The sequence below is a fragment of the Corvus moneduloides genome, chromosome 12 (genome assembly GCF_009650955.1).
Source record: "Corvus moneduloides isolate bCorMon1 chromosome 12, bCorMon1.pri, whole genome shotgun sequence".
Lineage (NCBI taxonomy): Eukaryota > Metazoa > Chordata > Aves > Passeriformes > Corvidae > Corvus > Corvus moneduloides.
The window spans coordinates 14690952-14761911 of NC_045487.1; the positions used below are offsets into that span (position 1 = coordinate 14690952).

A 70960-nucleotide genomic window follows, 5' to 3' on the forward strand; every position below is an offset into this window, starting at 1 on the left:
GTACTTTAACAACTTGGGCTGTATAAAAATTGAACAGTCTTCCCAAAAGAGTCAGCCTTTCTGATAACTTAATATTTTCACGTTAAATATTCAAACACTTGCTGAACAAAAGGTCAAATTCTACTTACAGCATCTGTGTGAATCAGGCAAGCAGATGCTTAATGCTGCTAGACAAATACTTTTGGCACAAAAAATGATATAGAGCTGGTGATCAGTCACATTTTCAGGCTTGAAAATCAGCTTTCCTTTACTTCTGTTCCCTAAATTCTGCACTTACCTTTCATATGTAACAATACAGACCCAAGTTATGACCTGTTTCTTCCACAAGTGGTGGTGTTCCTTACACAGAGGTGTGTTACATGAAATTCTGATAGTGAGAGTGCTGTCTACAGTATTCATTGCATGTTATGAGTATTACACCAACTCATTGAGGCTTCTGTACTGCACAACTGCTGTGTGTAACACTACTGCCTTTAGAGCTTGCATGCAGCACTGAAGAAGTTCCCACTTACCCCCTCCTTTTATTCAGATGAAAACCCATTTAAGTTTCAGGCACTTCTGAGTTTTTAGGATGTAAGTAGAAACTAATTCAAGAAACACACTGGCAACTCAAAATTCTCACACTCACAGTGTTGAATGTGACTTTTGACCAGAGGCATCAGTTTCTCTGAAAACAACTATCACCACTGAACAACCCTTATCAGTGTATCCATTGTAGTTTTCAGCTGACTATTTGAGATTTTTACTCTTGTGGCACTAGAGCACCACTGCTCGTTGCTGCAGGTCAGCCTTTCAAGCTTACAGGTTTACTGAAAATAACTTCCAATGCTGGTAACAATTGTATTAGTGCACACCTGTTGGGACAACCTTCACTAAATCTTCTGTGCAATGCTGTATGGAAACAGACACAAAACCCTCCTAAAGGCACAAAGATCAAACGTATGTACTGATTCAAGCACACCGGTATTACTGGTATCTAAGTGAATTTACCTTTTTTTAATTTAATATGGTGTTTTTCACAATACAGAGGACATAAAATAACATTCACTACTCAGGCTAAGAATTGTAAGACTAAACCAGATCATTGCTTTACCTGGCAAAAATGCTGTCTGTGTGGAAGACACATTCTAAAAGCATCTTCACGATCCTTAAGTAATTCTGCACTGCCTCTACCAGCAGCCTGGAGTGAGAGCTGCAGATGCAAAGACTGATGAAGATGACCTCAATTCTTCCCTCCCCACCCCGAGTGTGGCTGGTACAAGATGGGTTAGGTTCCAGCCAGAATCCAGCTTACACCTGCAAGGCCACAGGGGCGCTCCTGCTGTCCTGGGTTGGGACACAGGTGCTGGTTCTGAGGGAAGCACAGCCACACACAGATTTAAAGTACCTGTGTAAATGTGGACTTTGACAAAGCAGTGCCTGGCACAACAACCAGGCACCTGAAAGGATTTCCATGCACTGAAGCTGTGCCAGTGTATTTAGGAGAAAAAGGGAGAAAAGCCATGGCTGTCACAGGGTCTAAAGAACCTCTTTTCCAGCAGGTCAACACACCAAAGACATTTCATTGCTTTTGACGAGACTCACATGGGAAGCAGACCAGTCCAGAAAAAAGAAACCTCAGAAGACAATCTCATACTGTGACATTCTGGAATCACCATTACATTAACAAAACTAAGTATCTTGAAAATCTCTTTGTCCTTGGAAGGGGGATGATCTTTTGCTCAGAAAAGAATGGGTGCTCTGCCAGCTGCCACAAACCCCACGTTTGTATGCTTGCTTTGATATCCACAATTTACCTTTCATCAGCAGAAGCCTGATGTGTACATGTCAAGGGAAGAGAGAGCTCCCAGAGGACATCCCAGTTGCAAGGAATGAAAACACATGCCCACATTTTGTGCAGCCATGACATAACAGGTATTCCTTGGGCTCTTTTGTGATTCCTTACGAGCTAAACAATCAAATTCAAGGAGAATCTCTTACAACACACACAGTGAGACTGTAATTTAATTTTTCCTCTACACTTCACAAGAAAAATAAAAATCTGTGTTTACCTGTGGCTTTGGTAGAAAGGTTTCTATTGTAATTATATCTTGTGTATTCCAAGAAAGTTTTCTACATCACTAATACTAGTCTGGAGAGGTACAAAGCTGCAGGTGCTTGCTGAAAAATATAATAATGCTTTATTAAAATTTCCAATTTTTGCAAAAGCATTTTGACTACATTCCAAATCTACTTAAAATGTAACTAAATATTTACATTTATTCTATAATAAGTATTGTAAGTAAATCAACACCCCAGTTACCTTAAATTTTTGTGTGGTTTTACAAAAATGTAGCAATTGTATAAATGCACAATTCTAATGAAAAATAATGATCTTGAACTTTAAAAGAGCCCTTCATTTGGAGAGATGAAAGTGTTGTACATTCATTCATTCATTATGTCTTACAGCCCCTGTGTGATGTAGGTGCTATTATCATCATTTTACAGATGGGGAAACTGAAAGGCTAATTAACTTGTCCAATTTACAACACTTTTAGCTGTAAACTTAGGGCATCCTATTGTACTTAAAGGTAAAGCAGAACTCAGCTCACCTGTAATGAACATTTTCTAAAAATTCTTAAACTCCATAAGCTCTTTACTTATAGGAGAGAATATCTCACACAAGATTTCAGAGCTGGCTTTGCACTGATGGTAGCTGTGAGTACCACAGAAATGTGCTGCCTAGAAGCAAACATCAGAGCACCAGGTTATTGCAAAGTGTCACCCTGCTTCCCAGCTAGGTATGGAGATGATGTGCATTTTTATTTGATGTTATTTGCCATTCAGCCACGCGTTTGTGCTTTAATTCCGTAGAACGTACCACACCGCATTTCTACAAACACACACACACAAACGGTGTTTGCTGACAAACTCATTCCCTCAGTTTACTTATGTGTTCCATGAATTTCTTTACTCGGTCAGGATCAACAGCATTTGCCCAATATCCTTCTTTCTTGAAATAGGAACCGATTATAAGAGCATCTGCGTCCAAGTAATTCTTCACATTCTCCAGAGTCACTCCGGACCCAACCAGCACAGGAATCTTCACAGCATGCTTAACCTCTGAAGAGAAGAAAGCCAAAATCAGGGTTAATTCCCATCTTTGAAACTCTCTCCATAAAGAGTCTAATTTGCCTGGTTTTTCAACAGAAGAAAGGTATTGAGAAATTTGTGATCATGGTGCTTATTACTTCTACTACAGAATGAAACAAGTTCTCTAGAAAAAAACACCTTTAGCTCTAAACAGCTATTAAGAAGGAAAAAAAAAAAAAATCTCACTTTTTGCATTCTGTTGTCTGGAATACTTTCTATACCTGCTTGTATGAAAGAGAGAAGGAATCATAGAGACACCATTGACAGCTCAGCTAGTTTTCCAGAAAGCAAAAGCCAGAAAGAGAAGCGGTCTTTATCAGTACTAGAAATGACAATGGAACAAAAAAGCCACTTATTTTTCCTTTATACGCTGTTACTTAATGATCTGACCTTTTACCTGGTTTCAAGAGGAGAAACAGACAAAAACAAGGCTCAAAATACCACAAACAGAGCAGGGGTGGACTTCAGCCCGTGGGTCAGGCGGAACACTGTGAAATGTATGCGTTCTGACAGACCCAACTGTGCAGAAACTATGGTACAGTTACCAGCATTCACATTTTTTAGAATAAACCCCAAAAGAGATAGTTATTTGAGAATAGGAAGGTTCCCCATAGATAAATGAAATGTTATTACAGTATATTCTGCAGAACTTGGGTCAGTACTAGCTTTGGGGGGAGGAAAAAAAAAAGCCAAGAATTATTAAAGCATCCTTCTCATCATTTTATGTCAAACTGACCATCCAAAGAGTGACTCATAGGACAGGATGCTTCATCCCTTAGAGGAATGCATTGAGCCATTACTTCTGACCTTTAAAAACATATAAATTAGCTTAATTAGTGATAAGCTGATGGTAAGGTGGTTATAGCTTGAGGTAACTAGGGAAAGCACACATGCAACAAATAAAAGCCTGTTTCAAAACTGTTTAAATGAAGTTTCATCAGAAGCCTAACTTATTAATTATGCTTCAGGGAAGACTAATTATTTATCACCTTCCTACTTCACTGAAGAAACGGGATCAATTAAAATGCTCTTGAATCTCTTTTTAGGTCACATGCTTTACCATTTTTCCATCTAGGAACAATAACTCCTTCTTAAAAAGATTTTAACACAAAAATAAAACCATTCAACACAGCCCTTCCTGAAAATGTCAAACAAATCAGATGGATCATGCATATATGATTAAAACTTTAGTTATTTCTATGCATATTTGATATTCTTAGTCATTCTGCTTACAGCAACAAAATAATTAATTTCTAGTTACTTATAGCCTTATTACTGATACCCTGTTCTAAAATACCAGAATTTTATGTATATAATATCTAGATGCTCTTAGGAATATCTTACCTGTTTTACATCAATACCAACACATGATTAAGGTGCATCTGACCACAGATTTGTGACAGTACTTGACTGAATCCCCAGAGGAATCAAGCTCCAAGTCAATATTTGTTCTTACAAGTGCGTAAAGCACATTAGCAGGGAGTTGTTTCACAATTATTTCACATCAGCAGGAAAAATGAAGAGCCAAATAATTAAACAGAGCATGTTCATATGGGTCTGAGACAACAGCTCATCCCTACTGGGCAAAGGGAAAAACCCAGTGAAACCTGAGACTGATCTGAAACTCCAAAACACCCCAAAGCCTTCCAAAGTGGGAAGGTATCAAGTGCTGCTGCGATCCACACATGACACAAGGAGTGCACACATCTCCTGGGCTGCAGATTTATTCAGAATGACAATGTGAAGAATGGCAAAGGGAGTGCTCAGTGTGCAGTGAGATGTGTTACCTAATTAAGTATGCTACAGATGCTACTTTTAAGTCCTTTCCAAGCACATCAAGGCCTAAAGTTGATTAGTAGAAGGTGATTTGTCTATTGGCTGTGCTAATACAAATTCTAACCTGTAAAAGAAAATAAAGCAACAGCAGTGAGATGTGCTTTTGTATGGCAATGTTCAGTCACTGTCAAAATGTCTCTGAACACAGACCTCTGCTTCAAATCTCTCAGTTTCCCAGGTGTTCTTTTTCTGACTTTTTTTTTTTTTTGACACAGTGAGAGAAAGGAAGCAATTTTGTGATGTTACAGTAACAAGACTCTGAAGCTGACAGAGATTTCTCTGTTCCAGTAGACTGTAACTAGAGGGCACTGTGCTCTTTCTTGTGGCAGCACAGCTGCACACAGGTCTTTAATAAAACCCAGTGAAATCGTGCTTGGTTGCAAAGCACAATGAAAGCATTTGAACTATGGTATGCACAAGTTTCATGAAATAAAGGCCAAGTGCTCCTAGCTTGAAAACAGTGGTGAAGAGCAGTGTAAAAATAAGCACCACTGTGCCAATAACTTGCTCGACTACTCTTCTTTAGCAGCTTTTTCATTGCAGTGATCACTGTACCGTACACAACACTATGTTTATGGTAATGCTCCACTCTAACACATTTTAGGTTTTAATTCAAGGGACTTTTTCTCTGTCATTAAATTTAGGGCTTAAACAGGAGATGTGAGTGATCAGTACTTTTTCTATCTCTGAGGGTACTGCAAAGGCAGGAGCCTCTATTTTGACCATCAAAAGATGAGAGAGTGAGTCAGTCTTGAAGCCCCTTTTATGAACAGTAATTAAGGAGGTGACAGTCACAGCCAGCTGTTGGATTTCATTATGTACCTGTTTTCCACTGGTTACTCAGCTGAGACACTTTGTTTTGTTCAAAGACATAACTGAGAGGTCATTATGCAAAGCTTTGGTCACTCAAAATACAAACTGAATGCAAAGCAGGTATTTCAGCAGTTATAGCCAAAGAAAAAACCTGATGGGTTCACACATCCCACCAAAGAACATTCCACAAGGCAGCAAACTGGAACTTCTATAACCTCTTAAATGAAAAGATGGTTTATTAATGAACTGCAATTCAAAACGCTCAGCTATAATTCTTGCTCCTTAACAACACGAAGCCTGATTTTTCAGACCTCATACTCCATCGACCTCTGGTGCCCTGGAGTGCCCAGGCAGCCCTGGAGCAGAGCCTGCCAGCCTAGAGAAGGCAGCAACACAAACTGCAAATGAAACCTGACTGAACACAGATCTCTGGCTTGACAGGGAAACACTTCCCACAGCCCATCACAAATCAATCAATTCTGCACAAAGACACAAAGGCAAAACCACTTCTGTATTACTGCACAACAAAGCTGAAAAAGAGACATGACAAAAATCTCATCTGTCTCTCGGCTCTGCTTTCAAAAGCTGCTTTGCAGTGTGATGAAAGGTGCCCAATTGTATCACCGTAATACAGCACTGCCAGGGCTGCATAAATTCCTGAAATGCAAAATCTCACTCACATCAACACCAACTTTGTAGACTGTAGATCTGATCCCTTTTAAGACTCTTCTGACATAGATATGCCTAATTTGTCATTTCCTTATACTATGGAATATTGATTTTTAAGTTGTTCTCTTAACTGTTTTAAGACATCTTTCTCATGAGAGGGCCTGCTAACATCCAAAATGCTGTGATCTAAGTACAATAAACCCATGATCTGCACACTCTTGCTTTCATAACACAAATGCAAATGCAGAATTAATGTGTACTTCGTTACAGCTGCCAACTCGGATTCATTTTGTTCTTTGGACCCAGAAAGAGACAGAGACTGACATGTTTGTTCACATGAAAGAAAAGCAGAAGCTCTGGTTCTGTCTGGTTGGGGTCCTGCGACAAAAAAAACCTCTGGGCCTACAGGTCAGGTTTTGCCCTTGATGCAGGAAATCAATGGAGGTTGCATGTGCATACATGAAAGCAGAATTTAACCTAGGATTTTGCCCAAAGACATATCAAATTCTTTAAAAATTATTTAATCTGCATTAATAACAGTAGAGATATTAAGTACAAACAGGGATGGATCTCCAGATTAACAAAATTTTGAAGTCTCTAAAGCAGGCTTAGCTTCCAGTATCACTTGTTCCACGTATCATTTCTAATTTACTGTACCATAAGAGGCTCAGTGTTCACACCAAGCCATCGTTTTCTTTTTAACATTGGTGACTGAGGCATAGCAACTTATAATCTGTTTTTTAGCAAAAAAGTTTAATACGTATGAAATAAGAACCACTTTGACAAGTTCAACATTCATTTTAAATGCTCTTAAGCATGTGTGATATACATTAAAACCCTGAAAACACTGAATGATTTCATGTTGTTTCAAAAGATGTTTGAGGTCCAGGTTATCTCTGGCAAGAAAAGTATGTTTTTCATGCTTATCTGCTAACTTAAGTGGAATACAATACAGTGCACTGGAACTTCAAAATATGCCAAGTTACAGCGTGTTAGGTAAAGTAAAACCTAAAAAAAATACACATTCTGTTTTATGTAGTGAGACATTCAAATTCAAGCCATTGATCTAAATTAAAATTAGTGATGAAAATTAAATGTCCCCATGATAGAACTTTAATTCTAACATGGGAGCAATACAGTTTCATGAACATAGCCCAAACTTATGCCAGTATAAAAATACCAAGAATCATAGCACTTTTGCAAAGGTCAGAACTCATAGGTCAAATGAGTTTCTCTTGGTAGAAAGTCCACACTATTTAAAAATTATTTTGATATTAATATCTTCCTGTCTAGCAATGAACTTGTATTCTTGCTGAAAATCTTCCAAGCAGTACTTTCCCTGGTATTAATGTTTGGAATGTTGCCTTGTCAAAATGCCCCTCTTCTTGCAGGAATTCCATTTTCATTGGGAAAGATAAAAACACTGAACTCTTCAATGGAAAGATTTATGGTTAGTCAGTTAGTTTAATATGGTTAGTTTTAGTATAGTTAGTTTTCTAGTGCTGTAAAGTAGTTTTTTCTTATATTAGGGCTTTTTAGAGATGAAACAGTATTTTCTTTAAGCCTCAGCATCATTCAGTGTTATGAAAGCTTGGAATAATTTTAATTTTTGTCCTGCCAAACTGTTGTATAGAAATGTATCACAGTCCATCTGAGTAACACCTCAAATATATTAGCTCTGATCAAATCAAACCCCATAGTGAGAGTTTCTCGTCTTTCATCCTTTTCCCCCCGCTCCCTGCTGCCCAGGCCGGTACCCCAGCCCTCACCTCGCAGCTGCTGCGGGTCCGCAGGGTGTCCGGTGGCCGTGCCGGTCAGCACCACGCCGTTGGCCAGGAAGAGCTGGGCAGCGGCCGCAGTCTGGGCCACGCTGACATCGGCCGTCAGGGCATGAGCACTGCAGGAACACAGCAGGAACACAGCCCGTCACACATGGCGGGACCACACCTCGCCTCCCCGCCCTCCTGCTGGCAGAACCCCCAGGGGCTGCTTTACCGTGCCCTGCTTACATTGGCAGGTAACATCACAACCCCAGCGAGAGTTAAAGCCAGAACTGATCGATTACTGCTCCGGGTCCTGTGTCTCCAGAGAGTGAGCGCTACGAGTGAACCACCAAGTGTCAATGGAGACAGCTGCTTACATGTCGAGCACCTGTATTTCAGAAGTGTTGAGCACACAGAGCTCTCTGACTTCAAGTGGGAGTTGTGGATGTGCCCTCATTCATAAATCAGATCGTTGCTTAGGACAGAATCAACAACCTCCACAAGTCCAACTAACAGGGAGTATAGTTAATACCTATGATGTAACCCCAGGAATCATCTTACACAGCAATTACAAACATCAATTACACCTGCATCCCAGCTGTTCAACAGCAGGCTTTGATGTATGGGTGACACACTCTGTCTGAAATCTATAGCAACAGCAGCTATTAATTTATGTGGTCCCAAGCTTGGAAAGAATTCCAGCCATTGCTGGTTGAACATCCAACACTGTTGTTTCTGTATTTAAACAGAAAACAACAGTATGGCCAACATGTTGCACTGCTGAGTGGTGATGGCACAAGAACAGTTTCTCCTCATTTAAAGAACAGGAGCATAGCAGCTCTCAGTGGCAGCTGCATTTTTCTACATTAAAAAGCTCAACCAACAAGTCCTCCAGCATTTCCTTCTGAGCTTATGCTTCTGCCTGAAATAAAAACCTCTTTTCCTTTCTTAAAAGGCAAACACTTTGAAAAATGGGAAGTATAATCCAAATATCAATTCATCGTCAAGACTAAGAAAAAGAATGACGTGATGCAATTTCTTTTACAGAAAATCTAATGCAATGTATTTTTACTTACATGTATATATTTATATATATACATTAAAAAATCATCAGAAAGAAACAGTTCTGAAAGGACCTGAAAAGGTTCATTTGACCACCACACTACATTGTTTCCTTCCTCTTTTGAAATTTATTACCTGCTTATTACATATTTAAGATTTTCCAAACTTGATTATACTCATGATTGCTCACATACTCCACACAAACATTTTAATTAGGTTATTTAGCATGTATAATACATAGGACTTGAGCAGTTTTTCTGGGGAAAAAAAAAAACCCAAAGAACAACATGTAAATAGCTGAAAGTACCATGTGACAGGTAAGACAAAGTATCAGCAGAAAAGAAACTGGATTTATCTGTCATAAGTTCCTTCTGTTTGATAATCACAGAACATAACCCTTACACAGACAGCACTGATTTAAGTAGCAGGAATCAGTACTATTGGCAGGAAGAAGAAAGAGAATAGCTTTTTAAAATGCCAAAATATTATCACTTGGATGCTTTTATATGGCAACTGCCTACATAGCTAAAAAATAACCCTGGATGCCTAACTTTCAGAAACAAAACTTCTTTAAACATAATAGACATATACACGTATACAAAGTCTCAATACCAGATGCAAGGATTTTATAGCTGGCATTTTTAAAACCTGAAGATTAAACAACTACAAACTTCACAGATACAGCAACCTGCAACTTACAGCTGCAAATTTATTTTTAAATGTATCCCCTTTTAGCACTGCAAGTCCATGCTTAAATAATAAACTTCTTCCTATATGATTAACTGTCCTGAAAGAAAATTGGCATTAAAAAAAAAGATCAGAAAATGGAGAAAAAGACAAGATCATGATTGCATTCATATTTACACAAAATTTTGCTTGTATTTACCTATGCTTCTTTTTAATATCAGCAAAAATCTGAATGTTCTCTGCTCCAATGTGTTTTCTGTATCGCAGCAGGTCACCTGCACAGGCATTTATAATCCCTTCATCAGCCACATGAGAAAACACAAACCCTTCAGCCCGGATAAAATCAAGACCTGAAAACAGTAAAAAGCAACATTTTAGCTAAAACTGAGAAATGGAGAAGAAAAACACTAAAATCAAGTGAAAATCCACCTTCCCATTTGATCCCAACACAAATTGTTTCATGTGCTCTAGGACTAGCCAACCTCACTTTTCCACATATTTAAGTTTTACATTCTTTATTTTTGCCCCTATTCCCTCTGACTTCTTTCCATCTCACTGCTTTCAGCTCCCATCTCTCCCACTGACCCCACCAGCCTTCCCCCAGCCCCTGTGTGGCTCAGAACAGGCAGCTGCACACCCTGCCCTGCCTCCTGCCATGATGTGCCAGAGGAACAGGTGGGTCAAAACACAGCTCCTTTATCCTAACAATGTGTTTTCTCTCTAAAAAGGGTCATTAATTCGCATCTCTTCCCTCTTTCCAGAAACTCTTTTGCTGTATTACTGCTTCTCTGACATCTATTTCCCAGTTAAATATGCCGCAAGTTTGCCATCAGGTCAAAAGCATCAAGGCTACGGACACAGGTACAGCACTGTCATCTTTCTTTAGGAAATTAGGCAAGAAAACACAGCCTGAAACATGTCATATGCAACCTGCATGACTCCTGTGTGTGTTTCCTACACAGCACCACATCAACAAATTGCTTCTAGAGCTGTGCCAAAGGCTTAGGAAGAGTCAAACATTTTTCATTCTACTCCAACCATCAATTCTGCCATGCCTTAGTAGCACGGGTTCCACCATGTTCATTAAGTTTTCACACTAGGAAGGTTTTGTGGGATGGATACTGAAAAGGAAGATTATGAATTATAATACTTCACATGGGCCATTCATTAACATTCAGGGACCCCCTCCACAGCCTTGAAATACCTGTTGTAAGACTGAAGCCTTGGACCACAGTGCAATAGGCCCACAGCTGTGGGGCACAAGATTGACATTTGACTTCCTTATTTCACTCCCCACTTCTTTCCTGTCTTTCATAGCCTTGAACCTGCCACTTAAAACCTGCCTCTTTTACACATCTGTGTAAAAGCTCTGCACAATCTTGTGCATTTTTGCTGTTCTTCCAGTTTGCTTTGGAGATATCTTCCAAGCCCTTCTGAAGCTCTGCTACTGCTCCAGCTTTGGAGTCAGATGCACATTTAATTAGAGCTGACATCATACAAAGGAAAGCAATGCATGTGGAAACAGTCATCAAGACTGCAATCCCACCCACCAGAGAACTGATTAGGCAACAGAGGCATCACCTTAGCACGTTCCAACTATAAACACAAATGATCTTGAAAATTTATTTACCAAATGACAAGGTGCCTGTTTTAAAATTTCAGTTTCATTCCAAAAGCCCTGAAGTAGCAGAAACAGAAGCTTATGCCTGAGAGAGAAGAGCCTGTATTGCTTAGCAACACAGACTCCAGCTAACAAGAAACATCACAGATGGATGCCAAATCAAATGCAAGCTGTCCTGTGCCTTGAGATTAGTGGGTGCAAAGCATGGAGTATTCTCAGGATCCAAAGACAAGAGTGTGCCATGAGTACCAATACAGGTGCTTGTAGACACTGGGTGATAAACACACTGCAAATAGCTAGACTGACATTTCTACATCAAGGAACAAAAGCTATAACTTCTATTTATATCACCCAAGCTTGCAGTACAATTCACAGTTAAATAGGAATAATTATTTCTCTAATCATAAGACTATGGATAAGCCTAGAGACATGTTACAATTTCACAGCAAGGTTTAACTTGGGACAGAGCCTATTCATTGAGTAATTTCATTTATTGAAGTCACTGCTTGCACATTGTTTGTTGATGTTTGGTTTGTGTTTCCTTAGTTCAGTAATATAAGGCTTCCTGCTAAACACTGGATTGTACTTAGCTTAACAAGGCTGCACTCCCTATCTGGGTTTTTGGAGGCCATGAAAACACAATTTTTAACCAAGTGTAATAGGTGCAGGCACCATATCATTACCCTTCTGTTTTATGAAGCCATAATCAGATTCTGCTAATGAATTCATTTTTATGCTCATAAAATTGTGAGAATGATACTACTGCTTGCTTTCACATTTGGGAAGTTGAAAAGTAATAGCTGTTGAATAGTTAATAGGCAGTCCCATTTCTGACTTATATGGGAACAACACATTTTGTAGTCTCACTGAAAAACAAGAGCAGGGAATTTCCAATGAAAAGTAATAAACAGAACTTTTAGAGGAGCATTGACTTTGTCTGCTGTTGACACTCGAGGCATAGTGTGTCTGTGCTACAAAGACACTTTACTTCTCAGGACACTGTCTTGCAGCAGCTCCTCCCATGCTCAGCACGGACTGCAGGCCCAGGAGCAGTGCTCCCAGCAGCATCCACAGCACTCCCTGCCTTGTTTCACAGCACCTGTGGGATGCTCCCAAGGCATGGGCACCCTGCTGCAGTTCTCAGCTGAGCTGCCTCCCCTCAACACTGCATAAATAGGGTGGCAGTTAAAAAGGACAGCAAAACCCACAGCATACAACTCTGCCTAATTCTGTCTTACCCTAAACAGTATCACGGATGACAGCAAGTGAATTCCCACTCTGCTGGGGGGGAGAGAAAGGAATGGGCTCACACAGCAAAGCTGTATTTACAAAAGACATGGAGAGATCTGGGATATCTCCTGATATGAAGCCTCATTTATCAGCTATCAACTGTATCATCATCACTGATGAAGACTAATTCAGAACTGGAATTTCAGTTACTTGATTCTTAAAGGAAAAAGGGCAGCTTCAAGTAGAGATGGCAGTTGGACAAGATGACTCTTTAAAGTCCCTTCCAACGGAATCATTTTTTTCTAAACTTATGAGATGAGAGAAGATAAACTTAAAAATCGAGCCCTGATTCATGATGAGTGACCCAGGCTCACCCAGGGACAGGACCCTACAGTCCTTGCTCAAGCTAGTTGAGCTCCTAGTCACAATGCAGACCTGTTGATTTCCCCCCACCCTTTACAAAATAAAATCATTACCTTCTCCTGGAGACCAGCTATAAATTTCCTGTGTGGTTCTCTTCAGAACAGTTATTCTTACCAAAGACAGGGATTTCCACAGGGAAAATGAAATGATTGTACAGTAGGCAGAAGATGCTACATATGGGTTTTAGCTAAAGCACTTTCATCAAGTTATTTTTGTAGTGAAAGCTTACAGGACTTGCTTTATTAATAGCCGCCTATTACAATTGTATTGACATTAAAGTCACTACTAAGTTGCTACAGAAAAACTATTCAAAGATTTGCTACCTACAAAGTAGTATCCACTTTATTATGGTTTTGCTTAAAGTGATTTTCTTTTTGCTTTCCTGTTCAGTGAACTTGAGAGAATCATTTTTAGAGAAGAGCAATGAAATGCATTAAACTCAGGCCCTTCCTGGTTGGTGTTCTCCAGTTACAGAGGAAATAGTGCAGAACAAGAGTAGAGCTGAGCAAAACCCAAGCCCTCCAGGAATTCTCCCCTTCATTAATAATTGCAAAGAAGAGAAATATGTTGTTCACAGTCTATATCCCTTATTTAGTGATGATTTTTGCTCCTGAAAGGATTGCTTTTAAAAATAGGGTATGTGCTATTTTCCCAAATACCTATGTACTTCAAGTGTCCCACATGCAGCAACCTCTAAAAACTAAAACTGGATTCTGTTACCATTTTTATTTGAGGTTTTCGTACAGGTTCCGATGCAGCAATAAAAATTAAGCTGTCTCAATTTGTCAAGTGGCTAGATACTTTGAAAATGGCAACATCTGATTTTAAAGCCCACAAAACAAATCTCAGTTGAAAACACATCTATTAACAAGAATTTAAAGCTTTTACAACATATTCAGCATAATTAAAATTGCCACTGCAGATCTGTTAGCCTACAGGATTTTACCTGAAGTATGGCTTCCAGTTAACACCAGCATCTCCTGCCTGATTCTATAGAATTTGTACATGCAAAAATGTGCAGCCTTGCCACTTACCATGATGACAGTCAATTTGGGCAAAAAAATGCATTAACCCTCAATTTATCAATTTAGGAAGTACAGGCTTTCCATATGAAGCCAGCTTTCATCTTTACATCGTGGAGGGTTACATATGGAAAACTAAAATTGCTTCAGCAAACAGTAGGAGCAGGAAGCTTAGCAAGTCTAGGATTCATGCAATAAAGATAGATTAATTTATATTTAATTCCCTCAAATGCAATTTAATTTTAAGTACTTTGGCTATCTGTACACTCAGTTTTTGTCATTATATAAAAAGCTTCATTCTACTCATTCATTAAAAAAGACAATGAAAACTTAGTTTTAATGGATAACAGCAGCAGCAACAACATATAATTAGATGCTGAAACAGGATGCTTAACCACTAGGGTTATGTTGATCCTCACATATAATATAACTGAAGTAAATAAGAGTTACACCAAAGGTGGCTTTTAGACATGAGCAGATTTAAACTAATCATTATATTTAGACAGGTTTCACCTAGAAAGCTCTGGCAGCAGCCTTGGGACTTTTAGCAGCCTCCAACTGAAGCAGTGCACAAGTACCATCTATTCTAATTAAGCAGGCATCTTTCTCAAAACCTAACTGCTGCTTTTTCAGGGTACAGTCAGCTTTTCATGCTATGTCAGCACAAGGAACAGTCTGCAGAAAGGCCACAGCAACAGCAGGAATAAGTGAGGAGCCCTTCCCATTACCTGCAGCCAGAGCAATGGCTATTGCCTGCTGGTTGGCAGCACACAGCACCTGGACACCCAGCGGGACACGGGGACAGCTCTGTCTGATGGCAGCACCGAGCACTGCCATGGCTGCGGTCACCTCCGGGCCTGGGCACACCATGTACGGCACGTCGTGCATGTTCTCCACTATCAACCCATCCTGGGGAAAGAAGGATAAAAAAACATCATTGCACTGGGCAAGAGGGAGCTTAAAAACATGGCTAGTTTAACATTATGCTATTATGCATTAAGACACACAAGTGTAAAGGTTTTCCTTCAAAGGAAGGATTATCTACAGCAAATTGTGTTGATGCATTTGATGCACACAAGCACTTATAAAAGTGCTTTCATCAACAGCATGGTATTTGCAGGGAAATCGTGAAGAGAAATAAATGTGATTTTAATTATACATTCATCAATTTGGGTTCCTTTGATCCATCCTAAAATGTGAACTATAGGCAAATGAGTTAAGTCTTATACCTCATTAAAAATAGCGTAAAGTCAAACTTCAGTTATCCAAGGGGAATACAGGATATTGAGTATGTTCGGATAACAGAGGGCTCTGAGATAATCAGGGCAATTTTCAATTCAATTAATGTCAGAAAATAAGTGTTATTTTGGATAAATAAAGGAATTTTTTGTTTGACTATTATTGTGCCAAATGCCATAATATTAACTATTGATATTTTTCCCATTCCATATGCAGAATCACTGGAAGGAAGATATTGCCATTTATTATCTATTACACCTCTCCATCCACATGGACATGGATGGAGATTATCATCACAATGGAGTGATGATAAAATACTCTGCTGATACAATTTGTACATTACCTGATACCATGTACTTTTCCAATAATTGTAGAGGAGATACCAAAAAGTTTTCAAAAACTGCAGATCATATATAATTTTGTCATGGATTAATAACAAGAGTAAAAGTAGAGCCTTGAAACATATTCCATGCCTGATATTTTGCATTTGCAGCGAGAAGATGAAAAGAAACCAGATATTTCTCACCAGCTTAATTCTAAAAATGCAAAAAGTTTAATAGACAAACTAATTGTATATATAGCAAATAAATTCTTCTCTCTCTGTGTTTTATCACACATCTTAATCCTTTAAAATGAGAGCTTTACCTTTCACAGATACTGTAACTGAACAAGAATAGCAGGAACATTTTTTGGGAAAAAGTACAACTAGAAATTCAACAAAGCAGATTGGTTATCAATAACATAGAGAATCAGGAAGGGGATTTCCTTTTTAAAAATCTTTTATATGTAACACTTCTCTAATCTTTGCTGTAGTGTGGAAGCCCTTCTGGCAGCAAAAGATAAGACAGGATACAAAACGCAGTCAGCATTTAATGGCTGAATTACAGGCTAAGGCACAGGCATCATAAATGAGCACCCAACACAGAGGGTGGGGTAAAGTGAGAAGGAAATAATCCAGTGGAGCAACGTGGTCAGTCCAAGCACACAACCTGCAAACATTCAGTGCACCAGGGCACAGCTGCCTTTCTCAAATTACTTACAGCTGAGTACTTAAATACACAAAACACATGCTACCTAAAAAGCAAAGGGACACAACCTGTTAATGGAAAAGGTGACCTGATATGATGACACTCCACATCGGACCTCTGCACTGTGTGGTGCCATTCAACAACATACTTAATTGCATAATTCCAGTCCAGGAAAACCTGAATTAGGCAAAGGAAAACCAGGTATGACAACCAACCTAAACATCTGCGCTTGACTTAGTTTCTGTGTCCAATTCAAGATTAACACTCACACTTCTGTACCTGTGATGGGAGGTAGTCATACGACAAAGATGGCAACCTGTCCTAAGAAAACCCACAGCATTTTCGGAAATGGGCAGGGGAAAAAAAACCAATCACTAATTTTTAGTCATTTTTTCCAGCATGAGGTCAGGACTGGTCCAACAAACCTGAACTGACCAAATGGTCTTGTATCTGAGGCACAGCTACTGAATCCTCTGTGGTACCAACAGAAAGAGAAACTCTGTAGCCTCTTGCTCTCTACACACATAAACATATTAGGTCAGTCTAAGCACGAATGCAAAGTTGGTCAGTAGCTGCATGTGGCAAAAGGACTAATATAGAACTATACTTTAACAAAGCAAATTAAAAAAAAAATGCAATGAACCATCAAAACCAGGTAATTCCTTGAGGCCAAAAAGCCTGGAAGCCCTTGGCTCAGAAATACACTACTTGGCAGACCTCACCAAAATCTTGGTATCAGGGAAGCTCCAAACTTATCATAAAAGCCAGGAACCAGGATCTGAATTCCCATGCTTCCAGGCAGTCAAAAATCAACCTCAACAGGAAGAAAGGCAACTGGGAATGGGGCTTCAGATGCTCAGCTCCTAAAGAGCCATGCTAGTAGCCAAAAAAAAAGCAACAGAATGGGCTAGCAGAATTCCACAGTGAAACTGAGCTTTTCTCAACTTGCTACTACTTTGACAGTTCAGGATTTGCATAAAGCAAATCATTCCATTAGATACATTAATGAATTAATTCATTTAATAAATTATAAAAACCCCTAGCCATAATACTACGCATAAAAAGTGTCTGATTGAATTCCAGTTCAAAATGCAGGCATATGGGAGGATTGCAGCAGTTCTCTCTCCTACTTTAAATTTACTATATTCACTTTCCAGCATACTGCTTCTTCTTATGGCCTCAAGGTCCACGGTTACAGTGAATATTTTTAGTAGAACTTTAATAATGTGTTGTTCTTTTGGTACCATCCGACTGTTCTTTTGCATATTATGCTTTGTTTAATTAGAAAAAGAACAACATATGTTCTGCAATACAGAAAGCTGAATTACAGATGCATTAAGGCAAAGCTTTCTTTCATATTTTATATGAAAATATAACACCACAGATTTGTATGTTTACTGAATTGATATGTATATGAAACAAACTTCAGTACTAGCAGACAGCTAATTAAAATAGGGGAAAGAAAACAGTTATGCTAAATTAAAGTTCTTGGAGCCTAAGCTTATAGTTTAGAAGTCTATGGAAGCAGCTTCTGCATTATATCCTCCAAAGCAGAATTTATGTAGACAGTATGAGATAAAACTCTTGCAAGTACCTTCTGTGTTCCTTTTCCATTGAATATTAAGATAATTTAAGTGTTGCTTATATGTAAGTCTTATTATATGTAATTTTCAAACAATATATTTCCTTCTTACTTTGAATGACTTCTGAAGAGCTACACATGTGAAGTGCCCTTTGTATCACAGTTAGCTACTGAAAAATAGGTCATTTAAATAGCTCTCTAACTATACAGAAAAATTATTTCCTTAGATGTATTCCACTTACAGAAATAACCTCTTAAAACACTTCAGCCGCACACACATCACAGCAGAGAAGCCTCAAAAATAGCAATAACACTATAAACCACAACTGATGTAACAGTTGCACAAGTTTTAACGCAGCATATACCTAACATAACTTTTTCCCAGGGCAATTTTAACCCCAGTGTTTCTCCCCAGAGAAAAGCTTTATCTCTAAACATGCACCCCAATACGAACCTCTGCAAGCTTATCAACTCTACTCCTTCCTCCAAAAAAGAAGAAAGACTTGCCCCATCCCTATTATTATATAGGGTGCTCAGGTGTGCACCAAGCCAATTACAGCATTTACCCCCACCCCACTCATGTGCCCTTTATAAAGGAAATCAGGTGCCTTTGCAGAGCATTTAATTGCTGCTTGTAAGCACAGCTCTTAGCAATTTCTTTAAAAACTCACCTCCAGAGCAGGAGATCACTACCTTAATAGAAGTAAGCTGCTATCTCATGTTCTCCTGCTCATGCTATAGGAGGTAGCTGTGGGCAGGTCTGTCTGCTATTTTATTTTCCTGTCACACAGCTGAGATTTGAAATGTTAACTTCTATAATCCAAGTGAAAGCTACCTACCTGTTTCTATGCAGAAATAACTACTTTATTCTGTCTCCACTGTTATTAAATTCTAAGTGCCGTGAATTCCAGTTATCACTGTAGTTATAAGAGCAATAGGCTTAACACTCATTTATTCTTTAAAAACATCGATGTCAAACATACACTAGCAACTGTTTTTAATGTCAGCTACTCCAGCAGCTACAGTTAGGAACAGTAACTAACAGTCAAGTAGGAACTCGTGCTCTAGTTTCTAGCTACAAAACAAATGGCATCCAGGCTGAATGGAATGAATAAAAGTTAACCTGAATATATATATTTTGCCTCTTTCTTAAAGAAAAGCAGGTACAAATTGGAGGGATTATAATGCCTCATACCCTGCTGTTTATAAAATCTTGTCTAGGGAATTTCATTGTTTAGCAACACACAAGCACAAATCATATACATTTTGAGCACAGATGGCTTCCTAACTAAGCACTCACTTGTTTTCATTACTGTGCTCTAATATCACAAATCTTTCCTATTTATTATGTGAAGCTGAGAATGTGCCAGACAAGTCACCTTACTCTGAATATACCAGGATTTACTTCCAAGTGCAACACAGATGGAGTGAGCAAGACCATATACTGTATTTTTAAATGTTAACACCAATTCAAGCAATTTGAAACAATATATAAACATCTAAATAGCAGCAAATGGTTATGCATCTTCTCAAGGGCTACTGGAGGCAGCATTTGGGAACACTGTCAGCACAAACATCCATGGGAAAAAACCCCTTTTTCTAGCTCTTCTTCCACAAGAAAAATGGGCAGCTTAACAGTTCCTTTGGAATACTGAGCAAGAAACCCAAATATATTCCCATTCCAGAAGCTGGATAGTTTGGCAGAGTGGTGATCTCTGTGTAAAAGCTGGGAAGCTCCTGAAGCATCTATCATGAAAACTTGCATTTCTCTTAAAATACCACAAAAAACTAAAGAATTGAATTGCAGAAAGTGTTAGGCAACCCTATTGTTATTTATGGAGGCTCTCCTGATTATCTCTGAGACTTATGGCCTTAATAAAGGATTTGTTTGCTATATTGCCCTAACACTGTTCTGTACAGTCCTTTAGAATGAGGACTGGAGTGGAAGCATATTGATGTTCTTGTGACTTCTACAGGAAAATTGACTAATTATAAACATAAGCCCTGAATTTGTCCAGATGTGTAGAGATATTACTGCATTCACCTCATCTGTCTACCTGACAGGTAGGTTTAAAGATATATTCAAGTTCAGAGACTGCAATGCAATTGCAGAAAAGGTAAACCAGTTAGACTTGGAACTGCAGGATTTAGTACAACTGCTGAAAAGACGAAGTATAAAAGCCAAATTAAAACTTTGTGTTTTAAGTAAGTACTGATTTTAAGGCTTGTCTCAAAGCTGCTCTAGTCTCGTGCATGCCAGCAGCGAAAGCAACTGCTTCTGTACCTTCCCTCACCTTTGGGAATATTTGGTGTCTTCCCCCTGCTGCTGAAGGTTTCAGTGTGTAATCATTAGGTAAGGAAAGGGGCAAACAAGCACTGGAATGTGGAGCAATGACTTTATGAGTTATAGATTACTTGTGCAAGCACTTCCTCTGGCACAGGAAGACAGAGAATAGTATTTGCCACTCTTCTCATGTTGATGGAATCACATTATACCTCATGGTGATTCTGTAATAACAAAATATAAAGGCACAGTACAAAATGCAGAGCTATTGCACACCTGCTTTCAACAGGCATGAAAAGGAAAAAAAACTTCCTCATTCTGTTCAACTTGCACTTAGAGACTATTCTAACTGGGAGGACAACTCACACGTGTTCATCTGGTTCACAGGCAGTGAAGCCCACCAGGCTAACATCATTTTACCCCAGTACTGTTTATCCTTTCAGTGATTCTATTCTCAGCATTCGTTCCTAATTTAGCCTTACCAGTACTCTGCCCATAACCTACCTTGTATGACTTGTCTTGCATTTTGACTTTGGTCTTCTATTCTTTAAATGAAGCTCTTGTATTCAATTTTGTTCTGTCTGTAAAGTATCATTCTAATTTATAGATTTAAAATGTTGCAACTGGCTTGTTAATAAAGTTTTTTCTGAAAACAGCAGCTTAGAGCAGTGACTGCTTGTTCACTGAAGACATTTTCAAATCTTGGACATTAGTACACCACCAAAAAATGTTCTTAATGCTGTGGGCAGGTCAAAGAAAAAGCACATCAACACTCCAAGACAAGGTGTAATGAAATGTTTAAAACATATCTGACCTTTCAAAAGGACATACACCCTGTTAAAATCTACTGACCTATGAAGATTACTACACCACTTCAGGTCCAACAGCAATTCTGTCAGCAGTCTCTTCTTGCCCCTGGCTGAGACTGGCCTTTTGGGCCTGCTCTTCTGGACGTGCAAAGCAGGCATGTTTGCTGCCAGGAACCTGGAGAGAGGCTTAGCGAGGGCAGAAAAGGGCCTAAGCCTTTTTTTTTTTTTTTTTAGATCCTGAATTACCTGTGCTGTTTTGTTACAAACACAGCTGTGGGGTGATCCTGCACCCTCCAGGTTCCTGACGTATGCATGCAGTGTATCAGCTGTGCACATGGCACTCCTCCATGACCTCAGGAAACCAGAGTCTTGTACAGAGCTAAAAATACAGTTGCTTGTCAGACTGGATTGATGAAGCATTCTACAGCCAGAGACCTTGAATGCCAGCAACAGCCCATGTTTCAGGCCACGGTTTGTTTTTTTTTTTTTTTAACTCCTTAAATTGACTTGATTAATCCAACTCAAACAACTTGAATTGTACGATTTTAATCTAAGTTTTTTCAATTGTTTTGGGTGCAGGTGATACTTATCTTAGAGGGTTTTTTTGTAATCTAGAAGGCCTAGCTCCTATGTTGAAATAAAAGACACGGATTTAAGCATCTCCCTAAACGGTGCAGTTTAAGACGCTTTTGAAGAATTAAAGACTCAGTTTAAAATTCTGGCTATGCAGAAGTGGCTTTGTGTAGTGGCCATCATGGGAAGAAGGAAACCAAAACTTACAACTCCAGCATCCTTGTAAGTTTCTGCCTCTTGACAAGCTTGATCAATGATCTGGGACAATGGAAGAGAACTTCTTGGTGTCCCTGCAAGAATAATGCTGCTTACCCCAGGGCATGCACAAACCAAACCCATGGACAGTAACAGCTTTGGGCAGGACATCCATGGGGACTGGCATACTGAAACAGGGACATATAGGGCAAACTTGCTCAAAGGCTGTTCTATCTCCTTGTGACATGCCTTAGTGACATCTCTTTCCTTAGCTTGGCAGGCTAAGGAACTTGGCAGAGCTGCTGTAACCATTCAGCTCCTAAATCTAATTCACAAACTTGAGGAATGGCTGCTATAATCCCCTGTTGCACTAGGTCTGCTCTTAGCTTGCTATTCATGTACTTATAATTTATCCTGCATTAGTGATGCTCCAGACAATACAACATATGGGCAAGACCAACCCCTAGGTCAGCACAGAATACCTATGCTAAACAACAGGGAGTTTTAAACCAGTTAAAGCTATTCTTCATCTGCAAGGTTGATTGTAACTGATCTTCATGCCAGAAAGACACACATATGGATTTTGCTGGAGTTCAGTGAATTTCCTTTAAGAACAAAGTCTTTTCTGATGCTTCAGCTCATAAGGTCAGGCAGTGGGAGTCTGAAATGGGGACTGTGCTGAGCCCTGTCAGCTTTGTTAGCTGGCCTGATTTCACAGCACAGGGAGAGCTGGCCATATTGCCTGGGGGCTGCTTCTGGGAAAACGTGGGGCACCCTGAGCATCAGCCTGTCAGGGGTAAGGTGGGCTGCCGTAATCAGCTCTGCTCACCTTGAGCCCCTGGAAAGGCAGACAAGGAGGCCAGGCTGGAACAGATCCTGCCTGTTGTCCGAGCTTCCCAGCGCCTCTAGGGGCACGAGGGAGCTCTCTCCAACCTCCATCCTCTCAGAACGCTCACATGTGCAATTCCCTAACCCTTGTTTCTTGAAATGCCGAGCTAACCAACCCCAAACCCTTGTTTTCTCAGCCCAGGTCCCTATGTGGATCTGCTTCCCGCCTTTTTTACCTCTAAAACGGGGAGCGCCCAAACTTATGGCGCTTCATGAGGGGCCCGTCGTTGCGGTGGAGGGACAGGTTTCCAGGGGGGCCGCAGCCGGGCCAAGGGGTGATGTCGGCGACCCAGACCTGGTCCGGGTCCTGGTTCTGGTCCAGCTCCGGCTGCGGGTCCCGCCGGCCGTGCCGCCTGCCCGCCGCTTACCTGGCAGCGCTCCCACATGAACCATCCCGACGACCGCCGCTTTCAGCCGCCCGAACAGCCCGGGCCGCTGCATGGCCTGCGGGGAGGGAAGGAAGGCGTGAGCTGAGCAGGGCCGGGCAGGCCATGGCGGCGGCCCCGCCTCCTGCCGTGGACCGGGACTGGAACCGCGCCGGGGACCAGAGCTGGGACCGAGTCCAGGACAGGAGACCCAGACCCTCAGCTCGGCGCGGTTCGGTTCGGGCTCGGCTCGGCTGGGCTCACCCCGGCGCAGTCCCACGTGCGACAGCCGCTCCCGCCGCTCCCGCCGCTCCCGCCGCTCCCGCGGAATCCCGCAGGCCCCGCCCCGCAGGCCCCTCTCCCGCGGAATCCCGCAGGCCCCGCCCCGCAGGCCCCGCCCCGCAGGCCCCGCCCCGCAGGCCCCGCCCCGCGGAATCCCGCAGGCCCCGCCCCCGGCCCCGCCCCTACCGCGCGCGGGACTCCGCGCCGCTCCCGCGCCCCGCCCCGGCCCGCGCGCGGGGCCACGTGCGCGGTGGGGAGGCGGCCCCGCGCCGCCGCCGCGCGTTTAAATGTCCCGCCGGGCGCGGCCCGCGCCGCGCGCAGGGACGGGAGCGGCCGTGCCGCGCGGTAGCAGGCGCCCGGCGGAGCCCGCCCGCGTCCCGCCCTGCCCCGCTGGCCTGGCATACGCCGACCACGCGCTCCCGGCCGGCAAGGGCTGGCGTGGAGGTGAGTGAACGGTGGCGCGGGCGGGCAGGGGGCCGCGGGGTGGGGGGAACTGGTGGGGCCGTTCACGGCTGCCCGTTCCGCGCCTCTGCCGGCCTCTGGGGGGAGGGGGGGGGGCTGTGGCCCGGGCCCGCTCGGCCGTGCCCCGCGCGGCGCTCGGCTCGCCCCCGCTGGCCATGGCGGGCGCTGTGCGCCGGGAGAGGTGAGGGCGCCGGGCCCGCCCTGCGCGGGGCCCTGCGGGCCGAGCACCCCCGGGAGACTCCCGCGGCCGGCGCTCGCTCAGCTTCCCCTCTCTCGGCAGCGACTGCGCGGAGGAGAAGCGTCCCGCCAAGGAGGACGTGGATGCGGAGTACGCCATGCGAGCCCGCAAGAGGAAAGCTGATGTGGCCACGGTGAGTGCGGGCCCGGCCCGGTGCCCGCGGGCCAGCACCCCCCCTCCCCCCCGCCGCCGGGCTGGGCCCCCGTGCCCTCGCCGCCTTTTGTTGGGGGTGCGGGGCCCACGCGGTGGGCCGGGGGCTGCGGGGCTGCGCTCCTGGGGGACTCGGCGCGTGTCACAGCAGCCAACAGCTGCTTGTCCCACGGTTTGAACTCTCGAAATTATATGTTGCTTTTCGTAGTTCTTACAGGATCCTGATGAAGAAATTGCCAAAATGGACAGTACTAGAAAAAAGCAGCCTGAAAAACCGGTAATCAAATTGGCTTTTTATGTCAATCTTGTAATCTTACTTAACCTTGCTCTTATTTTGCAGTACTTCGTTATTAATGTGAATGTGGTGAAACAGGTATGCTGCTGCCACGCCACATGCCAGTAGCAGTGGGCAAGGGGGGCTGTTGGCCCTGGTTGGTGATGGAGTGTGCAAAACAATTCAGTTCAGGTTAGCTTTGGAGCTTCTGCAAGATGCAAGGCCTGTGTTGGTCTGAAACATTACGTTAATGCTGAAGTATATTCAGGTGTCCTGGAGTTGCAAGGGTGCACCTGCCAAGCCTTTAGACCTACTCTGCATTGACTTCTCTAGAGATTTGCAAAAGTATAGTCATGTGCTTATGTACCTTGTACATGTGCTCTTGTAGCCTGCTGGCCAAAGCATAAGACACTTATACATGCAGGCAGAATCATCTCTTGAGGTGGTTTACTTGGCAGTCATGTCTCTAGCTCTCTATCCTCTGGGAAAGAGGAAAGCTTCCCCTTCCAACATCAACTCCATTCCCATTGACAAAGGGTAGTTATCAGACAGACTTAGTAAGGGCATCCTGATTAGGACTTAGAAGTGTATGCTAGCTGCTAATGGCATAGTAAAATAGGCTTTGTTTCTCTGCAGAACAAAGGAATAATTTTTGTAAAGTCACTCTAACTGTGAAAATCAGTCCTGCAGTGGAAGTTGATAGTGACTATTGCCAGCTTTCTTAGCAAGACAGTTAGAATGAGCTGCATTACAAAGTCAAGACTGGTTTTAGTGGTGTCCTCTAGTTCCCTGTGTGTGCTTTCCATGCTCTTGAGAAAGGAGATGCTTTTGGTATTTCTGTTGGATGCCGTGTTGGTGTGTGATATTGAAAGTATGATGCTTTTGTACCTTGAGATGCCCACTGTAAATAAAACAGAGTTCTGGAATAGGTTAATTCCTCTCCTTTTTTGCCCTGAACACACACACACACACACCTGCTCAGTCACTGTCACTATGACTTCAGCCTGTCACTGTACACGCAGGGTGATGCTGAAGTTGCAGGAGTCATGGTCAGGGTGTGCAGCCTGTCCTCATTTGGTAGACAAGGCTGTGCATAATGTGGCACATCTAACCCGAAGTGGCAGCTGGAAGTTCTAAGACTGAAGTGCTACCATAACAGATGGGCATCATTGTTTGGAATGGCCTCCGCTTGTTGCAACTGCGTACACTAGTTATCAGTCAACATATTAAGCAGGGCTCAAATGGTGAGCATTTAATGAGGGGATCTTTCCTTCCCTTCTGTCTTTCTTTTGCACAGTATATTAAACTAATTTCTCACTTCTGACAAGGAAGAGCTGCCTGTCCTTCACTGCAGCTTTCTCCTTCAGCAGAAGATTCATTCTGTTTAAACTGAGCAAGGCCTTCTTGTGCATGTTTATTGCAAAATAACAAGGTACTGTTACAAAGTCTCAACAGGGACCCGATTTTACTGTCTTCCAGAAAGACAGTGGAAGGAAACTTGAAATATCTTTTGCATATGTTGACCTTCAATTTTGAAAGCAGATAAAGACTTCCAATTTTGTCTTCTTGTTTGTGCTCTTGACCTGGTAGCCATTCAGTGTTACTTCAGGAGTGACAGGTAAACTAAAACTTAGGTAATTTAGGCAGTAGTCATTACTTGGGAATTTTTCAAGTTAATCATAGGATGCTGGTGGAATTTGACCCTTTCATTCTATAAACAATAAAATACTGTGCCTATGTATCTTTCCCTACATAGAGAATGTATTTTTGTTGTGACAAAGTAGCCAGATTGTTCCAGATCTGGTTAAAAAAGCTAACATTTGGCTGCACAGCAGCAGCTCTTCAGTCTATGGTGTGACACAAGCTATTCTCTGATATAAATTGCCATGGACCACTAATGAGAATATGTTTACGGTTCCAGCAGCAGTATAGCAGGCTGGAATGATAGCCAGGGTGACAGTTACTCTGTGGAGACACGACAATTCTAAAATGCAAGCAGCTATAAATCCACTGCAGCCTATACCACATGACTTCTACATTAAATAAATTGTTTACTGACACTAGTTTATCCACAAGGCAAAATATCATAGTCACATCCCACTTTATGACATCTTCATAGTCAATTCATTAGTTTGCTTCTGTGGAACATAAGGCCCCAGTTCTTAATTAGGATGCCGTTACCCTTTATGTGATGAAAGGGTGGCTATATCATCAGGTCTGTGACAGCAGAATATTGCATAAATTCTGTGTTTGATTTTGGAGAACTGGCACTGCTGTAATTCTGCTAGCAATTGTCATACTAATTCTGGCTGCTTTCTGTGGATGAATACACTTCCAAGGCTCTGTGTAAAAAAAAAAAAAAATCTAACTAGATTAGAATAATCTGTGCAATTGTGATACAAATTGCATGGTGACCTCCATATAAAGTGGAGAACTGAATCTAGAAGTTAGTTTCTTTAGATAAAACTCTAATATTTTCACATGTAAAGGTGGAGTAAACTCTCAGGAAGTAGTTTTGATCAGTTCTTTACTAGACACTTTCCAGAATCTGATTTTAGCATTGTCAAAGCCTTCCACCTAAGTGTTTTGAAAATATCCTCCGAAAAGTTTCTTTGACTAATCTAGATTGACTTTTGAAGATTCAATTAAAAAAAAACAAAACAAACAAAGCCCACAAAAAAAGGAGTGTAAACTATACCCAGTTTGAGAACCTGACTTGGCCATAATCTGGGTCAGACTCTTGTTTGAAAGAAGTAGAAGCTCCTGTGCTATCCCAAGAGGATTGGAACAACTTAATAATGTGAGTGGCTCTTTTATCTCCTATTTATTAAATCTGGAATTCCCTTCTGATGGCAAAGAAAAATTCAATACTTCGAAGTAATGCATTGTATGAGTGAAAAATGGCTAGAATTATAGGTCTCACTATTTCTGATGGGCAAACTAAGGCTGTTGTCTCTGTTGAGTTGATACCAATGTCTCTGGTACAAGGTGCTGCTTTTAAGGTGACAAACAGACCTGTTCCCCTGCCATTGATTTCCATGCTGAAAATCCTCTGATGTTGCTGTTTGAATGCAGTTGTGTCATTCTCTTCCTCTCCTGCTGCACTCCTTGCCCTGGGTCTGTAGAAGCTCATTCTGGTGGCTCCTAGCTCACACTGAGGTGCACAAGTGTCTCAGCTTGTATTTTTAGGTGTTTCTTCTTCACTGAAGGCCCTGCCTGGCCTGTAACCAATAACCCCAGTGGTCACTACCTACTCTGTTTTGTGTCTGGCCTATATCCTGAAGGATGTTCAGAAAGATGAATTTCTATGAATATTTGATGTATCAGTGGATGGTGACATGCTGCAGGAAACTGAGGCCTGGTAATGTTTGAGCTTTAAAAAGACCCCACCTCTGAACTCCTGGGTTTTCTCTGTTTGGAGCTGTGTGGGCTTGAGTGCTCTAATGGATTTATCACCTGTGTTCTGCCCTCTTGGTACCCCTTCTCTTAATGAGTCTTCTCATGTGCTTGGTTCAGTTTCTCCAGTCGGTGTCTTGTTCTAAGGTCTGAGATAGAGATCTGCACCTGATTAGTTGTTCCTGTATCTGGAATATTACTGTGAGTGTCACCAGGCTTTCTTGCTGGGCTCCATATAGACTTCAAGAGCCGTTCTCCCTGCTGATTTTTTGCTTGCATGCTGCGTCAGCTCCTGTTTGTCTCAGAAGTAAGCCCAGGACTGTAGTATTTCCTCTGTTAGGCTGCACAGATTCTGGGTAACATCTGTTGCTTTGTGACAGGTCTCTGCTTTTGGATTGGCCCTGTGCAAGCCCAAAGGAAGTTCTTCATGGTTTCCTCATACCCTCCCCACCTTAAACTGTTTATTTTTTCAGTGGTGGCTCCTATTTTCTTGCAGTTACAGTGTGAGGTAATGCAGTTTCTTGATAGCGTTTCTTACTTTTGATTGAGTGTCTTGCTAAATCTGTTTCAAAGACTCAAGAGCCTGATATGTTCATTCCCTCAACCAAAATCTATGCTGGTTATGGTGCTCCCTCCCCAGTAAGCTGCTTTCTTTTGAGGCGCTGCACCTTAGTTTCCTTCTTGTCTCTAGCTAAGCTATATACTTGTGGTGTTGCTCACATCTTTTGCCCAGTGTCTTGTTAAGTGACATTATGTCAAAAACCGTTTTCCCTTTTTCTCAAAACACCTAAGAGGCTCTTGACCTTTGATTTCTATTTCCTTATAGAAAATTTAGGGTGGTGAAATATCTTTAGTAATTGTTGCATGTGGTGTGTGAGGTGTCTGCTTTGTTTGAGAATTTTGTGAGCAAGTCTCTGGTCCTTCAGAAGCTGCTGGTGTAGTAGGCACCTTTAAATAGATATTATATCATCTGCTTTTCTGTTTGCTGATTAACTGATAAGACAGCACTTCTCGAAAGGCTGTTGGCAGCTGGGCTTGCTGTGCAGTTTGGAGAACAAAGTGTGACTAAAGTCTAGTTTTGAGGGAGGACAAAAATTAACTTCAGGCAATGCTGATGTGACATTTTCATTCAAACTTTCAGTTTGTAAGGAGTCTGTCATTTTCAATATAAAGATACTATTCCCTCTTTTTGCCTCCTCCCCACTCAAATTAAACCCTGGTATGGCTGGGTATGTAGCTATGCTATATTTGCGTGTAGAACTCCCAAGAAGAAAAGAGACTGATCTGTGTGTCAGTAACTCAAAGTGCAAAGCAGTCTTAGCTGTGAGAGAACTGTGACATGTGGTTTTTGTTTCATCAAGTCAGTGGTTTCTGTTTCTGAAACTGGTGCAGGAGGGAGCCATTTTGCTGGAAAGTGATGTCGTATGTAGGAAAGATGGCAAAAATCAGCTGTGGAAGCTTTTTTCAGGAGGCAAAGTTTCACAGGGTTTTACTTGATAGTGCCTAATGATTCTTCTGAACTTGTTCTTAATTTTTTTATCACATTAAAAATAATATTAGGGAGTTCTCTCCTTTTAGTGGTGCAGAACTGATCAATTTGCAGCAGGATGGCTGACTTCACTGTTGAGCAGAAATGCCAAATTTTAATTTACTTAGGCATGATGGCACAGTGCTGGCTTTGTATTCTACTGCAAATCAAGTAGCATTTTCCTGGGGAACTGTGTGAAATGTACAAGATTATGTTTTAGAGTTAGATGGTAGAAGAGTAAACCTAGACTTAAGTTCTGGTCCAAATAAAAGTTGAATGGACATGACAGGTGAAGTTTTGCATATCGAATGTTTGCAGAGCATGACAGAATTCTTCATATGAAATTATCAGCTTGATGGTTTAGTAGCAATTGCTTAACTTGTACTTGCTGTATTCTGAAAATTGGGTCATATATGCTTTGGGTTTTTATCTTAACTCTGCTAAATGAATGAGTGCAAGATTCTACAAACTGTTTTGCTGTGTTTGTTTTCTGAGATGCTTTGCATGAAAGCATGGTTTCAGGCATATTATCTACATATTCCTTACCAGAAATCCTGACCTCATATTTGGGTCTTTGAGTTCCATCTGCTTGTTATTTACCTGAGGGCAAGTGTATTTTCAGTAAAACAAAATGCATTGTGAGAATAGGAGATTCTGGTTTGGATATCCTTCCATGAAACAGTTATGGTCCTTCAAAAGGAGAGCAGGGTGAATGTTCTTCATCTTTAGTTCCAAATTTTCTCTGTTGTGCAGATAAGCAATACCCCCTCTACTCAGCACAGGTGAGGCCACATCTGTAGTGTTCTGTCCAGTTCTGGGCTCCCCAGTCAAAAAAGACTTGACCATACAAGAAAGAGTCCAGAAAGGTCCATTAAGATAATTCAGGAACCAGAGCATCTTTACTATAAGGAAAGGCTGAGGAAGCTGGGGCTGTTTAGCCTGAAGAAAAGGAGGTCTGTGGAGATTTGTATAAACTGTTTATAAATATTTGAAGGGAAGATGTAAAGAAGATGGAGCCAAGCTCTTCTTTGTGTGATAGGACAAGAGATGGATGCAAACTGAAGCACAAGAGGTTCACTCTGAATATCATGGAACACTTTTTACTGTGAGGGTAGCCAAGCATGGTACAAGTTGCCCAGAGTAGTTGTGGAGTCTCCATCCTTGGGGATTCTCAAAAGCCTTCTGGAGGTGGTCCTGGGTAACTGGCTCTTGGTGGGCCTGTGTGAGCAGGGAGGTTGCCAAAATGACCTAGAGATGCCTTCCAGTCTCTACCATTCTGTGTTTCTGTGCAGTTTAAAGAGGTAAGACACTGGCAAGAAATCATGACAAAAGTTATGATTATTTTCTATGTACAACTGAAATGATTACTTAAAAATGCAGAGTGTAAAATCTCCTGTTTGGTTTAATAGGTGTCCTGGAACAACATTCATGAGAATGCCCACATGCTGATTCCTACTCCGGATAAAGATGATGATCCCGTTTGTATCGATTACTCGCACTGTATCCGCCCGAGCATTGTTCCTGCCAGAGCTACCTCACTGCCAGCTCTAGGGTAAGTGTGCTGGGCTGCTGCTGCTCTGCTTTCCTCTTGTCTCATGATCCAAGACTAAACACTGATGTCTCTTAGCTGGGCAAGCAGGGATGACGTATGGAAAAACATGATAAACAAAGAAGAGATTTACATGAGGGATAAATTCTACATGCAAAGGCACCCTCAGCTGCAGCCTAAAATGAGAACCATCCTTCTAGACTGGCTAATGGAGGTGAGCTTTTCTGTGCTTGTGAGTGTTTCAAGTGTGCTTTTGTTGAAGTGCACTAATAACTGTCATGAGTGCACTTCAGGAGCATGTTTAGCTCCAGATACTTGTCTTCATCTTAAATTGTGTCAATGAATGGCATCAAACTTAAAGAATATATGATGTATTGAGCTGATGATTTGCAAACTGACAATATAGTCTGTTATTCATTTAGACTGATAGTGGATAATAATCAATTTGTCCCTAAAACACTATAAGCTTTTTAAGGTAGTGCTGTAAGCTTTTTAAGGTCACACTGCAGACAAAGGCTGAACAAATAATTGCAAGTCACTGTAAGAAGGGAGGTGTGGTAGCTTAGAGATCAGATCCATCTCACAGCCTTTTTATCTGTTTTTGTCATGCAGAATGTGCTACAGCTCCTCTTGTGTCTGAGTCTTTTTTGCTGTTTGAATGACTTGGTGGCATAATCTCTTAATTTTAAAATACTTGTGAGAATTTTCTCTGTTGAGGTGTTGGAATGATGCATCTTTGCACAAAATGAGGAACTGATGTTCTGACATTGTTGGAACATGTGCTTGCATTTCCTAAAAGGGTTTTCACTCTGATCTGGTCTTTTTTTCTTGGAAGTTACTGTAATGACAGTCATCGTGTGTCAAAGGAAACTGTTTAACTCATGCTCTTAGTTAACATGTTACTTCACAATAGCAGTGAAATAGAAAGCTGATACAAATTTTGTCTATCTAATGCTTTTTTTTAATACATGTCTTTAACACTGTCCATGACCTTTGTAATCTCTGTTGTCTTTCCAGGTTTGTGAAGCCTACAAACTTCATAGAGAAACTTTTTATTTAGCACAAGATTTCTTTGATCGCTTTATGGCAACACAACAGGATGTTGTAAAAACACTATTGCAGCTTATTGGTGTCACTTCTCTGTTCATAGCAGCAAAGCTTGAGGTAAGTATCTCCAGCTTCACTTACACATAAAAAGGTGAATGGTCACAGAGCACACTTATTGTATGCTGGATGCATTGTGGAAAGCTTTGTGGAGTTAGTTGCTATGATTTTTTTCAGCTAGGAGACAGAAAAAAAGATCTTTTTTTTTTTTCCTTTTCAACATTCCTGGTTTTTTAGAAGTGGGTAAAATTATACTGTGATGTTAGCTAGTTTTCTCATTAGAGAATTCAGTGCTAGAATAAATCTGAAGTTTTAATTGCAATTGCTAAATGAGTTTTTGGCTGGCTGGTGTATACAGAGACCACTTGTTGCAATTTCATTGCCATAGAGTACCTACTGCATGATAGTCTGAGCTGTTATTTACTGGAACAATCTGAATGACTAAAATACACAGTGTTTTTTAAGCTCTTCATAGTTTTAAAGAGCTTCTATTCAATCTGTTCTTAAGCAAGAGATAAGGGCCTTTTCTTCAGGGTGTTTTAAAACAATCTTGATGTCAGTTATGGTACAGTCACAGTGGTGCTGTAGTCAAACAATGTAGGTTTCTATTGATCCATCCCAAGTGAAAGGTGAAGGCTATGATGAGCAAGAAGTGTGTGTCTATTAAAGGCAGAGAACACCAGGGTTTAGAAAGGGGATGTAGTTCCTTATCCCACCTCCCCTTTCTGTTTTGAAAGGCTGAAGCAGTGGTTGTTCTGTTTATTTCTCTTTTTTTTTTTTGTGTTAAAGTAACACATGAAACTAGTTGCAACCTATTCCACAGATTAAATACTTGATCTCCTATCTTTCAGGAAATTTATCCACCAAAGTTGCACCAGTTTGCCTATGTTACAGATGGAGCCTGTACAGAGGATGAAATCATCACTATGGAATTGATCATTATGAAGGTAACATTTAAAAGTGGAATTAGGTTTTAAAAACATATAGCATAATCAGAGCAAAAGCAGAGCTCCTCAGTTAATCTTAGGTGCTAAGAGGCACAATTTCTCTTACTAATTAGAAAGCAGTGTTTTCTCTAGGTAAGAAGAGATCCAAAGCATCCACCTGGATGTGTGTATTAACAAAATTATTTGTTCCCTGACCATGTCAGCAGGAAGAGCTACAGGAGAGTATCTGATTTGCATGTTTCAAAGATGCCTTAATCAACTGGGATTAGAGCTTCTGATTCTTAAGACATCTTGCACAGTTTAAGTTAGGAACTTAAATTGGCACTGAAGTCTTCTCTATATCTGTTCTTTCAGGCTCTTAATTGGAACTTAAATCCACTGACAGTTGTATCGTGGCTAAACACTTACTTGCAAGTTGCATATTTAAATGAGCTTTATGAGGTAATGCTACCACAATATCCACAGCAGATATTTGTACAAATAGCGGAGGTAAGTCTGATTTCCTTCAAATGCTGTTTCACATGGAAAAGTGTTCTTGTATCAGGCTTATTAAACATCTGTTGTCTTGTAGCTCTTGGATCTCTGTGGGCTGGATATTGGCTGCTTGGAATATACCTATGGAATACTTGCAGCTTCTGCTTTTTATCACTTCTCTTCATCTGAGTTGATGGAGAAAGTTTCAGGTATTGGCATTTATAAACTTAAGTGTTGTGTGTTGACAAATGTTACGTCTTCTTTCAGGCAGATCAGCATGTGTCTTGTGTTCCAGGTTACAAATTTTGTGAGATAGAGAAATGTGTGAAATGGATGGTCCCATTTGCCATGGCGCTAAGGGAAGTAGGAAGCTCCAAACTCAAACACTTTAGCGGGATAGCTCCTGAAGATTTGCACAATATACAGACACACATAAACAGCTTTGATTTACTGGTATGTATGAGCAGAATGAAGACAAAAACCTGTCTGTAAAATTGCTGAAGTCTTGTTCCTTTGGTTAGAACATACAGTCAACTTAAGTGAAGCATTAACAGATCGAGACTGAGTGTATTTAGATGATAAAAGGCATAAGATTGTACTCCAGATCCAAAATTCTTGAGACAAAGACTTGTCTTGGGACAGACTTGTTCAGTATTTAGTTTAAGAAGGTGATTGTGCCTTCAGCCTCTCATCTCAAACAGCATATAATTACCCTGGAAATCAGAAGCATTTTTTTAACCTCTGGGATACTTCAAATACCATGTATTAGACCTTCCTCTCTAGGAAATACCAGTAGTACAGTCTTGTCTGATCAACAGAAAAATAAAGATTGATCCCTTGAGACTGGTCTTGTGGGACTTTTATGTGACCGTGGTCATTGACAAGCACTGGAGCAAGAGTGGTTTTCAGTGAGAAACTTGTAGAGGATCAAAATCTTGTTCAACAAATTGTGGTTTAAGCTATCTGGGTTATTATTTCTATTTAGGTTACTGAATTGTAGGTAGAAGTTAAAGCTCTTCCTATACAGTTGTTTCTGAATTTTCTTGAAGGTACGAGAGTGTGTGTGTCTTATGAATTAATGCTAATCATCAGAGTCCAAAAACTAACACTGATCTCCTGGAGTTGCACTACAAGATAACTACAAGTACTGTGTGATTTATCAGTTACTGTTAGGAGAGTTAGATATGGAGATGCATTTCCAGATTAACAATCTATCAGATTATAAAACACTGAATTTTATTGATCTGTTGCATAGACACACCAAAGTAAAGATGCCTTTTTCTTTTTTTCATGTGCTTTCAGGACAGAGCTCAAGCAAAACAAGCCATATTGGCTGAGCAAAATAGGACTTCACCTTTCCCCACTGGTGTCCTTACACCACCACAAAGTCGTAAGAAACTGTCTCCTAGACTGCAATCAATATGACTTTAGAAACTGTTGATGGACAATTTTGCTGAAGTGCCTGTTCTGCTGGTTTTAGCTCCTGCTCCATTACAGAAATGCTGCCAGTGAAGTTCATAAGCTTTCATGGAATCTGAAAAGGAAACTTTACTTTCATGTGACAGAAATTTTTCTATTTGAAATAGTTTTATTGAATGTTAAAATATTTTAAAGAAATGGATCAAGTACACCAGCCACTTGAAAGAACACCGAAGTGTGCTCCAGATGCTGCTACGGAGGGTGATGCTTGATCAACTGTTCAGAAAAAGGGCTTGAAGTTTAGATCAGTTACTGTTCCTGTTTGTCCTTTGGGGAATCTGCAGATTTCTGTGCCTCATTGACAAATGGGCAAAAAGTGCTGTGGAAGACAACATTTCAAAGCCTTTTTTTTGAATGGTTGGCTTACAACTTGATGCCTTTTAAAAAACTTTATTGTAAAAGCTGCTATATCTCTGTGTATTCATTTTTAATAAAAAAAATGCTGTCTAAGACAGCTGGTTTTATGTATATTTCTATATTTCTTTTACCTATGATCAATTAAGATTTTTTCAGACTGTGACCATTAATAAGTGTGGGAGTTGGGGATGAATAGTTGTAGTATTATTGCTTTATTTATTTACTACTATTGGCTTATCCACTGAAACTTCTTTATTTGGATACTAAGGTAAAATTGTCATGTTGGGCTACTTGGATTTCCTCTAGCCAGGTACAGGTGGCTAGGGAGGGGATAATAAACATGACAAGTATATGGGGAATCCTCCTATAACACTCTGTAATGATCAGCTTACTGGGAAATTCTTAAATCAGATTGTCTGGATTGTTACCCTTAGGTGATGGTTAGTGAGAGATGATCAGTAGGAAAAGTCTACCTCTTCTTAAATAATCATTTAAACATTGGGATTTTGGCACAGTATTTGACAAATAATGATGTGTGCAGAGCTAAATTCTGGAGAGGTATGTGCCTTTTTACAGGAAAGTCTGTGACCTTTGCAATGTCTGAACATCTCAGAGGTCCTAGTAGGACATTTTCTGGAAACTCATGGTTCTGGAGAAGAGGGGAACATGGAGATAAATGGTTGCTTATTTTTTGCGTGTTTCTTGGTGCTTGCTTTGAAGGACTGTTCAATAACACTGAAAACATTTGTTAGACTACCAGGGTTCATTGTGTCCTGTTGCAGATAACTTAAATGCTGCAACGCTTAATATTTCAGGAAGCTGCTATTCTGTTGTTGGTTAGGGTTTTTTTTAACAATAGTTCTGGGCAAGGCTGCCTTTTATTATTTTTTTTTTAAGTTATTCTGCCTTTTTCTCTTCCCTGACCCAGTATTTGGATAAATGTTAAAGCTTTAATGTAATAAAAATGCCTATGCTAATCAATGGTAAGCAAGTTCTTTGGTGCTGCTGGCTTTTTTCCTTGCAATGAATGGTTATAAGTTGTGTTAACAAAACAAGTGTAAATGTGAGCTGAACACATTTGCTGGTGCCTGTTCAGAGAGGTTTTAATTTCTCAGAGAATTGCATGTCCTAGACAAAGGGGATGTATTATTTGCTGATTATTGAAGGATTTGCCAAGATACGTTTTGATGCTTTGTCCCAGAATTTAGAACACAAAATGGGGTGGATGAGGGAAACTAATCCTCCTGAAAGGTAGTCTCTAGGTTTAATTCTTAAATCACCAGGCAAGCTTCAGTACTAGTCCTTTTGGTGTGTTTTCAGATCTAAGTCCCTTTCAGATGTTTCACCAAAAAAACTCCACAATTACATTTTTAAATTTTTAACTGGCCTCTTAAAAACGGGGATTGCACTTAACTTCACTATGCAGAAGTGAATGTAGGCGTTCCATGTGTTTTCTGGGCTGTGTGGGAAACCAGGATCTTAGATGGATATACCTATGAATGAAACTTGTTCAGACAACAGGCATCCCTCCAAATTTGATCTCTGGTTCAGGTGGAAATCCTGTTAATTTTACAATTGTTTCTTTTCTGAAAGGTCAGCCTCCTTATTCTGATGGAAAGCAGTCTGTTCAGAGCATGGAGATCGTGGCTTTGCAGCTCCCCAGGTAGGAATGCAGTCATGTCCCAGAGATGCACCACTGCCCAGCTGGAGTGACTTACCTTGAGAGCTATTTTCTTACTTTCTCATCTTTTATCTCATGTTTTATAAGATCCTGTTTCTGGTTGTCTGTTGCACTATGTGGATACTGTGTCTGGTGCTGCCTTTCTAGGGTAGCTTGAAAAAAATTTGCATTGATTGCCACAAGCTAAAAAAAACTTCTTTAGGGAGCACCAGTGCAGGTAATTTTAAGGAAGATAGTTGTCCCTGTTAGAAGAAAAACAAGGAAAAAAATCCACCTCCAAGAGGAAGTTTCCTCTGTGTTTCTTTGCTTGTGGATTCTATTCTCCTAAATTCTGATCCTGGTGGGGGGAAGCAGGGGGGCAGTCCTGCCTGGCTAGGTAAGAGAAAAAGGTTTGGTGTGTTTGGGCTGAAGCTTGTGTGGCAAAGGTAAGATAATACCAAATCTTGTGTTCCTGCAGGCTGTCTCTGACTCCAGATGTGTTACCCCAAGAGATGGGGAGAGGCTCCAGGGGTGAACAGCCCCAGGGCAATGTAGGAGAGACAGCACTGGGCAACCCTGAAAAAGCAATTTAGCTCTGCAGTGCTGCACACTCCTCAACTGGAAACTCTCTCTCTTTAATAGCTCCAGACCAGCATAAAGCATGCTGCAAAGTAAATTGAATTTGCAGTAACCCAGGTGGTACATGATTATCTTCTCCTCCTGAAAGGTTTGTCATAACAATGCATCAAACCCTCACCTTGGTCTGAAAGCTGGGGGCATCAGAGAAACTGAACAACAGAAATGAATCCAGTGCTAATTTTGCATTACTGCTACTATAAAATTGGAAGTTGGGGGTAGCTGTGGGTGTATTGAAGGCAATAGCCCCGAATGAGTGAGTGAGGCTGCAGTTGTGAGCTGGGGTGGGGAGGAACAGTGCTGGTGAGCAGAAAGGATGGAGGCATGGCAGTCACCACTGAGTCAGCCAGATGCTCAGCTGTCAGGAATGCTGTAGGTACCTACAGAAATAGTTATTGGTATAAATAGTTCACAGAAATAGTTCTGTCTAGCTTGCCTGCCCTAAAGAAGGGGGGTGGTCTCTCTCTGGTTCTGTCTGTTTCTAGGTCTCAGGTCAGCATCTCCTCTTGGTTCTCAGGAATTACAACACGAGGGGTTTATTACATCCCTACTTGCATGAGGTGGGGGCAAGAGGCAGCCCTCATGGCCTGGCTCAAGGTTCTCTCTACTCCTAGGTGCTGTTTCCTGCCCACACAGTACAGCAGCAGCAGACTGAACCCAGGGGGCTGGGTGGGTGGGACACTTCCTTTGGCCAGGCTGCCAGGTCAGACCTCACTGGCAGTGTACGAGGTTTACAGCAGCATCCCCTCTTAGGGGGAAGTGTCAGGAACCTGAACTTTAGCTTGGGAGTTGCCAAATCCTACAATGGGCTTTTTCCCAGACTTTATTGGGAGTAACAGCTGCAAGGCAAAGCCTTATGGAACAGTAGGGGGGTCAGTGTGCAGTGCAGCAGGGGACTGGCGAGTGCGCAGGTTGACACTGGATGCACCCGCTTCACCTCGCTTGTTGGCATGAGCCTTCTGTTCTGGGAACTGCTGTCTCTAGGTATTTATCAACATGCATTTAAAGCATCAGATTACTCATACCCTCATCTTCCAAAATCCTCCTCCACAACCCGCTTCCCTCAAGAAAAGGGGGACACTGGCATATGCTGTGAAATAATACAGGTTAATTTTGTCTCGCCTTGAAATTTGTTGGGGATTAAGAACAGCTCTGCCTTGCTGGCACGGCCAGTGTCAGCTTGACCTGGGCTCCTGCAGTCTCTGTTCAGGTTTGGCATTTAAATAAGGGATGTATCTCTGTCGTGTGCTGCCTGTGGCAGGAAGCAGCAGAGCTCTTCCTCTTCTTGTCCTCCTGCCCTCCCCCTAGCCATGGGGTGGCCAGTCAAGGTGGAGTAATGAAGAGGTTTGGGGGGTTTATTCTGGGGGTTTCTTGTCTGTGAGATGGCAGGAGATAAGTATGTAAAAATGTGACAAGACTTTAATGTCCATTTCTTGTTGTTATAGCAGTTTGTGAAACTTGGCTTGAGTTGATGAACAGTAAGTATTTTGATGATGATCCTGTGCTCTTTCAGCCACACTATCTGCAAACCAGCTTTAAAGTACATGTTTCCCCCAAGTTTTGAGTAGTCCATTATTGCCACAACTTGTGGCAATAATGTGTTGTAATCCAACATTTAACTAAGACTGCAGAATATTGCAATGCTATATGAGCTATCTCCTTTCAATCTCTTGAAATAATAAGTTTATGCTAAGCACAAAGGGTAGGTTTGTATATGAAGCTTTTTAAATTTTTGTTTAAGGTGAATTTCACATTATAAAAGAAAGGAAGTATTCTCTGTAGGCTGAATAAAACCAGGGATTTCAGAACTCTGCAGACTGGCATGTTTGAGGGCAAATTAAATCAGATGGCTATCAAGGAAGGAAGGAAAACCTTTCTGATCCCAGGGGCTTTGGTCCTACAGAAGCTGGCAATTCAGGGGAGCAGACTGTCTACTGGAACTGCAAATCTGCTTGAAAACTGGGTTTGTTTTACCAAGCCAGACATATTCTCAGGTAACTCATACAGCAAGAAAGCAAATATGTTTTTATAATGCACTGCTTTTTGATGTTTCCAGCATGATGGCAATAACATTCAAGGAGGAAAAGTATGAAATCCAAAATATTTGCCTCAGGATATGTTTGCATGGGATATGAGGAAAAATAATGTGCGGAGCTTCTCCCACCTGGTGCCTGTTCTGTCAGATATGCCACAGCCCCTGCTCCTGGGATGGAGGAGAGCAGGTGCCTGACAAGACCTGTCTCTGAGAGGAAAAGATTTCCTTTATCAGCATGTGCTCCTGTGCTCTGTTAGGAGTCTCAAATGTTAACTTCTGCCTTGGCTAAAGAAGTAAGGCTTTGGTTGCTTTCTTAAATTCCCATGAGCATTAGAAAGAGGAGTTACTTTGTTTATGGACAATGTTTGTGCAGGGGAAATGCTTCTGTAAATCTAAATGCACTTAATGTCTTTCTGGCAATATTACAGTTGGTCACTCTTCATCTAAAAATCAGTATTTGCCCACATATGTTACACATTTATACTATAAAGGCAACATCAAAGGATCAAATGTTTGTGTTTCTCCCAATCTGTATACAGTAGCATTCCTTGAAAATGAACTGATAATGGGTTTAATCAAGAGCTAAACAATTTTCCTGACAGAGAAAAGCAACAAGCTTGAACATTTTCTGGAAAATCACGCAGTTAACAGCCACCCCACAAACATGATTTTCCTGGTGCTAAAAGCATAGCTTGGTATATTTTCTTCCTTTGGAGGCAGATTCTTTTATTTTCAGTAGGGTCAGGAGCCCAAAGTAACTTATGTATAGATGTGAGTTTCCAGAAAGAAGCTGTTGATGACACAAGGATGTGAAATCCTCTAAAGCTGACAGGGTGAGACTGGCTGGTCTGCGTGAGCGGGGAGCAGACACTGCTCTGGATTGAGGATTGCTGGTTTCTTCTTAAGTATGGGTAGAAGAGGCCTCACATACAATTAAAAATAAGTGGCTTGGCTGGAAAGAAGAGAGTAAAAATGTAATGAAACTGTGTAGGAATGTGTTTGGACTCCCCCCAAGGCAAAAGAAGAAGTAGGGACAGCTGTGATTTGCTCAGGTTATCGTGTTCCGACTCCAGTTACACAAACTTACCTATGGCGTGCTCTGCATGCTACCAGGATAAATGGTGTGAACATTCTTGGATTGAATCCCAGAGCAGCAACATCAGATGGAGAAGAGTAATATGGTGCTTTATTTTGCAGTTCTGTGCAAGGTGTTCGGATTTTTTTTGAGGGGGGGCACTCTACCAGGGCATCAGCCTCTGCAGCTCAGCACCTCAGCCCCATTTTTCTACATGTTAGGAGTTATTGAGCATGACAAGAGTTAAAAGATAGCCTTTATCTTTCCACCATTATCCATCTTCCAGTTCTTACCAGATGCCAATGTCACATTTGGACTGTACAGCTTACAGTGAAGTTTGATTGTTACGCTTGGGTTTAAGATCAGTCTGAGGATAAACAAGTTGCTTTCTCACCTCAGCCAGACCTGCCAAATGCTGCTGTCTGATGTGGGTAAAGCTGATGTTTCTGGGCTTGCAGGAGGCTCCCCTCTTACCTCTGCCTGAATGATGATGATGATGTTATTTGAGCACAGGAGAGGGCAAGTGGAAACCTTTTTATATTTCTGGTAGGGAAGTCTGGTTGTCAGCCTTGTAAGAGCAGAGAAAAATGTTTTAGTTTTGGCCAAAATCTTGCAGAATGAAGAATGCTCTGAGGAAAGGTTAGCTGATCCTGTGTGGTGTTATTAGTATTCTGGGCTTCAGTCAGGAGATTAATAATAGCTGCAGACAGTGTCTCTTCATATTAAAGTGTCTTCACATGAGTAGTTTGGGTGAGTGCAAAAGGACTGCAAGGCACAAGCAAGCTGTCTTGTCTCGCCCCAACTGACAATGAGTCAACACTTTAATATAAAGAACAGACAGTTGGTAACAGTCATTAACATAACAAAGTGCCCTATAGATCACTCCAAATTCATCTGACTGTTTTTAAGCAAATGTTTTCCCCTGAGAAGTGGCAACAGAACAATTTGTTGAATGTTTTGCTGCCTGGGCCACCCTGTTCTGCTGGGAGTGGGAGAGGTGCTGCTGTGGGATGGCTGGTCTAGAAACCCGTTAATAGGGGTTGGTATTTGCTTGCAGTGACAGTATACTGAGTTGGTTGTTTTTTAGCCTGATTTCCTACCAAAACTGGACTCACGGGGTTTTTTTGTGGTTCCTCTCCCCACTTCCTCCATTGAACAACTTAAAGAAGATCTGACTTCTGTTAGTGCAGGTAAGAAGAAAAAGGAGCCAGACAAACTGCTGATCCTCTATGTGAAGGAGCAGCACGGGCTCAGCCACCGTGCTCTGTGCTTGGCCCACACCCGAGATGAGTGATGGTGGAGGCTCTGTGCTGGCAAGGATGAAAGACGGGAAGAGTGGAAGAAGGAATTGGGCTGTGGCACTCGCAGTTGTGATGCACATCAGGCCCTGAAGGGGGATGAGTAGAGGCTAAGAGTAGTCCCAAGGAGGGAGGAAACTCTACACAAAAGCAGGTCTGTTACTGGTCTTCATGGAGAAATGTGCATGACTTCCTTGCATACCGTTGTGCTGGGAGGATGCAGGGAATGCACTGGTTCAGCACATCAGGAAGCCATCATGCATCTGCCCAGAGCAACCTGGTGCTGTTGCTGCTGTAACTTCCATGAGTTGTTGGACTATGGTAGGACTCCAGGTTTCTCCTGCCATTTCCAAGGGCTGTCTGCCAGTGGCAAGTGGTCTGGGGGTGCTGGCAGCTGCAGTGGGTTTGGGTCCTGCTGCTGGGGCCCATTGGACTTCCTCCCCAGCTGCCTGCCTAAAGAGAAACCACCTTTCCAGGGACTGCTGTCACAGAAGGGGTCGACTCTGGAGATGTAAATTGAGGGAGGCTGGGACACACTGTGCTGGCTGACAGCCGAGTGGTGTGGCACCACGCGTGGAGATGCCACAGCAACCCAGACAGGGGGTGGTTTTGAGAGAAGTCACTTCCCTGCTCTAACTGCATACCTGACTTGCTGAGTGCTTATGGACGGGTCGGCACCTCGAGGGCAGCTGCAGGCAGGTGCCACGCCTGGGTTTGGGATGGCTGTGTGCGCTTTGGGACCTGTTGCTCACCTGCACGAGAGAGAAATCGCAGATTCTCCCCAGCTGTTGCGCCAGAGGGGAACCAGAGGGACGTTTCCAGCTCCGCCTCTGCCACCACGGCAGGGTGGCCGTGCGTGCTGGGTGGTCATTTCTGGGGGAGCGTGAATGTCCCTTTGTGCGGGGCTGCGGAGAGTGGCTGGAAGGTGCCCGTGTGGGACCTGGCTGGCAGAGGGGCCGTGGCAGAGGGGCGGCTCAGCGGCCCCACGCTCATCGACTTAATTGGGGCTGCGCCGCGGGGCTGGAGGAACGCGGGACGGCCGCGATTCTCACGGCGGGGGGAGGCTCCCGGCCGGCCAAATCATTAGCGTCAATTAAGCACAGAATGTGTAGATTACTGACATGTTATTGTTAGGGCTCTAAAGGAAATATAATTAATAAAACTCCCCTCCCCACCAAGAGGCAGCCCTTTGTGCTCCCTGCCGGCAATGTCTATCTCCTCCCGCAGCCCCGCGCTCCCTTCAGCAGCCTCGGACAGCGTTAACATTTGAATTAACATAAAATCACTTTCTGAAATCTGTTACCATTTATAATGTTGCTGTACTTTGCCTGAGCATTGCATTTTTTTTTCCTGTCAGTTTGAGCTCGGTGAGGGGTTTCTTTTTTTGTCAAGTGATACCAAACACAGACCCATTATGCCGCAAAAAATCTCATATTTGTTTAATGATTTCCCATTGGTATCTTTGTTGCTATGAACCAAAGCATTAAATAGAAGCCAGCACGTTAATGCCGTGTTGTTCTACATAATAAATTTGAATATTCCCCAATGAATATTTTTAACAGGAATTTTCTGAATAAAATGCATGTGTGCCAGGGTATTAGTAATTACTTAAAATCAGTTTTTGACATTTAATGTTAGCATCTAAAATATTTCCTTTAATTTTTGGTTGCTTCTGCAAATAGAAATGATGGCATTTGTCCTAAGGAAGGCTGGGTGGACAAATAACACTTTTACTCACGATGAAATGAAAAGCAATAAAGAAAATGTGTTAAATGTCAACAGTAAAGCATATCTTCTCTCCACGTATTATGAGGAGAATATACCCCAAAATATGCATACACACAAAAAAATCCTTCAAGTGACTTAATATGTTTGAATATTAATGGTTTGAGTGTTAATCCATTGCAATGGCTCAATTTTTTTCAAAATTGGCTACTTAAATACATTATTACCTCCATAAATTCTCTATGGTCACTGTGGTAGCCATAGCATGAAAAACAATCATCATAAATCTGAATTTACAAAATATCTCCAAAAATTGCACAGTTTTGCTGAGAGAAACAGAAGATGAAGTGTGTATTATTTAACTCGATATATTTTGTCCTTGCAGGAGTTGCTTGTCTAAAACACCAGCAGATGGAGTCTGTTGGAGGACACGAGGGTCTGGCAGCAGCCTGAGAAACCAGCTCGGTTGTGTAAGTGAGGGAAGGCTGACAGCCTTCACCATGTGAGATTCTCTGCTAAAGAAGTTGGTGGATGCTGTAGCACCTGCCTCTGCAGGAGCAGCTTTGCTGGGCCCCCTGGCGAGCCAGTGCAGGATTCCGTGCCTCTGGCAGAAGGGATTTGGCCAGGAGTGGTCAGAGGGCTTATGCCATTGCCGCCTCCTTCTGCTGGGTGGTGCAAAGCCCAACGTGCCCTGATGTCAGCACAGGCAGCTGGTATTTTTCAGTGTCAGCAGCTCTGCATGGAGCTGCAGGGCAGCCCCAGAGCACATCCTGGGGGTGCAGCGAGGCGTGCTGGGCCACGGCAGCTGCCTGGCACGGTGGGATGGCTCCAGCGCTGCTGGAGAGGCGCTGGGTGGGATGAGGGATGTCATGCCCTCAGCTCCCAGCACAAGATGCTCTTCAGCACCATGACACGTGTCCAAAGGCAGGCTATGATGTGTCAGAGCATCTCCATTGGTGCTCAGGGGCAGGAGAGGCCGGGGCAGAGCCTGTGCCAGGTTTGTGCATTTCCATTGGCTGGGAAAGCCCTTATCTCTCCTTCTAGACTTCAAACTATGCTTTTGTTAAAATAACCATGAGGAAAGCCACAAAGCACTTTCACACTTTTGCATCCCTGAGTGACTCTTGTTACGTGTGTTTGCCCGTGAATGTCCTGGGATTTTTATTTGTGGTCAGCAGCTGCTGGGATGTTCCTTGCACAGAGCTGGCCATTCCACAGGCTATGATGTGTCATGTGTGTCAGGCAGTGTGGAAAAACGGAGGGAGAGGAGAGGATGCTGGGGTTTCTCAGTGCTCCCCTTGACAATTTGCCATGATGGAAGCAGGGTTGTGATCAGGGTTTTTGCAAAAAGCAGTGGCCAGCAGGATGTGCAGGAGAATCATGGGTGTCACTTGTGTCCCAGAAAAGTGGCGTTTAGAGGGTTACATGGTAACAGCAGTAATTTTTAAAGGAAGGGGAGAAGACTGCTCCACCTCTGACTTTCTTCATTGCCAAGATATCTATTCCTCATTTCCAGCTTGTGCCCCTCAAAGCTTCTCTCACCCACACCTCAAGATTCTTGTGCAGGTATCTGGGGATGTTTCCTGCTTTTGGATTTCTTTGGCTTCACCGTCACTCGGCTAATAGTGGTCAACAAAAGTGGACCTCGGTGAACCAAAACTTGCAAAGGCTGGAGAAATACTGACCCATGTTAATCAATGAGAAGTTTTGCTGTTACTCTTCTCTTTCATTTGAGCTCTTGCAGCTGGAGCAACCTGTGCACACTGTCTCAGACAGATGATGTGCCCAGGTTGTTCAGCCACACATGTGGTACAAGGACAAGGAAAGAAACCAAAGGCCTCTCTAGACCTTCCCAAGCCCTGAGAAGGGGGACATTGCAGCAGCTTGTGAAGGAGTGTGTCCCAGCAGTAAGTACAGCACGGACACCCCCTTTCACAGGGGGCAGAGTCCAGACAGACCTGTGTATACAGGGACTGATCCTTGCCTAGCTCAGAGGCATCTCTATAGGTTTAGGAATATAGCAATGGGATTAGCTTTGCTGCTAAACCCTCAAAAAGCTGAGCACCCTATGAATTACAGCCTCTCCTTTCATATCTGCAGCTGAGTTTGACATATGTAGCTGCAGCTGGCCCTACCTCTACAGTTTTATTTGATAAATCTGATTGATGAGGGTTTTTTAATTCCTCTCAATCTATTTAAATTAAAGAAAAAAGGAGAGAGAGAAGCTGAAAAGTGCTGTAATTGCGAGTGAGCACAAGAGAAACCTACAGCCAGCAGGCGTGCTTCAAAGGGAATGGGGCCAGCCAGAACCCTTTCATTGCTGGCTAGTGAGGGCTTCAAATGTGCCCGCAAGGTAGCTGTGTTTTAATTTTGAGCCACACCAAAAGAACTTAATTGGAAGATACTGGGGGGGGGGGGGGGGGGGGATGATGCATGTGGCCTCTTCAATTTGATGAGCAGAGGCTGTTGCTGGAGCAGAGGCCAGAGGTGGTCCCTGGCCTGGTGGGGTGGCTGTCCTGGCCACCAGGAGCTTGCTGACAGCCTCCTGTGTGCAGGCAGGCACAGCCCTGCCTCCTCTCCTGCCCGCGGAGCTCTGCCGTGTGTTTGCTCAGGAACGAGGAAAGGTTTGCTCCTCAAGGAGAGAGGGAGCTGCTTGGTGCACATAAAGCCCCGATGATACAGAGCAGCCTGGCTGTGCCCGTGGCGTGGGAAGCCCACCTTCCGCGGGTCCCAGGGCACCTGATGTGTGCTCTGACCTCCCTGGGCAGCAGGAGGAGCACGGCTCTCCTAAGCACTGGCACCTGAGTATCCGCTCTGTGCTCTTGTGTCTGCTCACGCAGTGATGTGGCCGCTGTCTGGGCTCCTTGGCGTGCTTGGCCAGCTGCCTGCACACCCTTCTGCTGCTTGGCTGCATCAGCCCCTTCCCATCCCATCCCTCTGTGCCCGAGGAGTGGGGCACGGAGAGCAGCAGCCTTCCCTGGCTTTCCCACTGCCTTCCCCAGCATGCTCCCTGGTGTCACTGGCAAATTAAGCAACTAATTTTCATTAGTGCCAATGCACCTTGCACCTGACTCTAAACTACCAATTAAAGTTATCGATTCTGATCAGCAAAGGTACTAAATTCCCGCTGGAACTGGAAAAGCAGGTACTAAATGTACAGAGACAATCTGTTTAATGCAGCCACAGATTAAAGCAACTCATCCATCATCTTTGTATCTTTACAAACACTAATCCTGGGGATGTGTGCCTGGACACACTCCTGTGTGTTTGGAGTCTTCTCGTTTCACCTGACTGGGACAGGTTTGAGCTGTGAATCTCCAGCTGCTGCCCCTAACAGCTCCTCAGAAACAGGTTGATATTTTTTGGTTCAGCTGATTCATTCTACAGGATGATTAATTATTGTGTAAAGACAATTTTGTGTTTATTGGTTTGGGACATGAGAATTTATTCCTCTATTTCCTGATCCTGCAAACACAAGCAGTAGCAAAGGGCTACTCTTTTTCACTGACTTCTGCTGTGGATTCTCATGTTGCAGTTCTCAGTCTGCTCACTGAATTTGGTCCTTAGCTTGCATTCCAGAAGGCATCAGTCCATATATCTGCGATCTGGAAAGGTATTTAACATTTTTATGTTCTAATTGCATCTGACTGAAGGTTGCATCCAAACAGTCATAGATTGTGAGGATAATTTGTTCTGGAATATACGAAAAAAGATGCTTCATCCACTGTTATTTGGGCTGAGCTGATTCTGGAGGCAGGACCATCAGCATTCCTGTGCAGTAGGAGTGACCTGTGTCTGCCCAATGCATAGCAGTAGTTTAAAAAGCTAATAGTGTGCTCAAGCTAAGAGTGAGGGAGAATATGAAAGAATATTATAATTGTGCATAACAAATTTCTATAATTAAAAATGGAATTCTCTGGCATTGGAGCAGAAATAGCAATTTTCTACCCAGTGAAGCTCCAAATTATTTTAAAGGGAATTAGATGTATTCTCCTGGACTGTGATCACTCTGAAAGATTTTTTGATGCTAAACTGTCTTTGAATATTGGAAAGAGCAAACTGTGTTGTCCTCACCTGCTGCTAGCTTGGAAGTGAAATCATCACAGTCAGAAGTGTCATGGCTTCTGGATATGTTGCACAGTTCTGTTCTCTCTGAAGAACTGTCACATGGTTACAGCATGGGAAGTACCTTCTATTGTGTATTTTCACACAGTTTTTTGCTGTGTTTGAGACAGGGTGAATATTGGCTTTGCATGCAGTTGCATCCTAAGAAGCTGCTTTTATGAATTAGTAGTTAAAAGGTGCAGGAGGTTCCAAGCACAGGCCAGCGAGCTCTGTGTGAGCAGATGCCTGCAGAGCAGGCTGTGGTACTGGAGTGTCCAGGAGCATTGTGGCCCAGGGACTCCCAGATGTGCCATCCCACAGTCCCTGCAATGCAGTGCAAAACTGAATAACCCTTTATTTTTCTTGGGGTTCTTTTTGTTTGTTTTGGGGGGTTTTTTTTCATGACTTTGGTTGTTTCCGCCTTCCATGTGTTCAGAATTGGTTCATGTTCTAATCAACCATCTCAGCACAATCCCCAGTACCATTCTGGATGTTTTTTGGCTCTCCCAAAAATTTTTTTCTGCATACCAGAAAGCTGCCTAGAGGGCTCTGGAGAGACTGATAATGAAATATTTGGGATGTGTGTTTGAGCACTGTCACTAGGTTGCCCTCTTGTTTTGTTTCCACTGCTGTTCACTCAAGGCAGTTGCCATCTAGCCCAGGTTTGTCCAAGCAGTGTTCCTGTCTGCTTTCCAGGCTGGGAGCCTCATGTGGTTTCACATCAAGTATCAGCCCTAGGGTAAGCTGTGTTTGTATGACTCATTTTACTGAATGTTTGTCCAGTGAGTGTTTGTTCACATGAGAAAATACCCCGCAGGCTGGCTCTAGCCTGGTCCCATTGGTTTGGGGTGCTGGTTTTGGAAAGGTGGTGGAGGGATGGGCTCCTCTGGCTCAGCTTGGCTGTGGTGTGTTGGGTGTAAATCATAGGAAAGTGATGGGTGTTTGCCTCCATTAGCTCTGATATAACTATTGCTGCTCTGCCCTCGGCGTTGACAGCCAGTGTTTCCTGCTCAGCAGCCCAGTGCCAGGCACTGACAGCCTGTCCCAGTGCAAGGAATGCCTGACCCAGCCTCCGACATGGTGCTGTAGAGAAGAAGGCTCAGCTTGTGCTTAATGTACTGGGTGGGCACCCAGGGGAGCCTGTGCAGTTCCCAGTTCCTAGTGTGACCTAGGATAAACCATTTAATCTCCCTCTCTGCAGCAGCTCTCCCTTGGGGAGAGAGGTGGGAGCAGCAACAACAGGCTCCTTTGTATTGTCTGCTTTAGGACTGTTTTTAATGAAGTGTGGCACCAGTTATTTAGCGGGTTGCCTTCTGAAAACAGGTGTTTTTACTTGCCACTGAAGACTTAAACCCACACCTGAGCAGGGCTTTTACCTCTGTTGGGGTACTAGGGCCTTGCTGTGATGCAGCAGGTTATAACACTCACTGCTTCTGGTCCTGCCACCTCTCCCCTCGCTGGCTGTGCCCTTCTTCTCTCAAGGAAACTCTCCAGCTGTCCCCTGATGTCTGTGTTAAAGCAAGAGCCAGCCAAATGCTGCCGTATCTAGCAGCATGGGGAGGTCAGGCAAGGGAACATATTTTACTTGCAGAGCTGACATAATTGTTTAAAGCAAACAGACAGCTCAACATTTTTGCTAACTTACAAAATCTGGCATCTTGGGAGAACGTGTTTGGACTCAGCAAGGCCATTTTCACAGGCGAAGCATTGTCACTAATCTGCATGTTTGGCATTGCTGCTGGAGAGCCTCCTTTTTGCTCTGAACGAGATGTATATTCATGGACTGAAAGTTGCCTGGTTTTGTTTCTGCGCTGGCCACGTGGGTTTGCTGGGCTGGGATGTCCATGAGCAGGCACTCGGCTCTCCCAGCTGCACCAGCACAAAAGCTCTGGTCACTGCTGCTGGATTGTCAAGCAAAGTGTGAGCTGTGATTGTATTGAGGCCAATGCAATCATATCACCTGCCAGTCTGGGGAAAAATAGGGTCTAAATAAGATGACGAGTGAATGATGTGGTCAGAATTAAAAGGATAAACAGCATCTTTCCCTTAATGAGCTCTGTTTAACATGTGAGAAGCCCCACACATGCTTTATCTGTATTCTGACCAGCGAGGAGCCTTGCCCAGACTTCATACAACAATTCATCACGGCCGATTTGTGCAAGGCATATTTGAGATGTAAGATGTGTGGCTCAACCTCTTTTACTCCCTCATTAATTTTCTATTCTGCCTGAAATGGGTTCTTAGAGTGCTCATCACCAGGGTTTAAGCTGGCGAAAATGGGGCGTTGGGATTTCTGCTCTTATTTTTGTCGCTGTGGTCGGATAAAGCAGCAGATGTACAAACACCTGGGCAGGGCAGGCTGGGTGTCCTGTGCCACCAGCACCCACTTCCACCTGCGACTGCTCCCATGCATGGGCAAGTCTGAGAACAAGGCTGATAATTGCTGTTATTGTTGATGGTCTTTCCAAGAAAATTGCTGGCTGAACAAAAGGAGCTTGAAGTTTTTAGCTCATGTTGATGTTTTTGAAGGCTTCACCTGGAAGTGCTTGAAGATTTGGGATTTTTGGTGAACTTTGTGTGTACATCTGTGTATCTCATGCAGATTTGCTCTCCCGCTCTGGTTCTTCTTTCCCTTTCAGCACTCCTACATGTGCCTCTCACTGTGTCTTTGTGCTGCATGCTTTATATGTCTTGTTGCTGTGATGTGTATTAACTTCTCAGACTCCCAAGGGCCTCAGAAGATGAATGGCTTTATCTATAGGATTCCAGTAATAATCCATTTGTGTATGGAACATGCTCCTCAGTATTAGTGCATCACAGAGGGCTGGCATTATCTGATAGCTGCAGAGGAGGCTGCGGGCAGCAAGTGCTTTCTGAGCTGCACCTCAGGCTCCTCTGATAACTCCTGACAAGTCACTTAAATCCTCTCTAGTGCTCTGGATCCAGAGGCAGTCATGGCTCAGCTCCACAGATACCTGGGGTGCTGTGTGGCTTCCTGAGCTAATTAACACCTGTGAAACACCTCTGCCTCTGGGAAAGGGCAGCTGGTGAGTGCTACACCCACAGCAGTGAATTCAGGCACCTTTCTGGGAGATGTGTGCTGGTGTCAGAGGGCTTGGTGACACCAAGCGTGCTCTGTGGGGGTGTTAGAGAGGACCCAGCCTCCTGCAAATGCCCACCTCTGGTGGAACTGGGCTTTTCCAGTCACTTCAGGTAGTGCCTGGAGCAGCAAGGCAGTTCACTCCAGTGTGCAGGGGTACTGTCCACTGGCTTCAGATTTAATTTCAGTCTAGGCAAAAAAATGTCGCCTGTGCCAATCAAGCAGCACAAAGCACACAGTAAGCACAGTTCAAAAGCTGCATTACCCTTATCTATTAGTAATGATCAATTAGCATGAAGGTCAGTGGGCAGCCTGGAAATGAGTCAGATAAGAAGGGCAGAAGGAGGACTTGAATGGAGAGGAAATTTTTGATTCATATTCGGCGTTTAAAGTCATAACTCTGTAACAGTGGGGGCGGAGGGTAGCGTTAAGTAGTCCTGCTGTCACACTGACTCAACCAGAGTGTAAATCATGCTGGGAGAGTGCTGTGGCTTTTTCCTGGTGCTAAAGCATTATATTGAACCACAGAAGGTATTGCAAGTTGCAAGAAGTCCTCCTTGCCCTCCAGCCCACCCTAAAAATCCCTGCCAGTTTAATCCCCCTGGCATGGCACAGCACCATGGGGCTTAAACTTCTGGTCCCTGGCTTGCAGCAAAATGAGTAGAATCGACAGTGAAGGGTGGTGCAGGACACAGGGAGCCTCAGTGGTCACCTGGGCATCATCCAGTTAGGAGGTACCATTCAGTGCAGAGGTAATGGTTGCGGGGGAGAAGAAAGGATGGCTTGTAACTAAGCCTGACAGAGCTCAAGAGGCATTTGGACAATACCCCCGGGCACATGGTGTAACTCTTGGGGATGGTGCTGAGCAAGGGCGAGGAGTTGGATTCGATGATCCTTGTGGGTCCCTTCCAACTCAGCTCATTCTTTGATTCTGGTGCCTCAGGAAGGGACCTGGCTCCATCCAATCCTCCTAGGACAGGTAAAGGGCATCTTCCTCATAACACACATCAAAGCTGTTCCTGAGTATAAGAACTGATGTCTGAAGCAGCTTCTCTGGACTAAAACAGACTAGTGAACAGTGGTGCTTGCCACAAATTTCAGACAGTATGATACAATCTTTTTTGTTTTCTCATGTTTACGTGTCCCAGGTTTTCTCTGTTGCTGTGGGGCAGGTTGGTGGATGGGTGAAAATCAATCTGTCACTTTCCATTGTGTGAAGTTTATTTCTACTTATTTCTCCCACATGAGTGCCAAGGTTTAACAAAACACCGCACCTCCTTCCAGGCCAGGTGAGTGCAGGGACAAACGTGCACTGTGCCTCCAGCTTCTGCCCCTGAAATACCATATGTTCTGGCCCACAAGCTTAAAATATCCTGGTGAAGTGATGTTTTGAAGCAGGAGGGCACTACACACAGGCTCTCTTCAGTTTTCTGGAGGCTAATTAACCCCCTTAAAGAGAGAGAGGGTAGAGAAATAGGTGCTCCTGATACCAAGCAACTGCACTGCCTGTTGAAGATGATGAAATGTAAGTACAAAAGAGAACAGGTAGGGGTAGGTTAAACCCAGTGTTCCTGCCTCTGACAGTTTACTTTGATGAATGCACTCATTCACTCAGCTTCACCATTTGGATCCTGCATAATCAGAGATAACAGGCGGATGGTTTGCATGAATAACTAAGTTTGTCATGTTTAATTTTCTTTAAAAAAAGAAACAGCAGTTGCTTTACCCTCATCCTTCAGGCCCAATACATATTTATAAATTGTCAGGAAATGAAAAGCCTTTTAACAGCACGCAACAAGCATGCAAACCTACCAGGAGAAATAACTGGGAGAGCAGTGAGTGCAGGGAGTAGCACAGCCCACCTGCAGCTCCTGTGGGCTCACCTTGTGTCACCTGGGAAGGTGGTGTGGGCAGAGGATGCTGAGCAGGCTGTCTGAATTGTTAGGAAGCATGGCACTGATATTTGTTTTGTGTTCTGCAGACAGTGTCTTCTGACAGCTTGACATTGTGCAACAAGGAGCGTTAAAACTGAAAAATAAGCCTGCGTTTGGCAGTTAGCTGGTAATTCAGCAACTGACTGTGCTGCTTAATATTTGACTGGGTGCTCGCTTTTTAGTGCCTATCCCATCACTGACAATTGCTTAAAAACTACAAAAGGTGCAGCTGGAGTTTGCACGGAGCAAAATAGTGGAGGAACATCCTCTGCAGAGCACTGTTCCCAGCAGTCACACCATCCCCTCCAAAGCCAGTTCCAGCTGCCCTGGGAGCTGTGCATGGTGGAAATGTGAAGGTGAAAGCACTGACTCACTGCTGTGATGGCTCTGATCCAGGACCAGCCCTTCCCAGCCCGTGCCAGGCACAGGTGTGGGCATTGTGGCTGCTGTTGAACACTGCTAATGTTACAATTAAAAAATATCCAGTCTCTTTATTAAGCAAATGATTTCTGCAGAGAATAGTGTGATATATTAAAATGTCTGTGTAGAAAGCTCCCAAGGGAGAAATTCAGGAGAAGAAAGATCAGATCACTAAAACTGAGAGAGGAACCAGGATCTGCTAATGTGATGCTGAAAGAAGACGGCCAAATATAGTTAGAGGGTCTTCTAACCAGCATGGCTTTCTTCATAATCATCCTATGAAGATTGGCGACCTCTGACTTTGGTACCAATATATATGTCACCAGACACAAATCCCTCAAGAGCTAACTCAATGATATTTCAAGTAAGAACTACTAGGCAGAAGCACAATCCGATTACTGGCATGTTTGCAGCCTGGGAGGCACAGGAGATCTATGAATGCTGAATCCTCGGAGAAGCACCAGGGCAGGAGTACACCAGGCTTGCTGCAGTGGCCCTGCTGCCTGCCCACCCCTGACCCTCCACAAGTCCCACTGATGGCATGTGGCATGTTACCACAGCTCCCCAAAGAAGTAAAACCTTGAGTTAATTAGGGATTCCCCTGCTGGATTACAATTTGACTTTAGCATCATTTAAAACAATCTCAGAATTGCTTTAGTTGCAATCAGTTTATCACGCCCTGAAAAGCCCCAGATCACTGGTGGGGTGGGTGCCAGGGTCCCTAGTGTGGGCTACACAACCCCTGGTGAGCAGCGTGGCACTGACAGGCAGGGTGAAAGTGTGTTAGAGTGCAGCATTGGATCTAATGGTAAAAACAATAAATCTTACCAAAAATACCACTGAGGTGAAAACTATGAAGTGTTTGCCACTAGTAGTTGTCTGGGGAATAGAGAATAATAAATTAGCAAATTCAAAACCACACAGGCCTGTAAAATGTTGTTTCCCTGCTAAAATTATATTACAGAAAAATCTTTAAAACATCAGTCCCCCTCACTTTTATAGACCCTGTTTCACCAGGCGCTTCTGCCTGTGCTTAGTTGTCAGCATGTGAGTGAGCTGTTGTGCTGGTGCTGTGGGAAGAGTGCGGGCTGAGAGTGCTGGCATGTGGGAATGTTTGGCTGGATCAGCCTGTGGCCAACACGCGTGGGAATGTGGCCAAGGGTGGGTGTGAGGAGCCTGATTCTCATTTACGTCGAGGTGGCTGTACAGGGCTCCCTGGGCGAGCAGGGCTCGTGCAGCGAGCCTAAGTGTGTGTAAACACTAAGCCATGTAATTAATTTAAAATCCCCTGAAGTTAACCCAAAAAAGTCCCACAGAGACATCACGGTGCTGGTAGACCACAGGCATGTGCTGGCTGCAGCAGTGAAGGTGCTGTGCTGGCAGGCACCCGCAGCCATGGTGGGGATGTTTCCTGTCACTGCCCTCCCGCCCTGGCCACAGCCCTGTGCACTGCTCGAGGAGCCACATCCCACCCTCCACCCCCAGCAGCTCATCTGCTGTCTAGACTGGAGAGCCTGGTCTCAAACAGAGACATTAACGTTTCCATTAATAGGGATCTCTGTGTTGCTACATAGTCTGAATTGGCCTCTATTACTTATTAATGAAGATCCAAAAGTGCATGTACTTAAGACCTTGCTTAGCTAGGGGGAGTCTTCTAGGGCCAATTTGAGTCCTATTTAATGACTAATGGCTATTGAGACATAATGTCCACTAAGCAGACATCACATCCTATTTAGTATTTAATGTTTAAATATTTAATTAATTAAACACTGCCAAATATTTAATTAAACACCATCAGAGCCATCCTGACACTTTCCCTATGCATAATGCAAAGGAAATCAGGGCTTTCGGTACCAGCCCCACAAGTAACGCAGACTCAGCCTTACTCAGGAATAGCTGGGGTCTGCGTAGCCAAAATACCTGTAAACACACACAACAGAGAGGGCTGGTTATTAAAAACCTCCCTTTTTTTTTTTTTTTTTTTCCTCCAAATGAGCTGAACTAAACGCTTTGTTAGTAAATCAGGCTCTGAAGTGACATGTAGGCAGAGCGGTGGCACCGTGTGCCGCACTGCAACAAGAATGCTATGCTTGTATATTGACTTTTAATTATTTAAAAGTAAATGATTGCTACTTAGCATGGCATACCTGCCAGCAGTTTACACTAGTTTTGCTTAAATATTTACTCTGCTATTCAATAAAAAATGAGTCTACTGAAGCAAAAAATGAGAACATACCATATCACATGACCCCTCTCCTACCTGTGGCATGCCAAATTCACAAAGATTTATTCACAAAGAGATGCTAGATTTTGATCGTTTTCCTGGACTAACCCAAAATACATGTTTAAATTAACCAGATAGATATCCAGGTACAACCAGGTCATAATTACCAGCTTTTGACATTCGGTTTCATATTTACACATGGAAACTTGGCACTTCGAAATATGAAGATCTTTAAACCCCTGCTTCAAAATCTGGACAGTAAGCATCATTTAGGGCTGAAGTGCTTATCTGAATATTTTATTACCAAGCTCCATCCTCTGATGTGTGCTGAAGCTGCTAGGTCATGTTTCATCACTTCCAGCCGGTGTGGGGTTGTCTCACTTTAATGTTCCCACATGGGATCTCTGGCTAACAAGGAATGTGGCTACCAGTTGGAAAAACCATTAAAGTCACATCGTTTTTATGCTTGGATTCAAGCCATTTATTAATGAAATGAGGATACATATTTTGGGCTTTCTTTAGAGGATCTTACACTATCTTATTGGCTGCTCCAGACAAATTATCTTTCACTGTAAAGAGCTGATGCTCCAGTTGCTCAAATTGGGTTTTACTTATATAAACAGGAAAAAAAAATTGGACTCAATGCTGTAAAAAGCTTCTATTGTTAGGGGACCTTTATCTCTCAAGTTCAGTGATGCTTTGCTTTGTCCATTTGCATTTATTGAACAATCAGTTGCCTGAACAGCCAGGAGTTTGCCTACATCTATAGGCTGCTGGGATGTTTTGAATTTTCATGTTCTCCTGCCCACTCAAGCAATAACCTCAAACTACATTCATTCCTTTCACTTCTCTGCTCCTTACAGTCTTTTAAACAAAGGTGTATTGCCACCCAAAGTGTGGAGGGGGAGGTAAATCGTCATTGTGCTCATGCTTTGCCCAAAAATAAGTGCTAAAACTGGGCAGGATGAAGGATTCATCCACCTCATTTAATGTGACAGGCACTTGATGGTTTTGTTTGATGTAGGTCATATTTTTTAATTACCTTTACTTTATTCTCACATGTATACACACTACCTCCCCAACTCATTTAAAGTGGGCAGTGGTCTGTGTACCAGAGGTGCAAAGGTGGCAGGGAACTGGCGTCTGTGAGCAGAGAGGGGACGGGTGGGGACAGTGATTGGGTCTTTGGGCTTGGTCCCCCGTGCTGGGTAGGGAGGCAAGGAGGGACAGGTGAGGGAGAATGCTCTGGCCATGGTGAGGAAGCCGCTGTCTTCAGAGAGGAGCTTCCCTGGCACAGCCGGGGGCTGGGAGCGCTCTGCCAGCGTGGCGTGTGCCTGCTGCACTTGTCACAGTTACCAGGGGACTCGGTCCCAGCTGCAGCCGAGGCCTTTCTGTGCTCATTTATTATTCAGCACGTCTTGACTGCTTAATTGCGGAGATGTGTAGCAGTCTCTATCAGCGCGTGAGCTCTTTTGGGGGGAAAATCAGTGTGGACAGCAATTCCACGTCTGCATTCTCAGTTTATAAAGCAACTCCTCCCGCCATCTGCCATCACCCCGCAGGTCCCCGGATACGGTTGGCAGCCGCTGAATTTTGATGGTGTCCTGTTTGGGTTTGCAGCGCTGATCGTGCCCTGTAGCTGATGTCAAACCCAGCCCCACTTGTCCCAGCTGGCAGCGGGGGCCGCCCGCCCGCTCGGCCCTGTCACAGCCCCAGCATCCATGTCTCCATGTCAGTGGAGCCCGAGGCTCCCGGAGGAGGGTGAATAGCGCAGGGCTGCTTGGTCTTAATTTTGCTCCAGCAGGCAGGTGAAGCAGAAAAAGAGAAAAGAGGAACCTGTTTCCGCCTGTGGCACAAGGGGTGGGCGAGGGACCGTGTAGAGCCCCAGCACTGCCGTGTCCTCAGCAGCCCCGCTGCCCCGAGAGCCTGGCAGGCTGCTCCCCACTCGTCCCGAGGGACTGTTCCCGGGAACCACAGGTATTCCAGGTACAATTTCCTCCTGTTGTGACGTTTAAAAGATCTCGACAACATTATGTCCCTTCTCGTTCCGGCAGCCCCGCAGCAGCCGTGCCCAGTGCGGCAGCGGGAAGGGCCGTCCCGGGGCGGGTGGCAGAGGGGGCTGAACACCGGGCAGCGCTTCTTGGGGCTGAGCCCTCTGCACCTCGGGGCGAGCCCAAGGTACCGTCTGGGGATGCTCCGGTACCGCCTGGGGATGCTCCGGTACCGCCCGGGGATGCTGTCCCTCCTTCCCAGGTACCGCCCGGGGATGCTCCCGCACCGCCCAGCCGTGCCAGAGGGCCGGTCCCGCTGCTCCGTGGCAGCCCTCGGGAGGCGGCTGGACCCGCGGCGGGGCCGGGCTGTCCCGGCAGAGCCCCCGCCCGCCGCCGGCCCCGCCGCCGCATTCCAAAGGGTCTGCTGCCACCTCGTGGGCCCCGCCGCGCCGAGCCCCGCACAGCCCCGCACAGCCCCGCACAGCTCCGCAGAACCGCCCGCATCCTCCCTGCGGCCGCACCCGCCCCGCGGTACCCGCAGACTCCCGTCTATCCTCCCGCCGCTCCATCCCCCCCACCCCAAAATAACAACCTTCTCGTGCGGGAAATTCCTGGCGGAGCAGCCCGGGCCGGAGAGCCTCACGCGGGGCCTCCGCACAGACACACGGGAGCTCCCAGGCCCTTAGAGGATTTTGTTCTCCACCGTAATAAAGTTTGGTGTAGAAGAAATTCACTGAGCCACAACCACTGTGTGCTGTAAAACTGCTGGTGCAGCTGTGGATTCGTATTCCCCCATTACAGTGACTAAACTAAACCAGCTCACGGTGTCCAGTGTCAAAATACAAAGCTCAAAAGCACTCTACTAATTTGGGGTTCATCTTGTTCCCGCCCCAGGTATGTGAAACACTACTGGAAACACAATGGTTTTGGCTGTATTTGTTTATGGTCAGCGATTTTGTGCTTACATAAGGACTTGAGTCAATGCGTCGATGAAAAAGGCCGTGGGTTTTTTTTTTTTCTCCACAGTCTCAAAATGTACATATTACATTTCATTGTCTCACATAAGATTTTATCAGGCATGTTGTTTCCACTGCACATCCTGACTTAATGCAATGTGGCCTTCAAAAATTAGTCATAATACAGCACATCAGCCAGGAAGAGACAAACATTTCCATAAACTGCATGTTCCATCAGCGTGCCAGTGCAAACTATAGGCAGATGGTTTTGTCCAAATTCAGTGGAATCACATGTTTTCCAGACGGCTCCATGTTCACAAATAATGTGTTGCCATACAACTCTGACCGGGACACAGGTCAGACTCAGTCTCGAAGCAAAGGTATATTAGTAACAAATGTGCCACTCTTCATCCCCGCCCCATTTCTGGGTGAGCGCACTACAAAAGGTTGTTATCCCAAATATAGGCTCTAGGGTAGTTGAAGATCCAGCAGCTTTCGTGTGGATTTGTTGGTTCCTGGCTCCTGTGATTGCGCACAGGGAGCACCACGTGCTGCAGGGGCCATGCTCCCCCCGGAGCCCCTCCAGCTCCAAGGACAGGGTGAGCGCTTGGTGGGATCTCGGCCAATGTCCTGTCCCTGTGAAGCCCGCCCGGTCACAGGCTGCTCTTTGCACTGGGCAGTGCTTTCCATGCACGGTGCTCAGCTCCTGGCAGGTGTCTCTGGGCACTCCCCGCTCTCCGGCTTTGTCCTTCCATGTTACAGCGTCCTGTGAGCTGCTCCGGTCAGCACTCTCAGCACTGCATTCCCCGTTTCCCAAGGAAGCTGGGCTGGTGCCCCGGCAGGGCCAGCAGGACGTCTGGGTGATGCAGAGAGGGAATTTGGGGCCCAGCAGCTGTGGCCCCCCGTGCCCGAACCCCCTGCGCTGTGTTCTGCGGGTCAGCTCCGCTCCTCGCCACGGAAATGATTGTCAGTTGATCCTTCCCTACTTCAGCGATGCTGATCAGCTTTTGAACTGCTGCAAATGAGGCCAATCAGCATTACTTTCGTTTCATTACTTCAAGAGCTTACTCATAAATTTCCTCTTATCCTGCTTCCCCTTTGGTCTGGAATTAGCCACAGCACTTGCTATGAACTGCTGTACCCAGTTCTCCTCCAGTGGAGCCGTTTGATCTTCCCTAGGTTTAGTAATCAACTGGCAAACATGCCTTATCTTGTTTGACTTAAAGCAATACACCTTCTTGCCCATTTTTCTCTGCATGGCACGTGTGGTGCTGCTGGGGAAGCAGGGAAGCTGCAGCACTTAACTGACCTCAGTATAACACAGGAGAGAATGAATTGGCAATGAGTCCATAAAATAATTAACAACATCTTTCATTTAGCTGTGTGAATTTTATTACTTGGATGTTAAAAATGGGGAGGATGGATTTCATTGCAGATGAAAGGGTGGCTCCCCCCTGTTACTACCAAGCAGACCCCAGCTCAGTGCACAGCAGGGATGGGTTTGACAGAAACACACTTCTGGGGTGAAGGTCAGCATGTTCCTGAAAAGGTACAACTGGAATGTAAAACATTTCCATTTTCACACCATTTCATTGGTGTTGGGGTAAGTTGAAACGAGGTGATGGATGGCTCCACCAACACTCCTGCCCAAAGTGTGCCGAAGATGACTTGAATTGTTGGTCCAGGGAGCTCCAAAACCTCTCCCAGATTACAGCAGATGATTAAAACCAGTGTGGTCATAAAACAGTTGTAACAAAAGCCCTTCAAATGTGCTTCCCTGTCAGAAGAGAGCAAAAAAGGGTCGTTTTCAGAGGTATTTTGCCTCAACTTTCCTGACACATAAAGTAACCCAGCCTGCTTTCCACAGAGAGCAAACAGCAACCCTCTTTCTTTTAAACAATTAATTTTTCATAAAATACAAGTTAAAAAATTATTTGCTTTCATGATGTTAGGATCTCTTCTAAAGGTTGATGAATAAAGTGAGCATTAAAACTGCTGAGACAGGTAAAAGACAGCAGGGTGGATTATCTGTGTAGCTGGGGCTGAGCCCAAGCCTCCCTGGCTGCTTCAGGCAAGAGGGTGAGGGAGCCCTTGGGCAGCACCACTCCCTCCATCTTCCACCCACCTGCTCTTTTGGGATGGACCATTTCCTGATGAAACACAAATGGCTCCACCTGTCATAAACTACAGCATTTCCAGGGTAAAATTCATGGCACCTGGAGGAAACCAAAGCTATGAAAGAGTTCTGTGTTCCTTGAGCTTTTTTGGGGTTTGAGCTCTTTCTCAGCACCTTTGTTTTGCAAGCCTGGCCTTGGAGTAGACCCAGGCAAATAATGATTGCTTCATGCTGTGCTGCCGCCTGGAGGGGTAAGGTGTGGCCTCATCTTCCCTCTGTGTGGGCCTGCAGGGATCCTCTGGGGCAGGAAAGCAGCACGTAGGAGTCTGGCTGTGTGTGAGGGCTGGCTCTGCTGGTATGTTGCAATGGCTGGGAAGCTTCCCACCTTTCTGCTGTTGTAGAGCGATGGTCTCTACTAAAAAAACCCCTTTTCAGTGTAATGTGATGTGTGGTGCTGGAGCACAGCCCACGGGCTCTGGCTGTGCTATTCTAAACGTGTGCTCGAGGGAAGTGAATTCTGGTGACTCCCGTTTATCATATATAAAGTAGGGATAATAATAACCTATGTCACAAGGGTGTTGCAAGACTTAATTAATTAGTATTTGCAAAGAGCTTTCAGATAATTGGATTAGAGGTGCTATATTAACACAAACTGTTATTGTTATTATTTATTTATTATGTACTTGTAGAGTTCATCTGTGCAGGACGCTTTTGCTGATGTAGCTTGCAGATGTAAACAGAGGAGATTGCATTGAGTTAAAGGGAGCAAAAGAAGTAAATTTCAATTCCAGCTCTTGCTTGTGACCTCCTGAAGGCTAACGCACACCCAGAGGCTGAGCAACAGTTCCAGGGAAGTTTTGAGTGGTGCCTCCTGCCCTGGGAGGATAGCCACATTCCTGGGAAATGCCCCAAAAATGGGTGAGAACAAGCTCCACAGTCTGGGAGGCTGTTGTACAACGTGTTTAGCTTTCCTTCCCAAGTGCCTTTCAGCCCCTGTGTCAGGCAGGGGATGATGTAGAAGGGGTATTCCATGTCGGATACCCAGACCCGTGTTTCCATCTCCGTGTGAGGTTTGCAGCCTGGCAGCAGCAGGGTGTGGGAATTGTGGCACTGAAATGCGTGCAGGGTTTTGAGGTTGGAAACCCTGGATTCATTTTTTATTTTGGGATATATTTAGGGCTCATCTAAAATGGAAAGACAGGAGAATAGCAGACATGTTCAGAAGGGGCAGCACTGTGGGGATCTGGTGCTATGGGAGAAGTTCCTGCCACGCTGGGTTGTGGCACAACAAGCCCCAAATCTGCACTTGTTTCCAGAAAACGAAGTTATGGGCGAATATGTAAGATAAGCTTCCTAAAGCTGCAAATACTTTTCCATCTGACTCCAGCTTCTCTAGGTAATTCACCCCTGAGGTGAATACTTGGGTCAGAGTTAAATACAGCTGCTTTGGGATTTTGTGGGTATGAAAACAGACTAATTTGGTGCATAAGTCATTTTTAATGCACTAATTTCCTGTTTTACATGCAGAAATGGTCCATAAATGGCACAAAAGTCTTGAGGAAACTGAGCCTAAAGCATCTTGTTCAGATAAACTGAATGCTGGAGTCTTCCTATTATATGAAAACTCTTGGTGCTTCACTTCTTACTAAAGACCAGCAAATCTTTATCAGTTTATAGCTCTGCATAGGTTATTAGTTGTCTCAGGCTTGCATATCTCTGTTTTTCTTCATTAATATTAGGCTTTTAGCCTTTGAATTTTTTCTTTTTGAAGAGCTTCAAGTCTGTGGCTAAAGATCTGAAGTCTTTCCTCATTAAAAAGAGCAACAACAAATACAGTGTGCAAATGAGATATTTAGGGAAAGAGAGAAGAAGCTGCTCTGTCTGGTTCAGGTCACTCTTCTGCAGTGTCCCCAGGTCCTGCAGTATCTCCCCCTGGGCCCTAAAGCTGGGTGTCCCCAGCGCTGCAGCAAGGCAAGATGCTGCCCTGCAGTGCACCAAAGCTCCAGGCCTTGCTGGAAATGCACCGGTTTAGGTTCAAATATTCCAAATTGCCTTAAAATGAGGGCTCAGTCTCAACTTTCACACCTGTGGCTCAGAATTCCCATTAACTGTGGACACTGCTTGCCTTGAATCAAAACCCAGGAGGGAGAGACTGGCAGGAAAGCACTGAAGTCTGGAAAACTTGCAAAAATTCTGAAGTGCAACCAAGTCTGTATGAAAAACTTTGGGATAAAGTTTGTTTCTAGCTGCTGGTGAGCTACCAGCATGGACAAGCCCTTGGCAGAGGCCTGGGTGAGGATTTCATGAGGTGAGAGAAGCAGCCTTCTTGGAGAGGTACTGGCTCAGTTTTTGGGTTGCAGCCCTTGTCACCTGCCATGCTCTGGTCGTGGATCCCTCTGTGCTTTCCCCAGCCCAATCCTGAGCCTCCAGCCACGTTTCCCAGCAATACTGAATGAGCTGTGTACATGGATCCTGAGGGCACCAGCAAGATGCAGGTGTGGAGAGCTCAGGGGCTGGCTCGAGTGCCAGGCGGGTGGAGTGGCAGTGAGTCCACAGCAGGCTTGGCGTGCCCAATTTATGGCCATTTACATGTGAAATTGTGCTGATCTAATTTGCATATGTAGTCATAGTAATCGCGGGCCAATTAAACTTGTAGTTCACAAAATCTGGGCCTGAAACCTTTACAATTCTTACAAACATACTAATATGAGTGTATATATCACTTCATCAAATTCATGAAACCATAAATTGTGCCTGTCTGGCATCACCAGCTGCATGCGGGAGTCGCTGGGGCTGGGCTGAAGGAGCCATTGGCCCCATGCAGCGGCTGGGGAAGATATTTTTAATGAGCTCTTCCCTATTCAAGGATTGAATCAGAGCTGTTAGGATGTCAGGGTAAGATTCATTGCAATATCTATGGGAGATTTATCTTTATTCTTCCATTTTTTTAAAAATGTAGTTGTCCTGGAGGAGTTGTTACAATGTCAATAAATGTGTCGTCTACATTTGTTAGTGCAAATGCAGTTATAAAATGTCTGCGATTTGTCTCAAGTTTTCTATTTCTACCTTAACATTGAGGAGCAGAAGTGGTTTCCAAATGGGCTTGTGGCTGGGTGGGGAGCAAGCCTCTGGCCACCCCAGCCCTGGAGATCCTGGTTCCCCAATGGAAAATTGGGTGGTTTGGGTCCCCAGCCCCAGGACGGGGACAGGGAGAGATGCAGGTGGCTTCCTTGGGCAAGTGGAGCTGGGTTCTGGATTGTCACCCTCCCTGGCATGGCACCACCCCACTGGCTGCTCCCAGGAGCTGCCTTCTCCCCAGCTGGAAACATCTGTAAGCACCCAGACAGCAACTGACCCCTACGAGAGCAGATTTAAAAAATTTAGTCTGTCTACTCAGCTTCAGTCGTCCTCTTCCTGCCCCAGCAAGGCACATGCTCAGCACCTTCTCCAGCCTTCCCAGAGGACACCTACTGTGTCTCCACTTACCCCTTTGTGCAGTTCAACTTCTCAGGCACATCCTGCTAATTTAGCAGAGCATCTCTGAATAGTTGGTGTTGGAGCAAGGCTTTATCATAGCCAGATGCTGTTGATGACTTGAGGTTTGGCTTTTGTTCAGTGAGAAGAGCTCTAGCTATTGAAGCACTAAGTCTGGGGCTGGCTGTTGCAGAGCCAGATGGTTTCGTTCCAAATGTTTAAATTCTATAAATCTTTAATCTATAAATTCTGTTGTCACTGTGGAAATGATAGGTTAAATTTTGCAATCCTTGTAGATAGTTACCCTCTGAGTAGATATCATCAAAGATTAAAAAGTCATTATGTCTTGGCTTTTTATATATTTTTCCTTCTTTGTCATTTTTGTATAAGTTCCTACAGGGGAAAAAATTATTCCAAGCTCTGAGTTGAAGAACATCAGAAATCAGCTTCTCTGAACTGAATTTGAAAGAATTTTTTCCAATGCATTGCTCCTCTTTGGTCTAGATGCAATGTTGAAGGCCTTGGTGTATTTGTGAATTTTTTTACTATTCATATTCCAGCCAACTGCAGATTTTATTCTCCCAATGACACTTTACACATTTTGCAGAAAAGCCATTACTCATTTCGTTTTTACCCTTGTATTTTTGGTTTTAGGCCTGTAAGCAGCACTATTATTCTTCCCTTAAATCTTGGTAGGCTCTGGTGGCATTGCTCGTGGCCTGTGGCTGACTGCTGATGTTGAGGGGCACCATGCTGTGCCTGTCTGTCACCAGCATCACTTTTGCAGGACAATGTGGCTTAAAAACCTTGGAGAAGTCATGTCTCTGCTCAGACTCTGCACGCTGAGAGGTGGGGGATGGCTGCTCTGGGGTGGCGGGGTGGTCTGTGAGCCCTGCTGAAGGACTGAGCTGCACAGTGCCAGTTTTGGGATGTGCAGTGTGGATATAGGAGCTTGTGGCTTTCCCTGCCACCATTACACTGCCCTGCCTGCTCGATTTTACCTGGGCCATGCCAGGGAGTGCCAGGTGCCTTGCAAGGCATGGGACAGTCCCACTGTGAAGCAGGTTGTACCACAGGCTGGGGGATGCTGTTCTGGCTGAGCACAACTGGGAGCCAGCAAACCTGATGCTTTTTAAAGCAATCCCATAGTCTTGCAACAAATTTTATACCTGATCAGTTATGGATTTGGGAGATGAAGTACATCTTCTTGAAAAGAGAAACAGTTGCTGGTGGAGCCAGGTGAACTCACAGATCTGATCTAGAGGCTCAGTCAAGGGAAGAAAGATTTTTAGCCTGCTCCAGTCCCAATGTCAAACCACATTTCTGTGTGTCCCTGAACTATCTCCTGTTCAGTGACTGCTGCAGGTAGTGTGAGCCTGATTAGCTCCTCAGGGACCTAACACCGGGCTCCAAAATGTGGGAGTGAAACAACACAGACTACTCAGAGCCTGAGAACTTACCTGCAGTCATAAAACCAGTCTGGGCTCACCAAATGGCTGCCTTGCTGTAGCCAGAGGCGTGCCCATCCCTCCCAAGTGTGCTTCCAGGGCATAGCCCAGCCTTGCTCGCTGCCCACGCTGCCTGCCCAGGTGGTAGGGAGCAGGGAGAGGAAGACCTGCCCCCTTTACCCACCCCCCTCAAGGCAGCAGCTTGCAATGAGCTCTCGGTGCTGGTGCTTTGCTCCAGCATAACTTTAAAGTTGTTAGGGACAAAGCTTTCAATGTATCTGCCTGAGTTTATGCAAATGTATTTAAATGAATGCAAATTGCAATCTATTGATTTTTTTAAAATGATATTGGCAGGCATGAATGAGGCAGAAACACACCGCACTGATTTTTCACTATCTTGCATCTTTTCAAGCACTTTACTCTTGTGCACAGTGAACAGAAGTGTCTGAAACTCTGTTTTATGCTTGCTTTGTAGAGGCCAGAAAGCTGAACACACAGTGGATAGAAGCTGAGCCCAAAAGCATTAACCATTTTGAAACTAAAGAGGATCACTGCCACCAGATCCGTGTATCGATGAACAGAAAACACATGTGGAGGGCAGCAATTTGTGCTCGATGTGTGAGAGAACCGGAAGAGCTGTAACTTGTGTGTGCTGGGGTAAAACCCCAGGAGGGGAAAGAGGGCAGGGGGAGGCCCCAGCAGAGGTGCATGGAAACTGCACTGGGCAGCCCTTAGGGTGGCTGGATGTGAGGAGAGCTGTGTTGGGAACCCCAGGAACATGCTGCAAGGGAGTGGTGGTGCCAGCCCTGCTGTGGAGAAGAGGCACTGAGTGATGGCAGCCTGCCTGCCCTGGGGGCAGGGCGTGGACCTGCAGCTGAGCTGCCCTAAACCAGGGCTGCGCACCTGAACCACAGGAACAGTGGTGGGGGAGTCAGTCCTGGGATGCAGGGTCTGTGCCCCCAAAGCTGGGCTGCTCCTTGGCTTGTGCAGCGGGAGAGACGTGGCCCTGGCCTCCAGCTGCAGCTTGTACTGAGTGACTTAGTGGTTTATTTTTGAATTCCTTTTCAGTTTATAATAACTGGCCTGGACCAATGGACTCTGCATCTCCTATCCGTGTTGTTTTTTGAAGTCTTTGTTATAGAGTAATAGCGTCTATCAATACCACATGGCTTTTATTTATGTGAGTTTGTTAAAGGATACACAAAAAAGGTGACTCTTGATCTAGTGTACAGGACAGGCAGGTTGAGAAGGTGCTGGTGGGGGAGTGGTTGCTGCCATGACTTAGCTGTGTGCTGAAGGGCATGAGCCCTGTGCTCTGCTGGTGGGACAGTACACAGGAACACGCTTAAAGATTTTTATAATTTAATTTCGGTTTCTTTGTTTGTTTGAAGAATGGTCTCCTGTGTTTTCTTTATAAGGTGGAAGCAGTTTTCCTTGCAGATGGTTTGAAGACGAAGGTTGGAAGGCTTGGGGAGGTACAGAGCAACCCAGCCTCTTGTCCGAGTTCTCTTGGCAGCTGCAGTGAGAGAGGCCAGGCAAATCTGGGGGATCCCTGGCAGAGGCTGTACAGAAAAACACAACTGGAGCGACTTTGGAGCTAGGGCTGTGCCCAGAGACTGAGCTTGACATTGGAGGGACTCGGCTCTTTGTGACCTTCCCGTTGTTCTGTGGTGCCCCTCAACTTGACACTGTTGTGCAGCTTCCACCTGGTGCAGCTGGGTCAGGTGTCAGATGACGGCTGCTTGGTGACCTGTGCAACTGTTGCAATTTCAGTGCATTCCTAGAAATGTGGATAAGTATCTCCAATTACAACTTGAATTTGTCGTGGTGACTGTTCGTTTTTGGTTTTTTTTTTTTTTTTTTCGTTTTGGAAGTCCTCATCACAGCCCTGCAGGGGGAATGGGTACAGAAGTCAAACCTCTTTCATCTGAATAATTTCCTTTCAACATCAGGGCACTACAGGAAGGGGAGGCTTGCTCTGTTTTCATCCTTCACGGGCTCCTGTCCAAGAGTTTTCATCATCACTAAACTTTTGTGACAAGCTGAACTCAAACATTTGTGGGGGGAAAAAGCATAGGAGACATGTTTGGTGTCCTTGATACTGTAAATAATTGCTGGACAAGATGGAAGTAACGTGATGAAGAAGAATTGATGACCTCTATCAGAAACACTAATGAAACATTTCTGTTAGAAGGGAATTACAGGGTCATGTTTGTATGGCTTTTCATAGGAAAATATTTCATATTAATTTGCTACAGTGCAAACCTTAGGATAGAAAATGGCTCCTTATGTCTGGTTCTATGTAGAAATCAACGAGGTAGAGCAAAATTGTTGCTAACCTGCAGCTTATATAGTATTGCATTTATTGAGGAGTCTAGTTAAATCCTAAAACTGCTGTTATATACCCATTTATGCAGCAAACACCTGATGCTCTTCTATTTGTTTAATATAATATTTGCTTAATGGACCATTGACATAATCATTTGATATAGATTCCAGTCATACCATGTTACCAAGCCATGATATATTAATACAGCCACATATTAATGGTGGAGGGCAAGCATGTTATATTATTATCCATGACCAGTTAGTTTCTGGCTATCTTAGGGACACACTTCTCTAGGTCTTAGTCTTTATGGACCTGATTTTAAGAAGTCTGAGCATTCCTAGCTTCCACTGAAGTGAACTGTTTCCTGCTGGATCCATATTTTAGGGTTATTCAAAGCCCCCTAACCCAACCTGTGAGCACATCACTGTAATTGTACATTCCACTTGCAGTTGGAGGTATTTAAGTTCCTTTACTGTTAACAGTTTTCTTATATTTTTACTCAATGGATAATCAAATAATGCTTTTCTTTCCCTATTTCTTTTTCTACTCAATCAATCAAAAGATGTCTATAAGGTCAGAAGGGACTGTTTATGTCAGGAAAGCATGTGCTGCTCCAGGCTGAGGGCAGAGTGGCTGGAAAGCTGTCTGTGGGAAAGGATGTGGGGGTGCTGCTTGGCAGCAGCTGAACGTGAGCCAGGAGTGCCCAGGTGGGCACACAGGCCAATGGCCCCTGGCCTGTACCAGCAGTAGTGTGGCCAGCAGGACCAGGGCAGTGATTGTCCCCCAGAGCACAAGCCTTTATGAGGAGCATCTGGGGGGGGGGCTCAGCCTGGAGGAGCCTCAGGGGGGACCCTATCGCTCTCTACAACTCCCTGACAGGAGGGTGCAGCCAGGTGGGGGTCAGGCTCTGCTCCTGGGGAACAAGCAAAACAACAAGAAGAAATGGCCTCAAGTTGGACCAGGGTAGCTTTAGGTTGGATATAGGGAAAGATTTCTTCACTGAAGGGTGGTCAGGCACTGTACCAGGCTGGTACAGTTGCCACCCCTGGATGGGTTTAAAGGATGTGTAGATGTGGCCCTAAGGGACATGGCTCAGTGGTGGGCTGTGGGCTTGTTAGCGCTGGGTTATGGTTAAAGGTCCTTTCTAACCTCAAAAATTGTATGACTGATTAATATAGATACATTTAGTTGCACACAAATAGGATTATTGTGCTACAGTTATGATAGCTAGTGTAGAGCTGTACAGCAGCAAATATGATCTCTTCTGTCTTTCACCCCCCTCATGCTCAGATTATCAATAACAATATGAAAATACGAGGGACCAGCATGCAGATTCTGCTCTTTGTGGGGTGCCTGCAAAATTAAGTGATCATTATAAATAGGAGGCAAAATTGGCATTTTATCTGTCTCATACGCTGTAATTAAGTAGCTGATTTCTTCCTGATGTGGCAGCAATAGTGGCTATGGAGAGAAGGAGTTTTTCCAGTAATTTCTGTGAGGCTGCCTTATACAGGAAAATAAAGATACAAAGCACAGGTGACAGGGAAACAGAAGAGTTAGTGATAAAAGGACTAAAATAAGAGGTTTGATTTGCACAGATTGAAAAGGATGTAGAAATGTTTGAGTGGATGAAAACAGGGTGGAACAGTCTGGATTCCTGGAGCACTGGAGGTGGTGTGTATGAGCCAGAGGGAGGACAGTGCTGGAGGGGAGAAGCAAGGAACTTGGGTGCATGAGGAGTTCGTTCAACTGTTTAAGAGAAGGTAGTTTTAATATTCTGGACTGGTTTTAACATTAAAATTCAACGGAAAAAAAAAAAAAAAGGAACAGACTTCTTGAAGAAAAGCAGGCAAATTTTCTCGGTTGTTGCTGAACAGTTACCAGAGAAAGCACTATCCTGCCCATCTCACCTGCTCTGATGGTGATGCTTGCAGGGAGCACACAGGCTGCTCTGAGTAGCAGTCCCACACTTAGAGTGATGAGAGGCACCTCCTGTGACACTTTCCTGCAGTGTGAAGGCTGTGCTATGTTCCTTGCCAAAATCCTGGCTGTTTTCCTTAGGGTATCACGGGGACTTGCAGGAGCATCTTCAGGGGAGGCTCTGCTAAGCATCTTAAATTGTGTACTTGGGTAATGTCATGTGTAGATGTACATATTTCACACTTGCTAATTCAGAGAGTGCTATTCATGCTGTGCACTGGATAATGTAAAATCATGTAGAAAGTATAACATGAGAGAATATAATTAAAGCTATATGATGTGGCTGCACCAAATATCTTAATTGAGGTCTTAAAGGAAACCAGTTTTTTGTTTTCCCAGTTTTTGACTTTTCAGATTTGTTTCTTTTTGTAGCACTGCCATTTTCTTAGTGTTTGTAAATAACTTTCAAAGCTTCTTAGATGGAGGATGTTTCCCCCCGCTTCCTTTCCAAGCCGTTCTGCATACGTATTGTTGGAGGAAAACATGTCAAGCGGGATCTGAGAGCCTGAGAGAGGTGAAGCTGTTTCAGCTTCATGTTCTCAGGTCCAACCAGCAGCAAGGCTGAAGATATATTTACAGCAGGCAAATGCATGCACCACAAAGATATACATAAATATATATATGCACACAGCCGGGGATACACAGCACTTGCACAAATACACATACCACTGAGAGCTTCATCCTGCTCTCCTCTCTGTACAATAGTCTGTATTCGATACATAATCAAGCAAGACATAGATATGCACACATGCTGCTGTATATCTGTGTCTATACACACAGCACGCAGCTGTGCTCAGACACCCAACCTGGCTGGAGCCCTGCCTGCCACTCCCTTCCTGAGCCCTCTGGCTTTGTGATGGGCTGATGGGTTTGGGATGGGCTGCTGGCGCTGTGGAGCTGCTGCTGCAGAGGGAGGCCTGGCACCCTTGCTGGCTAACAGGAGTCACCAAGGGCTGCCCATGGCTGTGGTGCTCCCCTCTTGGGGCTGGCTAGG

At 44.0% G+C, this 70960-nt stretch overlaps 2 protein-coding genes across 6 annotated transcripts; one reads left to right on the top strand and one right to left on the bottom strand.

Moving 5' to 3' along the window:
• Positions 1 to 975: 975 nt before the first annotated feature.
• On the bottom strand, positions 976 to 23542 carry LOC116449707 (uncharacterized protein F13E9.13, mitochondrial-like). Of its 3 annotated transcripts, none has more exons than XM_032121462.1 (7): positions 23486 to 23536; positions 23225 to 23300; positions 21981 to 22063; positions 14987 to 15167; positions 10162 to 10312; positions 8220 to 8347; positions 976 to 3102 (listed from the first exon to the last, which is right to left on the bottom strand). In XM_032121462.1, exons 2-7 carry the CDS (start codon positions 23295 to 23297, stop codon positions 2912 to 2914), a joined length of 807 nt encoding a protein of 268 aa, XP_031977353.1. In that variant the 5' UTR covers positions 23298 to 23300; positions 23486 to 23536; the 3' UTR covers positions 976 to 2911. The 3 variants fall into 3 exon arrangements, with proteins under 3 accessions (XP_031977353.1, XP_031977354.1, XP_031977355.1); XM_032121463.1 differs by lacking the exons at positions 23225 to 23300; positions 23486 to 23536 and adding exons at positions 20896 to 21130; positions 23033 to 23215; XM_032121464.1 differs by lacking the exon at positions 21981 to 22063 and having other exon boundaries at positions 23486 to 23542.
• Positions 23543 to 23857: 315 nt separating this feature from the next.
• On the top strand, positions 23858 to 36448 carry CCNE1 (cyclin E1). 3 transcript variants are annotated; one of them, XM_032121850.1, is made up of 11 exons: positions 23858 to 23947; positions 24246 to 24336; positions 24562 to 24630; positions 30961 to 31103; positions 31179 to 31314; positions 32118 to 32264; positions 33056 to 33151; positions 33506 to 33640; positions 33723 to 33834; positions 33921 to 34078; positions 34928 to 35050. In XM_032121850.1, exons 2-11 carry the CDS (start codon positions 24301 to 24303, stop codon positions 35048 to 35050), a joined length of 1155 nt encoding a protein of 384 aa, XP_031977741.1. In that variant the 5' UTR covers positions 23858 to 23947; positions 24246 to 24300. The 3 variants fall into 3 exon arrangements, with proteins under 3 accessions (XP_031977741.1, XP_031977740.1, XP_031977739.1); XM_032121849.1 differs by lacking the exon at positions 23858 to 23947 and having other exon boundaries at positions 24169 to 24336; XM_032121848.1 differs by lacking the exons at positions 23858 to 23947; positions 24246 to 24336; positions 24562 to 24630 and adding an exon at positions 24637 to 30852 and having other exon boundaries at positions 34928 to 36448.
• The last annotated feature ends 34512 nt before the right edge of the window (positions 36449 to 70960 follow it).

Bases quoted from the DNA above. Each gene is read 5' to 3' on its own strand.
- LOC116449707 (XM_032121462.1), bottom strand. From the start codon at position 23,297: ATGCAGCGGCCCGGGCTGTTCGGGCGGCTGAAAGCGGCGGTCGTCGGG. The intron at 22,064-23,224 runs GTAAGCGGCGGG...TTATTCTTGCAG, and splicing joins TCATGTGGGAGCGCTGCCAG to GGACACCAAGAAGTTCTCTT. The intron at 3,103-8,219 runs GTGAGGGCTGGG...TCTTCTCTTCAG, and splicing joins GGACCCGCAGCAGCTGCGAG to AGGTTAAGCATGCTGTGAAG.
- CCNE1 (XM_032121850.1), top strand. From the start codon at position 24,301: ATGCGAGCCCGCAAGAGGAAAGCTGATGTGGCCACG. The intron at 24,337-24,561 runs GTGAGTGCGGGC...TGCTTTTCGTAG, and splicing joins GGAAAGCTGATGTGGCCACG to TTCTTACAGGATCCTGATGA. The intron at 31,315-32,117 runs GTGAGCTTTTCT...TTGTCTTTCCAG, and splicing joins TTCTAGACTGGCTAATGGAG to GTTTGTGAAGCCTACAAACT.